The sequence below is a fragment of the Alosa pseudoharengus genome, unplaced genomic scaffold, assembly GCF_046254945.1.
Source record: "Alosa pseudoharengus isolate Yale_2024_CS ecotype anadromous, Long Island Sound unplaced genomic scaffold, YU_APseudo_1.1 YU_APseudo_1.1_scf_15, whole genome shotgun sequence".
Lineage (NCBI taxonomy): Eukaryota > Metazoa > Chordata > Actinopteri > Clupeiformes > Clupeidae > Alosa > Alosa pseudoharengus.
In genome coordinates, this window is record NW_027468620.1 from 8,700,364 (window position 1) to 8,772,452 (window position 72,089).

General features: G+C 43.3%; 1 protein-coding gene across 1 annotated transcript; it reads right to left on the bottom strand.

Moving 5' to 3' along the window:
• Positions 1–6,674: 6,674 nt before the first annotated feature.
• slc30a6 (solute carrier family 30 member 6) lies at positions 6,675–50,129 on the bottom strand. Its single transcript, XM_076285437.1, has 15 exons — positions 49,914–50,129; positions 40,929–40,975; positions 40,048–40,134; positions 37,080–37,164; positions 28,985–29,027; positions 28,774–28,839; positions 26,291–26,371; positions 25,769–25,804; positions 24,800–24,894; positions 21,162–21,210; positions 18,298–18,417; positions 17,857–17,959; positions 8,926–8,973; positions 8,717–8,785; positions 6,675–7,519 (listed from the first exon to the last, which is right to left on the bottom strand). The coding sequence occupies exons 1-15, from the start codon at positions 50,095–50,097 to the stop codon at positions 6,896–6,898; spliced, it is 1,737 nt and encodes a 578-aa protein (XP_076141552.1). The 5' UTR covers positions 50,098–50,129; the 3' UTR covers positions 6,675–6,895.
• Between the last annotated feature and the right edge of the window lie 21,960 nt (positions 50,130–72,089).

Here is a 72,089-nt window from a genome sequence, read left to right on the forward strand (position 1 = left end):
TTCAGGCGGAGCACGGTCAATGTACCAGAAACACACCCACATTTCCATGACATCCTGCTGACAGGCTCAGGAGGCTTGGAAAAATGTCCCGTCGCCTAAAAACATGCAGCTAGACACACTTTTAAAAGAACAATATCACAGAGAGAGAGAATGAGAGAAGCATTAACGTTGAGGCCCGCTTGGCAAATTAGTCGCCCGTAGAATGTTCTCATGTTAAACATCTTCAGGGCACAAAGAGAGAATAACAGTGATCAAACATGTGTGTGTGACACACGGTAGATTTAGACGTGAGGTGAAGCTAAGGTGAACTGGTAAACGCTCAACACTGCTGTGAAGTGCTGATGTTAAACTCTCATGCATGGAATCCTGCCAAAGAGCTTGACTATGTAAACATTTAATTTGATTAACCACTACAGACCTCATGGGGATTTATTGGTGAAAGCTAACACAGGGCTGCTGATATTTAAAAGCTACTATGAGAAACATGTTAGTCTAGTCAGCACTTGAACAGACTAAGAAACAAACCTAGTCTACGTTTAGTCTCTCTCTCTTTGGCAGGCCCATCACCAGTCATTTCATTTTTAAAAGATATCTAACTGACCAATTCCCAGATTTTGAGTTGTCTAGTTGGCTAAAAGCAGATATTTTCTATTGCAACTCACCTCTGCTTTTTCATCTAAACTGGAGAAGTAAGTCTGGGTTTAATATCAAGGGAACACACACTGTTTAAGGTAGTTTATGTAGCTGATGAATGAATGCATTGTGAATAGAAACAACCTTTTAAAAATGAATAACTCTACAATGCTACATTGACTTTATTAGTAGGCCCACCCAGGCATAAATAAGGCAAAAGAAACACTGTTACTTTAATGCAAAGTCTACTTTGAAAACAGTGCTCAACACCGTAATAATTATTTTGAGAAACTTCCCTCTAGTAATAACATCCTATAAATCAGAGGCTAATGAGAAAAAGACCATCAAATCACCTGTATTCAGAACACTAGCAGCAAGCTTCAAGTACACGCTTGTTCTCCAACAGTAAATGCAAGCATTATGCATAAGAAGGGCAGCGTAACCTGTTCTGTGGAGAATGTTCCTAGGTGCGCTTTCAAGCTTACTTTCATTTCATGAAATGTGACAGCTTGGCTTTCCTTTGCATCTCAGAGGCTTCTGTCGGCTCTTGCACCAGCTGTGCCCCTTTTAACACCCCACCATGAGCTCCCATCAGCATTAGTTAAATCAGAGGGCATCGGACTGCAGGCATTTCAGGCAGGCACATACCACAGTACCCACGCAATGATGCTCGGCTTGTTTTTATAACAAATCAACAAGTGTAAAAACAATAACAGTGGCATTCATCTGCAGGCTCTAACATAAGCTGGCAGATAGATCCTGTCAAAACACATAAGGAGGATGAAAGGGGCAGGAGCATCTTCAGTCACCACGGTGACAGAGTACAGACAAGGAAATTCTAGGTAGGTTATTTTTTTTTATACTATGGCCAATTTTAGGATTATGACATTACACATCCAATATGATGGGGTCAGAGTAGAGAATCAAAATGAGTGATTATATCCATGGATCATCACAATCCAAGCTTTTAGAAAATAGTGGCAAGGAGCCTATATAGTGCTTGATGAGTGGCGCATTAATTCATCTGAATAATACAAACATAAAACATTCCTCCAATGCAGACAACAACAGACATGCCAAGATTCTGTCACACAGAGTTAGGCCAACTTTCGCTACTGAAACAGAAACGTGGACAGCCCGAGGCCTGGGAAGAGTGCAATAATTCTTACTCTCGAGCACTGACAGTTTTCAAAGCACATACTTGTATCTCCTCTCCTCTGTTGTCAAAGCATGAAGATCTAAGTGTCAAGGCACATTTAAAGCCTTATAAACAAACAAGGGCAAGGCTATTTGTCGTGCCTTGGTTTGTGCCACAATGATGCCTCTATTTGCTTAGAGGCTTCTGCTGACAGTTGTTCTGCAACCAGTGGCCCCCACCACTACCCACCCACCCATCTTAAGCTAGGCCTACTAATGAGGCCTTAACAGAGGATGGGAACTAGGCATATCTCCAGATAAGAGATAAAATGGATTCAAATAATCTTTTGAAGTAGGTATAAGTATAAGAAACAAAATCCCAGTTGATCTTTCACAGCGCATCTTACCAAAGTCTGGTGGCGCTGTTAAGAATAGCGTTTATTTGGCTCAAAAGTAAAGCCAAGAAATGTTGGTAACTTTAAAGATTTTATATGAAGGTTGTAAAGTTCAATGCAGCACTGACTGCAGGGGTGGAGTATAAAAAAGCTACCATGAAGTCGGACACTGTCTACTTCCCATAGGCTAGCGCAGGGGCGCCTGCAGGAATTAATACTATGGTACGCACACCCATCCCCCCCCCCGTGAACAATATTTGTCCGTTTTAGGTCCGTGCATTGGTCAGTCAGCAAAAAAGTAGCCTACATAGCATAACAACATCCACATGCTTTAGTTTTGTTCTAGCGTAACGTGACGCCTGACAAGCACACCAATTGCCTACCTTGTTCTTGTCCATCTGGAATAACTCCTAGCGTTCCTGCCTCCATCCATTCTATTTTCGTTGTTTAAAACTTGTGATATCCATGATGAGTATTGAGTTCATGAATTAGCTCAACATTGTGTGCTGATAACCATATATAGATAGCCGAGTAAAAGAAAACAACAAGTAGCCTATTGCGTGCCTGCATGCGTATTCTCGCTCCTGCTCAAACAAAATGTGTGCATGTTAATTTTGATAACGTGTTCACTAACTTTACGTAATAGAAAATGATAAATAGCCTGATGGCATGCAGCTAATGGGATACTGTGCATAGTTGGGAAGGTATGGTAGGCCAATTTGGTGTGAATACACACACACACAAGGGAAATTTTCTCTCGCTGTTGAGTAGCCTGATGGTACGCACAGTGCGTACGGACGTACACCTGCAGGCGCGCCTGGGCTAGCGTCTGTGAAAACAATGGCCGATTTCACACTGTTTGCTTACTTTGCTGTTGACAAAACCGAAGCGATGGAAATACCCATTATTTTTCAAGGGTGCTGATATGAAATGCTTGAGCACCCCTAAAATAGCCTAAAACTGCAACCTTATATGAGATAATGGATCTGAAATTCTTAGAATAAAACCATAGCACACATGCATCAGTGAAGCCTGAGGCCCAGTTAGGGCAAAATTCTGTAGGTACAGAGGTGGTTCCATATTGGTACATCCAGAGGAAAGCAGAGGAAACCTCTCCAGAGGAAAGCCAACTGCAGGTCAGAGCTTACAAGCTGGTCTTAAGGTCATGTGACATGGTGACAATGATGTCCTGCTGCTCTGGGGAAAATCAAACAACATTTCTAAAGGCCACCTTACACCAAACAACTTTGAAAAGATTTGGGAAAGATTCTTGAAAGATTGTAGTCTTTTAACTAATGTCCCCTATTCAAGCTTTACTCAAAAGACCAAAGTCCAATCTTACCAAAGTTGTTTGGTGTAAGGAGGCCATAACCAGCATGCATGTTCAACCCATCATGCATTACTTTCTGACCGATCTGCGTAGCCCTGCATGAAGTCGATAGAGCTATTATCAGTCCTGACTGAATTACATTCGAGAGCAAGTTTGTTCAGCTTTTCCATATTTTTGTATTTTTTTTTTATTTATTTGCCTTAAGTCAAACGCCTTTCTGACCTGTTTAAAACACGCTCATAATAGCCATTTGTGGGGGCTCTATATCTTGATATTTTTTTTTTCGAGAAATAGTCTAGGCTAGCCTACTGCCAAAAAAAATATTTCTGGCTTACAATAATTAGTTTAGGCTATAATAATTAAGACAAGCCGTTCGTTTTGATCTGCATGTCCTATGTTCATTGACAGAGTTTCCGTCGAAGGCAAACTATAAAAATCTAGAATACCTATAATTGGCACTAATCTATAATTAATTTGAGAACATTTTTAATTTTTATTTTAACCCTATTCAAAGCCTTCACGCGTGAAAGGGTGCATTTCCGGTCATTGCCTTTAAGCTAATGAGGCTTTGCTTGAAATGTCAACATTTTAACTGTGGAGTGTTCTAGAGCAGTGTTTCTCAAAGTGTGGTCCGGGGACCACTGGTGGTCCGCGAGCAGACGTGGTAAAAAACAATATAGATGAGTTGTTTGCAATGTTGAACCAACTTCCAAACAGTTCTGCAACACTGCCTATGTAAGCTATGCCAATTTAAATCATATGAATCCTCTAAAACAACAAGCAAGGTGCAAAGACAATTAGCAAGGTGGTTCAGTGAGTAGGCCTATTGTGTCTATTAGCTAGGTGGTCCATGAGGTTTTTTTTACTGGTTAAGTGGTCCTTGGTCTAAAAAAGTTTGAGAAACACTGTTCTAGAGTCCTCGTGTTTAGGGAACAGGAGTAGTTTGCATTGTAAATTTCTGCAAGCTATTTTAAATGTTTCTCACCAACTTATCCACTTACTTGGCTTTGGTCAGAATGACGGGCGTCACACATCTCGAGAACATTGTGCCAGTTTTCTGAGTGTAGGCCGCACGCCCCTGCGCGAAATGCAACGCATCCTACTGGGCAAGTCAGAATGATTTTCGTTCATAAGGCAAAGCTTCATCAAAAACAAAGGAACGTATCGAAACACACATTCCATTTTAATCGAAAATACTGAATATATTTGCAATATGTTATTTTTCAAAATGAATTAGCACGTTCCCCTAATTTTCACGAGTAGGTAGGCTACTCTAGGCTACAAAAATAAAGTGCGTATCTTCGCTTTTGATAGTTCGAGTTCTACGTTGTTTTCCTTTTAATGCCATATAGAAATTGTACAAATTAAGCAACAAACACTCAAGGTTAGGTGTTACTTTCACATCACCTACTACAGCACTTGTTGCCTGACTCTATGACCAGACCAGCTCTTCAGGATGTTCTTCGAGATAAAGCACTCCCTCTCGTGTTCTACAGCATTAGTGCTGAGCGGGTGACTTTTGAAAAGGCATTTCATTCATAACCACAGGCAGAGGCGGACATCCCGGCTTCAGAAAGTAAAAGTCCTGACAAGTATTTTATCCAACCATTTAGTAAACCAGCTCATCCTAATTAGCAGCCAGGTAGATCAGATAATTAGTCATAGCCTAGCCTATCACCTGTGTTAAATGCGCAGGTAGAAAGAATATGGCATGACTTTCTGGAACCGGGATGTCAGCCTCTTGCCTTCATTGGCTAACATAAAAACGTATTTTTCGATGGAAAATCATAATCTGAACTACCAAAATGCCTTATAATTATACCCAAATAAATAAATAAAGCTCTGGGAAAAAAATAAGAGACCACTGCACATTTTGTTTTTTCTGATGTCATTGGATGACAGCCCAGTGGTCTCATATTTTTTCCAGAGCTGTACATTTAAAAAGTCATGTCTTACCCCATCCCTTAAGTGTTAAACATCAGATAGAGGCTCAGGATTACATCAATTACTTATAGTACACCACATTAATAGCCTGGAAAATCCAGACCTGGTAATCTAGAAAGATTAAGGGTCTGGCCACGAACAATGTAATGGCCCAACTCGAGGGGCGGGAACAAGCATGCATTTAAAAATCTCACTGCACGCAATTGGATAACACTAGACCATATTTACACTGCGACCAATGTGTACTGTCCTCCAACGTTGCAGCGCTGTGTTCATCAGTTTAGCTGGTTCCCGGGATATCGGGATAAAAGTAACGTGCATCATTGCTCATTGCCAGAGTGTCTCGCAGAGACAATTCCATTGTGCTCTCGCGAGAACTCTGGATTTCCAGGGTACCACATTAGTAGATTTAAATGAGTATGCGACAGTGTAAATGAACAGTGCAATTCATTTTTTATTATTATTATCTAAATGACTCTCTGATACACAACATCCTTTCCTTTGCATCAGCACTTCCATACACAGGTGAAATCTCAAGTGAACAGAAATTCACTCAACATAATCGTTTGACACCGATCCAAACAAGGCAGCTTGGGAGAGCACATTAGTGGTCCATAACAAATCCTTTCGAGAAACACCACACCACTACTTGTGGGTAGGCCTCGATCCCACAATGAACAGTGGGAATTACCATCTCATTTCAAAGCTGTGTTGACCACAACCCCCTGAATGCTCACTGGCCCATGATGGACTATTGCACACTTGACTAAGGATGGAAAGGTTGCAGGGCGCTTGGATGAGTATTTGTTTTAATTGCAATGTCTGCATGGTTTACAGTAGTCTGTATCAGTCATATGATGAGGACATACAAATCCTCTTAAGATATGCTTTGGTACAATGCCCTGCACCATTAGATTGGGTGGTCGGACCTCTTCAGAAACACAACCATTTATTTGGTACGGTATTATGGGGTCACATATTAGACTTTTTTTTTTGTCAGGAGGTCATCTTTGCCTCTTATAATAGCAGCACTCAGACCACGATCTGTTGAGCTCACATAGTCTAGTAGTCTAGTGCATAGCCACTGACCCAAGAACAATTGTGGTGATACAAACGTTTGAGTCCCATGAGCACAAAAGTAGATTACCTCTTTAAAATACAAGTTTGATACAAAAAAAGCACACCCACAAAACAATCCTTTTATCCCAAACAAATGTGAAATATCACATTCCATATTCATCTCTCCAATCGTTCTGTGATTTATTTTATTACAGTACAAAAAAAAACAATAGTTAGAAAATCCATTAAGTGTGGAAGTCTTGGTCCCATCATAATAAATACCATAATATATCCTCTCTGAGCGTGAACCTGATGAATCTCAGGTGATTTCCGAAACCTTGGCGTCCCCCGCCTATCGCTGATGCAACCCCACCAGTCCCCTCCCACTGCAGCTTGGTCAAGGCTTGTACTGGTTCATCTGTGAGGGGAGCAGGTTGCTACCGTATCTGTTTGGTGGCGCGCCACCGTAAGAAGTCCTGAAGCCTTGCGCCGAAGGCCCGCCCCTGGCACCTGCACCAAGTCCCATCCCCATCCCCCCACCACCACCACCGGGCGGCATGAAGCCCTGGCTTAGCATGCCGGCGTAGGGGGAGGCCCCGTAGGTCAGGCCCATGCCGTAGGGCCTCTGGGGCTGTGCGTTGGGCAGCACCACCGGCTGAATGTTCTTCCCCGGCGTGTTGAAGGAGAACTCTGGGGGCGGCAGGGCGGGCTTGGACGGGGTAGAGGTGAGAGGGTCCATGTCCAGGGGCTTGCTGGAGTGGGAGTGACCGTGACCGTGACCGTGGGAGTGACCGTGTCCGTGGGACGGGAAGCCCTGCAGGCCCCCGTAGTCGGAGGGGCTGCCGAGAGTGGCGGCGGTGGCGGCGGGGAGGGGCCCCGTCACCAGGGACGGCCGGATCCAGTCATCCTTAAAAATCTGAACTGTCAGCGTGGAGACCAGCGTGTGCAGGCGGTTGGTCACGTGCGCCAGCACCATCTGCTCGTTGGCATCGCGGCGGATGCGAACATGGACCGAACCGGCCTAGAAAGAGAGAGAGAGAGGCAGAAAAAAAGAGAGAGAAAGGTAGGCAGATAGACATGGTGAGGGGAGGAAAGTAGAAGCATGTGACAAGTTTGATCAACACCTCGGTCTACTTCGTTAACAACATCCTGCCTCTCTACACAATTACTATGGACAGTGGAGCAAAACAAACCAAACAAAAAAAAGGAAAACAAAAACAATGAAAGTGGGCCAAGTTCATTTCAGGGCATTTAATTATGAGCATGCAAAAAAACAAAAAGTTGAAACTAGGACATTGAATTGCTGAAGTTGACTGGAAAGCTCAGCAGCAGCTGATTCCAGCCGGGAAAAGCTCAGCTAACTGGAAGTGAGAGGAGAAACCATATGTTACAGGCCACAGAGGCTTTCGTGGAATGCCTCACTAGTTCCGCTACTAACGCTATTGAAGAGGTGAATCGTATCAGACTTAGCCGACTTCATTTACTAATACACTACTGTTTGTTTTAAAGGCTTTTTTTTTTGGCTACTAAACTTTCAAATGCCTGAACGTCCTTGGAGGAACAGTAGTTCTACGAGTAGGTGATGAGTGTACATTTCCATGCATTTATTCATTTAGCAGAAGCTTATAAAAATGTATCTTACAAAGATGAGGAATAACATTCAAGCTACAGAGCAGAGTAGATCTTAGGTAGGAATTAATACTACATTTATCATTACCAAAGGATGAGATTGCAGATGCTATAAGTACTAGTCAATTACCAAAGGATGTGATTGCAGATGCTATAAGTACTAGTCAATTACCAAAGGGTGAGATTGCAGATGCTATAAGTACTAGTCAATTACCAAAGGGTGAGATTGCAGATGCTATAAGTACTAGTCAATTACCAAAGGGTGAGATTGCAGATGCTATAAGTACTAGTCAATTACCAAAGGATGAGATTGCAGATGCTATAAGTACTAGTCAATTACCAAAGGATGTGATTGCAGATGCTATAAGTACTAGTCAATTACCAAAGGGTGAGATTGCAGATGCTATAAGTACTAGTCAATTACCAAAGGGTGAGATTGCAGATGCTATAAGTACTAGTCAATTACCAAAGGGTGAGATTGCAGATGCTATAAGTACTAGTCAAAGTGTAGTAGAAGGAGAAAATAGTAGAAGGAGAAAATGGTAGAAGTGGGTAGAGGAGGACAGAGAGGGAAGTGCTGTTAACATACCAGAGAGCCAAAGCCAATGCTCCAGAAGTGTTCATTCCGCACCTCCAGGACTCCATCTAAAGTGGACACCTGCGAAGATAGATCCAACATCTAAGATCCTCACAGCTGATCGCACAAAGATAGCCTAACTATGCAACATTTCAAACCAATTTCTTTCAGTAACTTGCCATGCATGGAGAGGGATACTGACAGTAAAGACAGCAACTCACCTCACGGAGCAGTTTGTCCAGCTGCCCTATGACATGAGAGGGAGTAGTCTGCAGGGACGAGAAAGTAAATGATCACCGATCTGCAAGCACTCCACACCAGTAACACCGGTACCAACAAGTACCAACAATACATACACAAAGTATGCTTCAACATCGAGTCCACAGCATTAGCTGATGGTCTATGTTTATGGTTCTTTGCAGACGCTTTTATCCAAAGCGACTTACAATGACATAAATAACCATTACAATAACATTAAAATAAACAGTTTAAAGCAGTGGTCCCCAAACTACGGCCCGCCACCTCATTTTCTGTGGCCCCCCAAAACATGTCCGTAGTATATAGCATCCGGCCTGCACGGGAGTACAACATCGTCAAACTAAAACCTCCGCAATTTCCCCCATTCATTTTCTATGGCGAGTCTTAACAGTACACATGTACAGTACTCTTTTTGTCCACCGGTGGTTGTTTTGGCGCTGTTTTGCATTTGCCATCGAAAACGGAATGAAATGTAGGCCTACCTGCAAACAATGTAAGAGGCCTATGCTGACTGCATCAGTGCTCAAAGTATTTTAAAAGTTTATCAATTAATTGTTAATAACTAACTAACTTCTATTCAAGTCATATTTCTGGGACAATCTGGGATAATTACTTCTATTTTTTTATTCACTCTTTCAAATGTTCATACAAAGAGTTCACAAAGTTCTCATCAGGTGACTGAAAGTTATAATGGTGGTCATTTCAGACCACTTCAGCACTTCATAAAATGTTCATAGTTTGAGAACTTTAAATTACTTGTAGGATATTCACAACTTGAGCTGTGTATGCAGACACAGAATTCAGAGTTCACACATTTTTAATAAAATATACTTTTGGGACTCCCTGCTCATACTTTTGGGAATGCAAACGTGTTTTTATTAGTATTATTTAATTTTACACTGATATGGCATGATGACAATATAAACACAGCTAACAATGGTATTAAATTGCAACAGCCTATGATTAAATGTAATAGAATATTCAACTAAAGTAGACTGCTGTGTTCACAGCACTAAGCTATTTATGGTTACTGATATAGAACTACTCCGAGTCTCTGGCCCTCTCTTGGAGCCAGGCATAGTGAGCTGGCCCTCGGAAGAAAAAGTTTGGGCCACTGGTTTAAAGTAAAGTCATAAAGTCTATCATTATTAACGTGTGGGTATGGCGATACAGAGGGTAGACAACAGGCACGTGCAGAGAAGGGGGGCTACAGGGGCTCTAGCACCTGCCCTTTTGCCCCTTTGATGTCCAAGTGCCCTTTTGACAAGACCCGTTTTTTACTTTTTAAAATTTGTAATACTTCCGCTAGTTCCAACGTGAATATTCGCTAAAATGTCTCATTAATAGTTTGTGAAATTAGAAATTTACAAAAATAACAATTTTCTGTGTTAATTGAAATGCCTTGCGGCCACCAATCCGTGACGTACATTCAGTGAACTCTCAGAAGGTGCACAAAGACACAGTGCTACAGGAGACGTTTGGGAGCACGGTATGGTCACTTGGCAGTTAGCCTATCTGAACATGCAATAGTATTCAGCTTAGAGATAGAGAATAAAATGTTTTTTCATGTTTAATGAAGTAGCAGGGCTGCACAATTAATCGAATTTTAATCACGATCACGATTTTGGCTTCCCACGATCAAATTTGCGTGATCGAGCGATATTTCAAATGCGTGCTCTACCCATAGAACCAACCTGGCAACCCATAGAACGCTCCGCTACAAAAAAAATCAAGCGCTCCTTAAACCTGTCTGACCATGTGCCTGCATGCAGACTACCAATGACAGCTGTTCCCTGCACTGCTCAGCCTGATGCACTGTGGACTAGTGACATTATGTTAACTATTAGTAGGCTAGTTAGACTATACAATAAACGACGATCAAAAATCAAATGTGTGGCACAGCAGAAGGCCAAGAGCTTGTCCCTCGAAGCGGATCATCCATTGTTCGAAAATATTTCGGATTTCAGGCAAGTTAAGTTAACCAAAAATATAAGCAAAGCAGGGCTCTCAACTCGTACCGAGAAACACATCACATGACGTAAACCACACATGCCTTTTTTATCAGGTTAACTTTTAGTCCTTGTTTGCTTCCTCCGATAGCCTATACTGTAATAAGAGTTGAGCTAACGACGGGATCCGTGAATTTTATTCATGTATTTTATAAGCTACATGTGCAACCTACAATGCATATGCGTTTCAAGACACAGCCTACTCAAAACGAGTGAACAATAATGAAAATGTAGCCTACACGTCAGTGTTTTACATATCAACGAATGACTAAACCAGGGGTGTTCAAACTGCGGCCAGCCATGCACTTTAATCCAGCCCGCCGAGCATTTATTAGTTTATCATAGGCCGCCCACTATTTTTTTCCAGCGATAGACGACGTTGTGGTTAACTTTAGGCTACTGCAAACTGCTTTACACTCTTCTTAGAGAACGTTTACAATGTCAATGTCAAAACAGCTTGTGACATCGAGATACATAGTATCTCCATTGCAGCAGATCTAACTATGTTATGCTAGTCCATTTAATTGGGGACGCATTTGAGCGTGGGAGAGAGGGCGATGGCAACAGTAGTTCCCACTACTGACCATTTATAAACTGTGAGAGGGCACAGCCATAGGCACAGCACTAGCCATAGGCTATATTTGAGTGGAGCTGGCAAAGAGTCATAAAGTGACAGTGCACCATTTATAAATTAATTAAACACCATCAAATTAACAGTATTTCTTAAGAAATTAATTTAAATAATACAAAACATTATTATTATTATTTGTGTGTGGCCCGCTGGCCAATTTTCAAAACCCAATGTGGCCCTTCAGTCAAAAAGTTTGGACACCCCTGGACTAACGATTACAGTAAACTCATGAACACGAAGCAGAGCTTAAGTGGCTAATGGGGAGCGTTGGGAGAATTCCCGGCGGGCGTTTTTCCCCAAATATTAACAAAGTAGCACGCACAAAACATTTGTTTGGAAGTTGTTTGGAAGTCGCAGTCAAATCTATATTTGCAGTAATTTAGGGGAGTAAATGTGAGGGGAAGAATTTGGGTGAGCCAGATAGCAAGTCCAATACGTTTAGGGAAAAAATATTTTTGTCACTAAAATTAATTAATAATCGTGATAAATAATCGTGATCTCAATATTGATCAAAATAAACGTGATTATCATTTTGGTCATAATCGTGCAGCCCTATGAAGTAGGCTATCAAACCCGTTTTAACCATGTCACGGTCCATCCATTTCAATAACCTGGCAGCTTCGAAAATCTAAGGCTGAACGTTCATAACATATTCTGTTTAGGTTACTATGTTATAGTAGCTTAGGTTAGTAGACCTAGTTCATAAAACAGAGTAGGCAAACCTTTTCTAAATAGTCATAAGCCGACGACATAGGCTACTGTAGTTGTTTAACTAACCCAACTCCACACGTCGTTCTCTGTTTACAGTAGGCTACATTACGCGTCACGTGAATCTGCAAGACACCAGCTTGCTAATGGTGGTAGTTCACTGTGATAAACATTAAAATTATAGCCTGACAAGCCAGACTAGACAATAACATATTAGTACAGCGGCTAAGCACCGGAATCGTTCAGTTTTCGCAGAAAGCATGAAACTTGGCACAGTTATACTACTACCCCTAGTGATCAAAAATTGAAATGGACCCCAACACATAGCGCCCCCTTGTGGCTGCCACCTTGAATTCAAATATGGCTATCATTCTTAATAGAATAGTTGCTACAACTTCAAAATTAAACAAGATAAAAAAGTCTTTTAAGTTCTAACACTCAATTTTTAGGGTCAAGGAAGCTATTGACATGATTTCCAAACAAACTTGATGTTGGCCATTTTGAAATCCAATATGGCGGATAACAAATGTGAAAATATAGACCATCTCTATTGTTATTCATGATAGAAATATCATTCAAAAACAATTTCAAAATTTCAAAGTTCAAACAGTCATTTTATCACATGACAACCTCAATCATATACGAGGCATCAAGTATAATCTGGTAAGATTCCAATATGGCCACTATGTGTAAGAAAATAAGCCAATTATTCTATATCTTGGTTAATTGAAGTAACTACCTACATCATCAATACATTCTTATTCTACCTTCTTCTCAAAAAAATTATACACTTTAAAAAATAAAACACATCAGATCTCAATGGGGAAAAAACATCATGCTGGATCATTACTGTACATTTGGCTGACGCATTTTTAGCCAAAGCGACTTACAACCTGGTAAACAGTTTAACGCTTTTAAAACAATTCTCTCAACAATTCTAGAATCATTTAAAACAATTCAAAAAGGTAGAGTACAATAGGGAAATGTGCATCAGTGAGTGCTGTTTTTATACAGTCAAGTCAGGTGGTAAGTGCTAGAATTAGCTAGTTATAAGTAGTGCTACGAGAGGAGATATTCTCTGAAAAGCTGGGTCTTCAGGAGTTTTTTGACTTCAGCTCTAGTAGGAACTGGTAGCGCGTTCTACCAACGAGGAATAACAGATGAACAAAGTTTGGATTGACCTGAGGTGGCAGAGCTAGACGATGTTTGTCTGAAGAGAGCAATGTTCGGGGGGTAGCATATATGCCTGTATGCAGGGTGCGATTTGTGTAAAAACCAGAGGGGGGGATGATTTTTAATAAGTTTGTAAACCCCCCCCCACAATTTTTTTTTTTTTAAATGAACGAACGATTCATAGACTAGTAATGTCATGGCTAATTATACCCTATATTATTTTTGCCACCTTTGTAACATTTTAGTTTTAGTTTACCGTGGTGTATGACTTTAAACAGCGAGTGTGCTTGGTATGATGATCAGCTCCTCTAATGCAGGGTAGGACTACGTTTTGACAACCATACAAATTCACCTTGTTCTTGCCCCATCTGAAATGACTTCTCTACTTTTGCTGCCTCCATCCTTTCTGTATTTGTTGTGTAAAAAAACATTGTAGGCTATATGATGGCACTGAACTCTTAAGTTAGTGAATTGGCTAACAGTGTTAGTTGGTAACCAAATAGCCTACACATTGCGCTACACGCTGCGTAGGCTACGTGCATTCTCTCTCCTGCTGATTTGCGTTCAGTAGCCAAGTGCGTAATATTGCAAAAGTTGAAAAAATAAATGTGTTTATTGTAGCCTACAGAAAATAAATAGCCTATCATACTGTCAGTTAATTGCCTACAGTGCAGTGAAGAGTTTGGAGAGTAAAGTTATAGGGCAACTTGACGTTTTATGAAAATAATTTACGAACCAGAACATAAAGACCATGAAGCTTCTATTTCTTGCAGCTGTTAAAACACCCGCTAGATAGTTTAAATACCCACCAACATTCGTTTTTGCAGTACAGATTATTTCTAAAAGTTATTTGTCTACTACTGGCTGATTTATCAAACGAGTGCTTTCTCGTTCGTCCTCCGCAAACTACAGGTGTTTCGGTAGAGAGCCATTGAATAAGCGATGCCAAGCAATTTCTGTAACACTTTTTGTGACATTCAGCAAATATCTCCTCATTTAATGTAGGTTCCTTCGGACAATAGGCCTACGTTCTACTCTACGTGCAGTTGTCCTCCATCTCAGTTGCATCAGTTTTCTAATTTTGAAGGTTCTAAAACATTATTATGCTTCACTGAATCCTTCCCGTTTTCTTTCATTTGTCCAGCTAACTTTTCCATTGAACCTAGCCATTTATGATGGATTACACACTCGACATTCTGAAATGTCCTGCACGATCAAGGCCAAATTAAGTTATCACGCAGCCACTGTGTCAGCAGCATCAGTGCTGACGGTGACTGTGCGTTTCTGATGTCAGATTATTAAGTAGGCTAGCCTACTAGACTGTTCTCACGTTGCAGCGCTTTATATAAGGTAGCATTAATCATAATGAGGGGCAGAGGGGGATAAATGTTGTCCCCCCCGACGATAAAAATAATTTAGCAGAGGTAGGGATAGGAAAACCAGAGGGGGGGAAATCCTCACCATCCCCCCCTACAAATCGCACCCTGCCTGTATGAGGGCATTCGAGTAGGTGGGAGCAGTAGGTTTAGCTGGGAAGACCAGCAGTTTGGTTTATGAGTGGTTTAGCAGGAGGTGGTGTGCCTTCATCCATGTAGATATGTCTGAGAGGCTATCCGAGGTCCGTGCCGAGACCAAGGGGTCATCAGGTGGAAAGAACAGATAAAGCTGTGTGAATGAATAATCTGTCCCAAAGAAGTGGTGTGGATAGCAAAGAGAAGGGGGCCCAGTACTGAGCCCTGGGAGACCCCTGGTGAGGTGCGGACAGCTCTCCAAGCCATGATACGTTAAACGAGCATCCTGTGAGGTAGGATTCAAACTGATATGGTCTGGGTAATATGTTAGGAACAAAAGGATGTCACTTCGTTATTTGGGAATGAAAATGATCAATCCACAGGACTGAATTAAAAGACCCCCGAAAATCTAAGTGGAAAAAATTATGTGGCAAGCTACTCATGATGGTACTCAGTAGTTTGTATGGCCCGACATGCTTGATGGCATTGGGGCATGCTCTTAATGAAACAGCAGATGGTGTCCTGGGGTATCTGATCCCAGATGTGGACATGGCCATCACTGAGCTCCTTGACAGTCGGTGTTGCAACCTGGCGGTGTTGGATGGACCAAAATATAATGTCCCAGAGGTGTTCAATCGGATTTAAGTCAGGGGAGTGTGGGGGGACAGTCAATGGTATCAATGCCATCATCCTCCAGGAACTGCCTGCACATTCTCGCTACATGTGTCCAGCCATTGTTATGCACCAGGAGGAACCCAGGGTCCACTGCACCAATACAGGCTCAGACAATGGGTCTGAAGTTTTCATCCTGATGCCTAAGAGCAGTGAGGGTGCAGTTGTCTTGCCCGTAGAGGTGTGTTCGTCCTTCCAAGGATATCCCTCCTCAGACCATCACTGGCCCACCACCAAACCAGTCATGCTGAATGATGTTGCAGGCAGCATTACATTCTCAAAGACATCTTTGGACCTCACATGTGCTCAGGGTGAACCTGGTCTCATTTGTGAAAAGCACAGGGCAAAACTGCCAATTTTGTATTCTATGGCAAATGCCAATTGAGCTGCACGGTGCTGGGCAGTGAGCATAGGTCCTTCCAGAGGCCATCGGGCCCTCAGGCCACCTTCATGAAGTCTGACAGTGTGGTCAGAGACATTCACACCAGCGGCCCAGAGGAGGTCATTTTGTAGGGCTCTGGCAGGGCTCCTATGCTGTTTGTTGTTGCACAAAGGAGCAGATACTGGTCCTGCTGCTGGGTTAAGGACCCTCTACCATCCTGCCCAGCTCTTCTAGAGCAACTGTCTCATGGAATCTCCAACATGCTCTTGAGACTGCGCTGGGAGACACAGCAATCCTTCTAGCAATGTAACGTTTGGTGTGCCATTCTGGAGGAGTTGGACTACCTGTGCAACGTTTGTAGGCTCCAGGTATTGGCTTATGCTACCAGTAGTGACACTGACCCTAGCCAAATGTGAAACTAGTGAAAAATCTGTCAAGGAGGATAATGATGGAAAATTTATAATTTGCCACCAACCTTTCTTGTCAAAGTTTTTGGAGAAAGTGGTCTTGAAGCAAGTCTTGGACTTACTATATCAGAACAACCTCAACTTTACCTCTATTGAGCTTTTGGTGTTTCCACCACAAAGCACACCCAAGGACTGGGCGCTGAATGCACTAGCAAGTGTCCTAAAAGTGCTGGTTCACTGACTAGCATGAGCCCTAATGTGTCAGGAGGGAGCTAAACTCATAAGGTATTACGTATTTAAATTAGCTTCATTGACAGGCATAATCATTTTATGGGATGCAAAATGTTAAACTACAATAAAACAAAATGGACCTTTTCAAACAATCACTAAGCTTTAAATTAGCTAATTGGCCCCACCCACCTCAATTGAATTAGGCTAACAGTAGGATGTGTTGGACTGGGTTATATACTAATTTATTTAACTATGACTGGGTGTATGTACTAATTTATCTAACTCTAGGATAGAAGACAAGCTAATACTTTCCCAAAAGGAAGCATGTTTCTTAAAGAGACGCTAGCATCCATGGGTTTTAGCCTCCTTGCTAGCATGCCAGCTTCTAGGGGGCAAATTAGAAGAATTGAGTCCTGGCATGTGCAGGGTTTAGTCACACAGTCAAAACTTCACACAAAGCCTAAACGAACCCCAGTTTTTGACTCAGTGTCAGAATGTATGGCTACTTCTTTAAAATCCAACATGTCTGCCATTTTAATTATGCATGATTGTCTCATTATATATTTCATAATGCTGAAAGATGGCTATAGATGTCATATTATGTGTTAAAAGCAGCATAGCATTATAAATGTAGAAAAAAAGGGCATATTTTGGTGGCCATATTTGAAGTCAAGATAGGGGCCACTAGGGGGCGCTATGTGTTGGGGTCCATTTCAATTTTTGATCACTAGGGGTAGTACTATAACTGTACCAAGTTTCGTGCTTTCTGCAAAAACTGAACGATTCAGGTAAAAATCTGGCCTTAGCCGCTGTACTATATTTGCTGCCGCTAGGGTGCGTCTAGATTTCTAGGCTATTAAAATTAGCTTTGAATTTAATCAATAAGATGTAGCCTTATAGCCTATGATCTCTGTGTAGACAATAGCCTAATGAAAACTGAAAAGACCTATCTGTCTAGATGTTTTATTCTGATATAATTTGCATGTAGCCTATGTTTTCTCTATTGGGTTGTAATCAGAATTAAGTTTTAAATAAAGTTAACACGTTTTCTGAAAATTTTGTTCCATGTGCCCTTTTTTTTTTTAATTTGAGCCCCTGCCCCTTCAAAAGGTCTCTGCACGCCCCTGGTAGACAATCTGGACAGAGATCATGTTAAGTATGAACACACACCTGAAGAAGCACCTTCCCGCTGTACACACTCATGGGGTACATGGTACCAAAGGTCATGAGCGCGATGGCCACAGCCGAGGCCGTGTCCACTGCATTATAATTACTGCAGACAGAGAGAGAGAGAGAAGCGCGGTTAAGCAGGACGCAAATCCACACAAATGTAAAAGGTTTAAAAAAAAAAAAGAAAAAAAAAAAAGAAATGTATGAGAGAAAATATTTATTACATTCATACTAATACTAAAACAGAATAGAATAGAACAGAATAGGATGCCTTTGTCATTGCACAGGTGTGCAACAAAAGTTTTTCAGTTGTGGAACCAACTTAAACAAAAAAAAGGCTGTTAAGTCACTGCAGAGTGTCTCATGACATCTGTGAGGAGGAACGTGTGTGTGTGTGTGTTCTAGAGTGTGAGAATGACGTAAGTGGCGGCTGGCACTCACTTGATCTCGATGAGCATGTAGGTGATGCCCAGGGCCAGGGCTCCGGCCAGGTTGATGAGGACGAAGGGATTCATGCGGGGCAGGAGGACGCTGCTCAAACCGGGGATGATCCCGCACACGCTGTTTAAACACACACACACACACACACACACACACACACACACACACACACACACACACACACAAACATAAGTATAAGTACCCACTGAGACACAGACACAAACACATACACGCGCACATAGGCATAAACATACACAAACACACGCTTAATAATCCTCAACAAGCAGCTTCTTTTCCAAACACATTCAATATTTACTCGACTCAACCAAGTGTATGCCGTCAACGGGCAATGCACCAGCAGCAGAGCATCTGGCAAGAGAAGCTGCAGGAGAACTCTCTTTCCCTTTTCTGTCCTGTCCTGGCTCGTCCAAATAGAAACGCTTAACCCCTCTTTAGGTCATTTTTGGTCTACACTAACAAGACCAGCCCCTTGTCCATACCATTGAGTTGACCCACTGGACCGACACTAACTGCCTTTGTTCCCCTATTAAACTCAGTCGCCAGCCGGGATTGTGTGATTCAAGGGGCTGAAGAAACGGTTGTTCTAACTTTGGGTCTGGATGTTGTTTCTTTCTTGTTTTTCATTGTTCAGCTGGGAGGGGGGGGCTACATTTGGAGACAGACCTAAACTCTTATAAAATAATAATGGGGGAGTGGGGGAGGAGGAGGTGGTACAGCATGCTGGCTGGCTGGCTACCTTTGGCTGTGGTCCAGTCACAATGACCATGAAACATTCATACGGAGGGAATGGGGGAGTTTGTGAAAGTAATGTATTGTTCTGATTTGTAACCGGCCGGGACCCCTAGCCCGACTAACAGCTGCCTCGCAAGAGGTGTGTGTGTGTGTGTGTGTGTGTCTGTGTCTGTGTGTGTGTGTGTGTGTGTGTGTATGATGCAACGTGATGACCCGCTAAAACAGATGGGTGCTGTCAAAAAGCCGGGCCATGCTTCAGTACACAGAGGAGAGGCAGGGAGCAACAGAAGAGAGGGATGAGGGGAAAACCGATAGACCTGACCGGCCAGTGGCCATCAGTGGGGGTAGTTCAGCACTCATCTACAGGGCTAGTCCTAAACCTCTGTGGAAAACACTTCCCAGTGGTTCCTGAAGACATGTAGATGGAGGTCAACTAGTGCTCAAAAAATCCTACAAATTCCTTCTCTCAGTCACAAATTCCCGCAGGCCAGGCAGGGGGCTTTCTTTGTAGGGAATATAAAAAAAAAAAAAAAGATTCATTTCTGCATTCACTTCATGGAGTCCAGATCAGCAGTCAAAACACAGAAAGTAGTCTTGTTTTTAGCTTCAAAAAAATATGATGCCTTAAACATGAACTACGCACAATCATGTAAAAAGCTTTCAAAAAGGTCAACGCTGAAGTAGGACACGCACAGCTCTTATGGAGACACTATGCTTCTCGCCTCCAAATATCTCCTTTCAAAGCCAGACATTTTTTTGGACAGGAGGGGAATGGATAGGGCGCTGTTGGTCCAGTGGTGGTGGTGGTGGTGGGGGTAGTGTGTGTGGGGGGGTGAGGGGGTGAGCAGGCAAGATTTATAATCTCTATAATCTGATAATCTCCCTGGTGCATTGATATAATTTGAGTCGGAACAGAGCTGTGTGATTCTCCCCCTGTGCTTGTCGTTGCGGTGGAGAGAGAGAGAGAGAGAGAGCGGTCCAGTCTGCGGGGGCCAAAGCCCTCGGCAGTGGTGTTGTCGAAGCAGCTCCTGGACTGTGTTTTAATCCCGCCGCTCGGAGATGGAAAATGTAGGATTAAGGGAGGACAAACAAACACCTGATATTCTGTCTGGTGCTTTCAAACATGGGCCCCGCGTCTGCTGCACTGGATAAGAGGGGTTATATAATGTTTGCTCTCAAATATGCTAAATGCTGAGGGTAGGGGGCACACACATAGACAACATGATTACTTATGATTTGTTTTATTTTGTTTTTTTAAATGGTTGCCTAATGTAACCTCCTCACTGAAGTGCTGTCTAGCATATAATGCTCTCACGTATAGCTGAGAGAGAGAGGGAGAGAGAGAGAATGTCCTTTCTGGAAACAGTACATGTGCATAGTCTGATAATTCTTGAGATATATATCTACAAATAGGCAATATTGCTTTTGGGGGTAGTTTCAGCTAGAAGTGATGTACTGTTAAAAGGTCCCTGCTGACAGGGCTACAAGAAGATCCCTGCTAGGACCTCTTTATCATTGTCATGTTGATAAGTAGCCCATCAAAATGGCACATCCAGGAGCTGACCAAGGGGTCACTCTGTGAGTTACAGGAGTTAGAGGGCGCAAAATGATCTCCCGCATGTTTGCAGCTGAAATGCTATGCCTGCCCATCCATTATTCAGACAATCCAATGAAGTGATTCATCATCCAACAGAGAGAGAGAGAGAAAGAAAGAAAGAAAGAAAGAGAGAGACAACTCGACAGGAGAAGAGTCACCTCAGGGCGAAGGGCAATAAGGAGTGTGTATGTGTGTGTGTGTGTGTGTGTGTGTGTGTGTGTGTTTGTGTGGGGTTGGGCGGGGGGGGGGAATTTGACACTCATCAAGTAGTGCATCTTCTTCACACAAACATTACAACAAAACACTTCGCCTGGTTATTGGTATATAAAACCAATGCTGAATTGCAGTTTGTTTGATATGATCTCATTCCTTTGGAAAGCTGACTAATTTGTTTTTCTCTTGTAAATAAGTCATAATTTGAAACACGAATGTGTGTGGAAAAAGTCCACTCATCCGTTTTAAAATGACGGAGGATCAATACTGGTGGGGATGAGTCATTGAAAGGGGATCTTACCTTCGACTCAGGTCAGCAACATGCTCTTGTAGCCAACTGGTGCTGGCAGCTGTTGGAGAGAGAGAGAGAGAGAGATGGAGGCAAAGATAGAGAGAGACGTCAGATATCTAGCGTCAACTTCACCCCACTCCGACCTATGCCTTGCATCAGCACACACACACACACACACACACACACACACACACACACAGCCATGGTGACACCAGTAACAGGAGCCCTTGTGCCATTTGATCAGCCCGGGGTCGTGGCCCACCCTGTTGCAGCAGCACCAGCACCAGTGGGTGTGAATAACCGGCCCTTGGGCCGACTTGGATGGGACTGACCCACAGCCATCTGCATCCTCACCTGCCAGCACAAACAGGCAAACCTCCCCACCCCCCCTCTTCCTTTTTTTATATATGTATGTACAGTATCCCTCTACAAACATGTAGATCGAAAGAGAGATTGTGTGCATTCTATGCGTGTTAAAATGTGCTTCAAAGGGATTTCCTTCAGACACAGGGAATAATATTTACTCTGCTCACAAACACATATGCAAAGACTTTCAGATAAAAAAAAAAAAACATTGTATTGCTTGCTTCACTCTACTCAGATATCCAACAGCCAAAAAGCATGTGGTCAATCTTTTAACTCTCGTTGAGAAACAAATAGAAATAAAATAACAAAACAATGCCAGCGCACTGCCTATTGCATCATGGGTAGAAACTTAAAGGAAGTGTATACAGCAGTGAACTGTATTCTGCAGACTGTTGTATTTATGATGTAGCAGTCAGAGGCCCCAAGGGCATCACTGTCTGGAAGTCATTTTATGTAAAGACCCTGTAATGTGGGTGAACGTACTGTATTGTGTGTCTGTGCTGCACACATGCAAGCACACGTCTGCATATCAGAGGAGTAGTTAGTTACAGTAATTTCCTGTGTATTAGCCACATTGTCTATAAGCCGCAGGACAGTGTTTTATGCAAGTTAAAAGAAACAAAATCATATTAATACCATATTAACTGCCCCCATGTATTAACCTCATAGCTGAAGAAATTTTGCAAAATCAATGTGTAAGGCGCGGCTAATAGTTGGGAAATTACAGTATAGATTTAAGAAGGGTCCTGCTAAACAAGAAGGTTTTCAGTGAACTATTTAGGAGGGCAAAAGCGTAGGCCATTGTGTGTCCACTTATATGTGGATATTATACGTACATATTTGATGTGATATCCCTGCAACTGACATATGGAGATATTTGCCATCAAAACAGTTTCACTGTACTCTAACAAATATTGTACTGAACTCTATGAATTCAAAAAAATGTATGAGTTCTGAGTTGTTAGGCAAAGAGACATTATATAAGAGCTCTTCTGTCAACACATCTATATTTGACGGCATCGGCCATATTACCAGCCCAGTGGTAATCAGAAACAAGACTGTAACCCTAGAAAACACACATCTATAGAAATGACTCTGCTTATGCTTTGTCATTGTCATTCTGTTGCTCAGGAATGAATCACAATAGCAGGGGTGGGGGAATAGATGAGATCTGTGACATATGGCGTCCTCGAGGCAACTTGCTGATGTAGCCATTCATCTTCCTCAGGGCTTATTTCTCTTATTGGTTCCCCCCTTTCGGCCTTCAGGGGTGAAGAGCCCATGGCGTAGGGGACTATCATAACTTGGGGACATTTTGGTGACAGGTACCGTCACCAAACTGATACTGATGGTCTTACCTCCACACTTGAGGGGACAGGTGCCAGGGCCAGTACATGAACATGAATCTCAACTAAGGCTGTGCAATGTTGTACCACCTGTACAGTATACCATGATAATTACTCTATGTCCTCTGTGTGCTAATTTGACATGACACCATATGAACGATACTGTTGCATGACATTCTTTTTGCAGAGCTGTACACACATTTTGTTTTTTAGCACCTTTGAATAAAAATAAATGCTGATACTAATATACAATATTAACATGTTTATTGTATCCCATCATATCATAATACTGTCATTTCTTCTCAGAATATTAACTTTTTAATCATACCGCCCAACCCCTAATCTACACTCCAATCCTGCGGCCATGTCTAATCGGGCAATATGGTCATCAGTGTTGCAACTACACAGCATGGCTTTGCGAGAGTATTTCATCTTAATGTCCAAGACAAGTCAGCCACAACACCTCCCTAATCTGAGCTCGCTGCTAGAAAAGAGATTAATTATATAGGAGAACAGAGCCAATTAAAGGACCTTAAGACATGTCATGGACCAAATGGTCCCATCTGGAGATGTCAAAGCACCACTGACATCGCTCAGAGCCCTCCAGTCATAAAGACTCAGAGGAGCTGTAAACATTTACAAGTGTTTGGATTGGACAGGCCAGGCCACTGCAAACAAACACACTTGTGATAAGCCATCTATTCCTCCTCCTGTTGTGAGCCAGCCAGTCAGTTAGTTAGTCAATCCAGTCATATAACCTAGATGATGATGGGGGGTTGAATGAATGTAAGAATGCCTTCATTCTTCACCGAGGGCACAGCATAAATAGTAATAAAAAGTTATGTTAACTGTAAAAGCCTTTTTATTTATCCTAGCCAACCAGAGCTCAGAGTTAACATCAGGCTGCATGCACAGGTGCGGCTCACCTTGTTTCGCTTTCAAACAAGCCACCAGATGCCACTATACAAAAGCCACCACTGTCACTCTCTAGGAAAGAGAAGATGAGCAGTAGCTGGCGTTCAGGGACACACACCACACACACAAAAAAAGAAAATCCTGACGGGTCTTTGTAGACAGAAATTGTTCAGAAGAGGGGATTTCTCCCCCCCCCCCCCTTCTTTCGGAGGCAGCAGCAGCATCAGCAGCCTGGGATTTACATGTCTGCTGCAGACAATCAGGCCTGAGCCTCTCGGACCACTACAAGGGTGAGCATGAGGGGATTTAGTCTGGTGGATGACAACGTGCACCTGGCCTCTCCCCCTGCAGGGCTGGCCTGGCCCGGACGCCTACTGCCATCTGGGGCAATAAAGCCCTCTGCTGGCCAAATGGAGGAAGCGCGACCGAGGTGATTCCCAAGGCCCTAGGAAGACCTGAGCTCTTTTGATCCTGTGAGGGAAATTTGGTCTCTGCATTTATCCCAATCCGTGAATTAGTGAAACACACTCAGTGAACACAGTGAGGTGAAGCACACACTAATCCCGGCGCAGTGAGCGGCCTGCAACAACAGCGGCGCTCGGGGAGCAGTGAGGGGTTAGGTGCCTTGCTCAAGGGCACTTCAGCCGTGCCTACTGGTCGGGGTTCGAACAGGCAACCCTCCGGTTACAAGTCCGAAGCGCTAACCAGTAGGCCACGGCTGCCCAGTAAATGGTGAATATCAGAGAATATCAAGAGTGAGTATGAAATTTCACTATGGATAGAGAAAATGGATGTTGGAGAGACACTTCTGTTGGTGTAATACTATTCACTGCCAATGCAAGCAAAACATTATACACCATAAAAAAATATCACCATAAAGACAACCACTTGTAATATTCTAAATTCACACTCGAACTGGCTTAATATGATGCATGTCATCTAAGAATAGAACAGTTTAAAATGGTGTTGGTGGGGAACAATTTCAGACTGGTGTACACGGGTATGCAGGAGCAAGCCTACCTTCTGAGACGAACACAAAGGGCTTGTTCTTCACGGACAGCAGGGTGAGCAGGTTAAAGAAGAGAGCCACAAAGGTCCCCACCAGGAGCCGGCCCCTGCAAAGAGACAGGAGAGTCAACACCTGCGACACACTTTACTGTGTGTGTGTGTGCGTGTGTGTGTAAAACCACGACAAACACAGCTTCCTAAGTTCTGATAATGCCCGCTCTGGTTTGTGTGCTGCAAAGAGGAGGCCAAGTGGTCATGGCAGCTGCCACCGTGGCCTCATCTGTCTCCCAGACCCATCTTCCCACATCTCTCTCTCTGTCTCTCTCTCTCTTTTCTCTTTCTCTCTTTTCTCTTTCTCTCTCTGAGCAGCTGATTATCTGAAGTCACTCCAGCGTGACGGCTATAATGGCATTTCAGACACCCCTGACTCACTGGTTGCAAACACCACCTGGGGGGGGGGGGGTTGCTGAGGGAAAGTAATCGGTTTGAGGAGGGCAGCTTTAAATCCACCCTGTTTGGGGTCCATAACAAATGAAAATACATCATAAACAAGTATTAATCTGTGGTGCGGTGCTGGAAGGTGGGGAATGGTACAATGAGGGATTGCGCGGGATGATTAGCTGGAAATCCCATTTCAGGAGTTTAGCGGCTAAGTCCTAAGGATGACGACTGGACCCAGCTGCAACACTAAAGCTGTTGTTGTCGTGTGTGTCTGTGTGTGTGTTACAGCTTCATGAAACACACTATGGTGTTTGAGGCGAGTGACACTGCATATTGGATAAGTGTGTGCACAAGTTTGTGTGTGTGTATGTATATGTGTATATATATATATATATATATATATATATATATGTGTGTGTGTGTGTGTGTGTGTGTGTGTGTGTGTAAGAGAGAATGTTTTAGGTCACTGTAGAGATGCTGGCAGAGTGTGTGTGTGTGTTGAGGGGGGGGGTTATTGTGTGTTTGGTATTCTGTACTTACGTATGCACCTCTGGCTGCTCCACAAAGCGTTCCACACTGAGAGAGGAAGGGGAAAGGAGAGAACAGAGAGAAACAACAGAGAGAGTAAGAATCCGTCTTAAATTGTATTACAGCAACACATTTAAGTCCTGGGGCAGACTTCAAACTTCACCCCCAGTGCACCTGTAATACTCTTTCTACTGCATCCCAGTCTCCAACACCTTCTGTCTGTCTGTGTGTCTGTCTGTGTGTGTGTGTGTGTGTGTGTGTGTGTGTGTGTGCGTGTGTGTGTTGACCGGCAGGTAAACCCCGCTCTGGGCGTGGCAGCTAGAGGCTCTCATAAACATTCCCACAACTGTGAAATATTCATAGCCTCTGTGTACACCCAGACTCCCCTTCTCCCTCCATGCGTTCTCTCTCTCACACACACACACACACACAACTCTTTAGTTATCCCCCTGACACACACACACACACAGTCTTTCATTCCCCTGCTCTCTCTGACACACCGTTTCTTGTTCTCTCCGTCACACACACACACACCTCTCCTTCAGGATGAACAGGGCACCCAATTGTATCAGCACAGTTGAGGCGAAGACAGCCACCACCTCAAGGCGCTCAAACCTGCAAGAGACACACACACAAAAAATAAATTAACCTCACACACATTTCCAACATTTCCAAAATTCTCACAAACACCATGAAAACACTCCATAATCTTTCTCGAGCATCTTAACCTCAATAAAAACAAATCACCATGCTGATAAAATACAAATACAGAATTTACAGATAAACAGCCCATAATGCCAGGTTTCCAGTCTGGTACAAATCCTGTGTTTGGAGCCTTGTTCTGAGGTCTAATGGGATTGACCAGGTTAATGGCGGTTCAGGTTTAATCCTCAGAGCTCTGACATCCATTTGGTGCATTAACCAACCAAGCCCTTGACCGCCAGCCTGACCGCAAACAGGCCTGCCACTCTATCCTCAGTTTTCCTTCGATGGAGAGAGGACATACACACACACGTACACAATCCGCCAACACACACACGTACACAACCTGCCAACACACACACACAAAAAGTCCCCTCCCCTGTCGTCTCTGGGAACGATCAATAAAAAGTCCAGCACAGATGTCTGTGTGTGTGTGTGTGTGTGTGTGTGTGTGTGTGTGTGCACGTATGTGTGTGTGCGTATGTGTAAGGGGTGGGGGTATATTTACATGTGTGTGTGTGGGTGTACGTCTAAGCTTCTTCCTACACTGAAGCACCCCAGGTGTATTTGCGGCTCAATAACCACTTCGAATGGAGCCAAATTATTTGTTTGGCAAACAGAGCACGCCAATTCACTTTTCTACCCCGAGAAGGGCGGTGTGTGTGCATGTGTGTGTGTGTGCGTGTGTGTTTGTGGGGTACACGTACACACACACACACACACACACACACACACACACACACACACAGGGCGGGAGCGACACGGTGCAGTCTGCTTCTCTGCTCCTCGCCAAACGCACACCCACGTGTCAAAGAGGTCACCCCATGTTTACCAGCAGTCACAAAAGCCCCTCCGGCAGTACCCAAACAAGACCTAACACAAAGGCTTAAGAACGCAGCACAGAGCAGGACAGGACAGAGCTGAGCGCAGCGCAGCGTCACCCGGGCCAGGCTCAGGGCCACGCTGGGCAGGAACGTGCCTCACAGCGATATAGATCCATAAGGGGGTGTATGGTAAGGTTTTGGGGGAGGGCAAGTGTCAACTGACTGTCTGCAGTCTGCTCCCCGAAAATCATCATCATCATCATCGTCGTCGTCGTCGTCGTCCTAGGCAAGCAGGCCATCGATAGCAGACAACAATAGGGCCTTTTGTGGGATTGTTATGCGGATGCTTATTTTGCAGGGTGTATTATTCTGCGCCTGCCTGCTGCGTAGCGGGAGGGAGACAAGCAGGACGTGGGCGGCGTAGGGATCTCGGCTTCGGCACAGCACGACGCAGCTCAGGGGACGAGATAAAACCCTGCGCTAAAAACGAGCATAGTGGGCGGCCGGGCGGGCGACTGAGAGAACGCAAACGTGCAAGCAGCGGGAGGGGAGAGGAGGCTGAGGCTGCGGCTGAGCTGACCCTTTGTGCTGGCCCACTGAGCACATTAAGGCCAAGTGAAGCTGAAAAGCAGCTTTCCATGCAATAACCACGCCGCAACACCCCGGGGTCACGGGTGCCAGCCAAACACTGAGCACGGCTCGGTCCCTGAGAAAGCTACGCCATCAACACTGGGCTTGGCCCACAACAACAAAGCCCGGCCCGCTGAGCCTGATAGGGACAACACACACGTGTGCCGCGCATGCGCACCAAAACACACGCTTGTACGCTCACTGTACGAGTCCTCGGCTAGTCAGCAGGGGCGCCGGATTAGTCTGCAAATGTGGTCCTGCTGAGTTTAATATAGACTAGCGCCACAGACAGAGCCATAGTCAGGCGGCCATTGGACAATCTATGCGTTGACACCGCGCGAACACCTACGCTGACTAACGTTACCACCTACTGTAGGTCAAAATGTACTACAGGCATTAGCTGATTTTTCAATATGACAAATACACACACATACAAATACATACAAATTGTAAATATGCTGCACTTAGGTTGATAGATGCGCTACATTTACTTGCAAATATGCAAAGACAAAATAATATTACATTCATATAATAGCAAATATGCTGAAACTGAGACTTGCATAATATATAAACAGTAGAGGTCATCTTGACCTGATTTTTCTGTTAAACTTGAGGCTTGATTCGTGTTCAGATTACATTTGTGGATATCGTTTGTGCCAGAAATTGTATTAAGAAATTCCAGGTCACACTAAGCAAAGTAGTATTTGTTATGTTACGGACCACACACACACACACACGTTTTTTCTGATTAAGCCAAATTCAGATTTTTATTCAGAAATGATTGGCAAGCAAGTTCATACCTGCCATGCACAAAAAAATATGATTAGTCAGAAAAAAAAAAAGTCAGCTGGTTTTACTCACCCAAAGGAGTAGGACTGACTGGGCTTCTTCATGCTAACCCAGGAGCTTATGAGACAGGTGATCAGACTAGGGAGAACAAACGCCAGGAGGTTAAAAGTGTGCCCATTACAGAATATAGTCTCCCACACACAGTGAACGCTGTAGAAACCAGATGACTGATGTTTCAGGTGGGATTACACCCCACTAAATGTGACTCTCAATCGACACTCACCTGAAGAGATCAAAGATGGTGAGGTATGTGTACGCTGTTAAGGCTAAAATGAGAAAAAAACACAAAGGAACACATCAATCAGAATAAACCTGCACACGTAATGATAATTTAGCACTCATTAAAGTACACGTCCTACCATACTTAACACCTCACCAGTGTAGACATTAAAAAGTAAGCTTGAGGATATCACAGTATAACAACAAACAACAACAATATTGATTAACTGACAAACAAATAGATATCTGATGCTGATGTAAAGTTCATGTTTATATGTCTACCTATTTCTTCCTGGCACTAATGATTTACCAGTGAAAGATCGCACCAGCCAGGCCTTGCACCTATCACCCCTGGTGTTTTCCTGCAGTATTACCACATCCTATACAATGCCATGATGTCCAAAGCAACCATACAACAGAGATAAAGCAGATTTATGTGTATTGGCACTCCACCACAATCTTTCTAACAGAAACCGTAAGGAGAACTCCAAGTCAAAGAATGGCTGGAACATGGACAGAGCACCACACAGCTCCACCCTATCTTTTATGTCTCCACAGGGTCCTAAGGCCCAAATATTATAGCATATTGTGTGTAGATTAAGGTCACTTGTGTATTGAAGGGAATATTTTGTATTCATATTTTATGTGAATGGTTTAATGATTCAAGTCTTTATGACTTGAAGACTGTATAGTTCTTATGGTCATTTGTGATTGTGTACCCATGTGTACCCTGTGTGTGTGTCTTTGGTCTGTATGCAGTGTATCCATTGTTTATGCCTTTTGCCCATCACCAAGGTGTGAATGTTTGTAGAACAGCATGTGTCCAAGCCTCTGAAGGACTTCCCAGGAAAGGGGGTAGTTTTAATTAAAAGATAATAGAAGCTGACCAGACCTGATGAAGGCCTAATCCTCATCCTCCCTTTCTATTGCATATTCAAACTGGGTTGGACCTAGAGGTCACTCCTTCTTTGTGTGTAACTTTAAATATGGTCTCTGTTAGTCAGAGAAGTTAGAAGAGAATATTGATAATCTGGTGAAACCCATGATGGGGTGACACAAACATGTACTTTTCTCCCTTGAGGGGCACTAGGCCCCTCATTGAAAAGAATAAAGCCTGGATTCTGACCTGCATCGTCCTGATTAAGTCTCAAGAGAAATATGGTAGTAAAAAATATACTATCAGTATGTAAACAGGCCTGATCAATGGGAGATAAAAGAGGAGCAGTGCGGTGGTTGTAATCGGAGACATTCGGGCTGGGCTGGGCTGGGCTAACCTGTGGACCCTAAAAGAAACGTGCTGCTTGCCCCGCAGGGTTGAGCAAAATTCAGAATTGAATTGCGAATGACTCCTAAATTCTAATTCAATTCTTGAAATTGAACTGAATTTGAATTGAGTTAAAAAAAACACTATCTAGAATTACAATTTAAATTTAAATTAAAGGAAGTATTATTGAGGACATAAGGAAAGAAAGAATAAAGAAAGTAGAATTGAAATTCAATGAAATTCGAAAAAATCCTTGTAGTGTTTTACAATGAAGCTTCACAGTATGTCAGATACGATAAAGTAATCCAAACCACATTAATAATGGGTAACTTATAACAGTAACCAATTACATTTAAAAAGTAACCTTCCCAACACTGAATGTATGTGAGATTCAACACATTCTTTCTGTTGTGTGACTGTGTGGAATTTCTTTGAATTGAGATTAATTTAATTCCACTTCCTGTCATTCCAATTGAATTGAACGGAGGCCAATTCTAAAATTCTGAGCCTGTTGCCCCGGCTGAATATTTCACAAAGTCTGCTGGGCCACATCGGTGAAATAAACATACCCATCTGACTGATTAGTTTCGCTCTCCATGCTCAGTGAGGCCCCCGCCCCCTCCATTCCACCTCTACCCTCGATGCCCTCTCTGGCTCTCATTTACCCCCCCCAGGGACTCAAACACAGTCCCATTAAAAGGCATTAAGTGCTGGCTGGTTATTGGGAGCATAAGCAGAAAGTTACGGATGGGCTGGAAGCGGTGGAGATCTCCTCTCTTCCTGAAGGGCCGCAGAGGAGTATCACCTTTCCTGAGGTGTGTGCGTGTGTGTGTGTGTGTGTACGTGTGTGTGTGTGTGTGTGTGAGTGTGTGGGGGGACAGTCTCAGAACCGCAGGACTGTATTTTCAGGGACGAAGAGTCGTTGGGGTGGGGGGTGGGGTTTGTCTAGATTTGCAAACTGCAGCACTCCGCTGTCATTGAGTTCTGCAACACGCATCGACCGGGCTGGCTTCTCGTGTGTCTGTCGACGTGGCATATTAAATACAATAGATCGCTCCATATGTAAACTAAAAGCTTTTATTGACTGACTACACAGCAACACCTGGCGGGGGAAACGGGAGACTCAGAAAGGATGCGGCCGGGTTGAGTGGGGTGGGGGGCCAGGCTGACATGCCCCTCCTCTCTGTTGCTGACATGCGCTGTGGAGGGGGCGGGGGGTAAGATGAGACCATGCCGATGAGGCCGCCGCCCAGACTAACCCATCAACAGCATGCACACAAAGAGAGGAAAGTGTGTGTGTGCGTGTGTTAGGGGGGCTAATTGTAGCTTCATCACCAATGGATCAAGGACCAGTGCTAAGTAGGGGTCTAAATCACAGATCTATCAGGCTGTGTGCGATGGTATACATGAGAAATGCAAATGGCAATCCAGTTTTAACAGCAATCTAAAGCTAAAATAAACTAATTTAATGACATGCACTGTATGAACTTAACTCAGATAGGAAATAAAGGTTTAGTCTTATGTCGGTATTATCCAAAAGTACTTTTTAAGATGGCACTAGAAATGTTAGACACATATAAGGCTCTTCTCCTCACAAAACAAATTGTTAAACCCAAAATTAGAAACCCTGGACTCACTGATGATCCTCAGCTCCTCAGCAGAATGATAAAGGAGGAGACCCTCGCTGGTCAGTGTCAGCTCCTCAGCAGAATGATAAAGGAGGAGGGAGACCCTCGCTGGTCTGTGTAACATGAGGCCGAAGGGGAGAGCTGTGGGAACTCTACACTCTACTGCCGAGACTGCGAGATGACGAGAGGCAGAAGAACGGAACAGGTCTCCTTGTGAGAAGGACCTTCAACATCATCTGCTGCTGATGAGGAGGCGGTGGCCGGGGGAACACTGAACCCACCTCTCCCATACGCATGTCCACATTGACTGCCCATACGTTATTATCTGATTCTGATCCAACGCACAACGAACTGTAATAGTCAGATTTATGGTTTAGATGGACAATCAGCCAAACAGCTCCCATGCAGGCTGGATCTCCAGCATCAGATGGTTTTGATCAAATCGGATCCTACTGGCAAATTCGTCCAATTTAATGCTTTCACACAAGTGCAGGTTACAATTTTCTTTCATTACTGCAATATTGGCTATACTAGCAGCCATTGACCAATATGAATCACCTGATTTGCTATTGTCATTTAAAAGCTTACAGTACAAGGATCGTAGCACAATCAGCTTACCACACTATGAGGGAATGTTACTACCATGGGAAAAACAGGTGAGTGGAGAACATCTGGAAAGCAGCTAAATAAGCTAATTTCCCAAAAAGTTGGCATGTTCCTTTACGTGGTAAGAGGGTGGGGGTACAGCAAACATGAATTTACCAGGGAACAGGGGAGTTCTCTTTGAGCAATGAACTCTGCAAACATTTGTAACATTCTGATGACTATGTGGTGCAACACATATGCTGCAAAAAAAAAAAAAAATTTGAAACATCTCTATTTTGGGACAGACGCGTTTCCTTCCTGACAGTTGGTTTAGTTTGCCTTCCGCTCACATCAAACCAAAAGTGGCCCAGTGGAGCCAGGAGGAGATGAGATGTAGAGAGCAGAGTAAAGAAGAGGGGGGAGGACACAAGTGGAGTGTTTAACCCTTAAAGGTGTAGGTTTTTGAACATTCTAAGTTCCGCAACAATTGAAGGTTCTAAAATTCTATGTTGAATTCAATGAACCCAGATATTCTTTAGAACGTTCATTTCTCAACATTCCCGTCACACCGGTGTGACGCTACACCTTTAAGGGTTAAGGCCTGAAAACCCAGTCACTTGACCTCATTATGCTTGGCTTGTCTTAGCTCTACAGACTGCAATGGCTGCCTCGGCGCTGACAGCAATGTGGATGAAGATGGGCCTCAAGAGCCAAGCCCAGTTTTTAGATTCCTAGGCTGAGGCTGTGGATGTTTGCTGACTATGCCTGGTTGTGAATGACTATGCACACACTTATCAATAGAATTTGAGGCAGAGTGAGTTTGGAGAAGCAAACAATTGAATTGTTGGTGTCTCAAAAAATGGGTGGGAATCTAGATCACCCAGCAATCTAGATCGTTCTCCAATATTTCTCCTCAGTAAAAGTTATGACAAACACTTGTGATTGAAGCTACTGTATGTTTACATTTGTAAAGTAACTGATACTTATTTACATCTGGGTGTAACAAACATCAGATGAAACAAAAACAGCCAAAGTAAACAACATATACTTAAGTAATACCTAATACTTTTTGCAGATTAGATTTGAATGATCAAATATAATGTGATTAATCCAAGTCCAAAACAAGTCAGCAAACAGGTTTAAGACAAAAAAAAGCCTTCACCGACAAAAAACAAACTTATTTTTCTATATGTATTAGTGTTCCGGTACACTTTGACGGACACTGAAATTGTCTGAAATGATGTGAAATTACATTCAACTTTCAGGAAACACCAGTTGTTCTGTTCAAAATTCGTACTTGCATATTATGGCATTGTAGACTAAATGGGCTTGTTTGGTATTTGCATACAGCAAAAAGCAATGAGATATTAGGATAAGCAATGGGTTATCCTTAGTTTGAGGATATTACAAAAAATATCCAGGATACCAGAGGATTTTCATGGGAAAAGTGACCAGACACGAAGCCAGATACTGATGAGCATAAAGTTCAGAGCAGTGTTTTGAGCAGAGCACTGTGCTGTGACTGGTGGTGGGGGTAGGATTTTGTATCGATCGGTCTGAAAGAATTGTTGACAAAAGAGGAATGTGCAGATCGGATAAAGGCGCGGACATTCTCAACACCGCGCAACCCAATCCCATCTTCCGCTGCAGAATTTGATCCGCACAGGCACAGGCTGACGGGAGGCAAACAGTGTCCTGTGGACTCATCTGTTTCACATCTTACACAGGCTGCGGAGAGGTGCATTAGGCTCTGTTACACAAACACACAGCACACCGCACACCTTCAAAATAGAAGGAAACAAAAATACACAACCTCGCGGCGGCCACAGACGGGCTGAGGGATGGAAACTAAGCAAGAGAAAGCATAGACGATTTCTTTAAGTAAACAAACAGAGATGTGTATATATATTCTATGTATTTAGTGTGCATAAAGTATATATATTTAAATATATGATACTGTATGTATGATGTATAGTAAACATAAATTATAAACATTAGCCAGGTTAAAACATGTATGTGCAGTGATAACCGTCTTCCAAAGCCCTGGAGAGCGAGGCAGAGAAGAGAGAGTGAGAGAGCGCACAGAAGAGAAGAGGAGGTGGGCTTTGTGCAGATTCGCTGAGTTGGAAACCTCCCCTGACAGCGAGCTTAGAGTGTGCCTGTGTGTGTGTGTGCGTGCATGTGTCTGTGTGTGTGTTGGGATGCTTCCCCCTCCCCTCCTCCTCTGTTGCTGCTAATGATCATCGCTAACATCGAAGAGCCCTTCCAGTGAACTTTACGGTTCAGCCCAAGGTCAACTGCCTTTGTTTCCAGCGCCACACATAAATAAATAAATCTAAAAAAGCATGGCATGCATTAAAAGTAGTGGTTGTAACCTATGCAGTCATCTTGCTCATCGTGCTCAGGCTTTTCTTACTCTACAGCCCCTGAAGGTTCTCTTCTGTGGAACACCTCAGGGTAAGCCACCGTAATTTTTAGCATTTACAGGGAAAGACATAGACACAGCTCAATAACTGAGTGGGGGTTTGATGAAAGTGTTATTATTGTTGTTGTTGTTGTTGTCGTCATTTCCCTTCCTGCTTTAGACATGGGCTTCCAGATATGTCCTTATCTAGCAAATCAAACCAGACATGTGATGTTAGCCACCCACCCACCACCTCAGCGCCCCCAATTCTCCACCACCCCAAAAATGTGAGTCCTTAGGGAATTTGTTTGCTTGTCAGTTTGTTGATGTGCCTGCGCCCTGCAGTGGACGGCACGTTGTATTCAGCACTGTTTGCTGTTGTCTGGGGGAGGATAAAAGTGTGACTGAGTGTATGTGTGTGTGTATGTGTGTGTGTGTGTGTGTCGAGAGGGGCGGTTGATCACTGCAGGCATTTGCAGTTGAACCAAATGAGCCAGAAGCCCGATGTGCAGCCCAGCACATCAGGCCCTTTTGCGCACTGACTGGAAAACTTCCAGAGATGTGGAAGAGATCTAATTTACCCCCGTCGCCACACAGACGCACTAATAACACTGTGCTATTGAAAACAACGCATTCACCAGCTACAGGACGTCAGTAAAAAGCCAAATGACGGTAGAAAGCATGGAATGCGTGGCATGAGGCACTTGCATTGTGAAGAAATTACACCAAAACAGGTCTGCCATATTAGCAAAATTTGAGCCAGAATCTGTGAAGTAAGCACTTCTTGGACCCCGAGTAACAGTATAAGACAGAACAGATATTAAAACAGAAAATCAGCCCGGTCCAGGACTGAATCCATCCATTCAATCTGTCCAGTAAATCCATTTTTAGCTCCTTCTGGTGGCCTCATTTTGTTTTTGTCACTGATACAGCTCTGCTGCACCACCTCTAAATATGTCCCCTTCTGAAACAGTCCCATTCTGCTCAAAATTCACCAACAGTATTGCAGAAGCAAAAAATTATGACTTAACAAAGGCATACGCATTGTGTTCAACACTCAACCACATCTAAACTGGCAACATGTTCACAGGCAACTCAACAACAGTAGAACTGGGCCTACTATTAAGTATTATTACTAATGATGTCCATATACTGTACTTCTGAGACGTCTGAGAAGATTTTAAAAAATACTTTTAAAAGACTTAAGTCTAACACCTTCTCACATCTAAAGACGAGTCATAGATTTTAGTCACAGACTATGATTTTGCAAAGACTGAGAATCCCGTTGGGTCAGTATTTACCAGACATTTGAATAATTTCCCATCATGCACCAGATCAACAGGAACTCAATGAGGCTTTGAGATTTTCATAAAGCGTTTAGAGTTATCCGTTCACCTTGTATATAACTACTTACTTCTCCTTACTGAGTCATGATTTTCAAATGTTTACGGCTATTGTTTATAACGATTTGCTATTGTTATTCTGTAAAAATCCCCACACCCCACATAATATGGCTGAGCCTTGAGGGCTCTGCTGATTATGGCAGCAGGAGGCTGTGGCTAGCAGCAGATACAACCTCCTCCTGACTGGAAAGCAGGAAAGACAATCTCTCCCCCGCCGGCTTAAATATTAGTACTGATTCATTTCTGTGTGGATAAACACCACATGGGAAGTGTACCAACAGTTTCCTGTGCCGGCCGGGGATCTTTTTGTCCTGCACCTGCGTCGCTGGGCTCAGTGGCGCTGTTTATCTGCACTAGGTATCGACGTCGGGATCGCGTGTCGCCTCTCTGCAGCTCAATACGCCACCGATGTCTCCTTCCTGGCCGCAATGCCACACAGCAGGGGGGCTGGTTTTGCAGTGTTGCTGCGCTGCCCTTTCGCCGCAGTTTCTGAAGTGCTGACTACATTTCCAAGGATGAGCACTGAGGCTTTGGTCACCTTATTTTTCTCTGAGCATGGTTGTTACTAAGTTCTTTGAATGCCTGTACTAGAAATTGTGCACTTTTCGTGTTTATGTATAAGGGTGCCCTGTGGCAGACCACTCTGGCCAAAAAGTTGGCATTTTCTTAGCCATGAAAATCTGTTGGTCTATTTCAGTTATGCGTCATGTACCTACATTGAATGAGTGCTCTCAACTTCCAACATCCGTCTATCTATGGAGAATCCTACACACAACCTGCTTATCTTAGGATCCTCTGGCGTCTTGTCTACTTACCCATACTGTTGGTCGAGCTGCACCACATGAGCAGCCAGGCAGTGCAGAGCACGTTAAGCACGCCAAAGAGCAGGATCCGCCAGGACTGAAAGAGACACAACAACACAAATATACTCCTGTTACTAAAGCCCAGCTAAGAAAACATCGACATTTAACATCTGACAGTGATGTTTACATAGTAAGAACTAATTGTATACATGTGGACTACGCTTCACCATCAGAGCTACTGTCTGTAAAAAACATCTCAATCAGTCAGAATCCAAGATGTGTTTGAGAGAATCACCTCTGAAGTCCCAAAATACAGAAAAGGGACAGCCATGCTTGCTACTTTGTTTGACGTTTTTTTTTTTTGCCGTTCCTTTCTTTTGAGCATGTAACAGTACCCTAACCATTTTTTTTTGCCCAAAATGAAAAAAAAAAGATGTGCTTCTCTATTTTTTTTATTGGGTAATCTGTGTCCCAACGACGGTCAAAACATACATGGGTAATTCTACAATGGCTTCGAACGCAGCTCAGCCAATCACAATCAAAGAACGGAACTATCCGTTTTAGAGTGTAGAATTGGCAACAAATGTAGCTCTGCGCCTTTCTAAAACGGAACCATACACCAAACCCCCCCCCCCCCGGCTTTGTCGCAACGTGTCAGCAGGACATTTTCTGCTGCTTGTCTGAGGGCGATTATTTGATCTGGGCGTAACACTAAACGACCTCTTCCTCCATCCTGACTGCACTGCACCTGAAAGCGGACAATAAAAGAAGGTGAAGACGAAGACGCCACCAACAGCGGCAACGGGCAGGCGGAGGGCGTGCTCGCGTCGCGGGGGAACTTCAGCTGTCGCCTCGCATCGATGTCTGCAGCACGCCGGGCACTGCTGTGAAATCTACAATTACTGCGGTGCACTGTGTTATGACAAGGCCTGGGCGTCCACTGACAAAGCCCAGCCAGATATAAAAGATGGAGGACAGTGGAGGCTTGTGTGGAGCCTGTGGCGGAGTCTGTCTGCACTGTGTGTGTGTGTGTGTGTGTGTGTGTGTGTGTGTGTGTGTGCAAACAACAAGACAGCATCACAACCAACATCCACCCCCCTCTCTCTAATACGGAGACAGGAGTCAACACACTGCCCCCTAGCGTACAGACAAAGTAACTGTAACCACCATGTGGCATCATAGAGGGCTATGCTGTTATAAAGTTGTACATACACAGCCAGTGAGCTGCAGACCACCCCCTTCCTTTCTAGGATACCTCCCTCTTAACTACTTATGTCTGTGAGCCCTCCTTGATCTAAAAGCAGCTGAACTTCTCCCAATATCTCCTGGTATCTAGAATACCAACACACAAAAGACCACCCGGTCAAAGTGGAATGAACTTGGCCTGCCTTGACCTCAGCACTGCTCTGAACAAACATACCTGCAGACAGAGGGATTAGAGTGGCCTTAAGTGACCACTATACACTGCATGTTACACTGTTATCATAATATGACTATTTTGGATGCTGATTTGAGTGACATTCTTATTTTTTCCCCAATTCTCAGATAGATAGATAGATAGATAGATAGATACTTTATTGATCCCCAAGGGGAAATTCAAGGTGTCAGTAGCATACAGACATCACACACAACATGCACTTACCGGAGAGGTCATTGCAAGAGAAAAGTTAGATCTAACATTTTTAAGCTGTCTATAGGGTGGCACAAAGAGTAAAATTGGGCTTGCACCTCATGCTTCTAAGAGGGTCACAAATATTGGTGTTTTTCCAGGTAAACCCGTATTTAGGCTTATCGTTGTGTGCGTATGACACATGAATGACACTAGAGTATATAGACTGCTTCCACAAAAATCATGCTCGTGTCTGAAAACAACCTAGTCAGAGAAGTTGCTAAAATGGTTTGCTGCAACTTAAATTAAATTGGGATAGGAGTACTCTGAAGCAAAATTCTCATAGATGTACACTAAATTTGGAGGTATAACCTTGCAGACCTTCCTTTGTAGACGTACACAACTTCAGAGAATAAAGAAAATGTACATCTGATCACAATATTATACATCTGATATCTCTCACTATAATCACTATCTGTCAGACACAGTGGCTGTGGCAGTAATGGCACAGTTTAAATCTGCCGGAGCAGATATACCTTGTAAATCAGATCTGTACATCTATGAGAGAATTACAAAAACAACAATGTCCTGAGCAAATCTTCAAATTATAAGTGTGTGCCCCGATCTGTGAATCAATGGCAGTAAACACCTCTTCCTCCTGATGGATTTGCAGTTTTGCCAATAAGCATTAAAGTATGGATATTTGAGAGAGGTTTACCCCACAAATACATACATACAAATCAAAAGAATTCAGTCGGCTGCTCTCCTGGAACTTGTGTTTGCTTGCTAATCCAATTTTTCTTTGTTTGATAAAGCAGGGATCCTAGTGCAGGGTAAAAGTGGATTACAATCATCTTTAAAAAAAAAAAAACACTCTCTGCCCATCTGAAATACCTAATCGCTCATCTTCGCTGCCATCGCAGCCATCGTCCAGGACAACCCCATTATGAAAAGGTCAGATTAAGGGTAACCACTGCCTATTGGGTGGACGGGATTGAGGTAGCCCGGATAAAGAGTGATTTAACCACAGATTCACAGAAGACCTCTAGGGAACACTTCTTCTGTGATGGATTAATGTTAGCAAGTTTGTTTTGGTGAAGGCTTCTGTGTGCAGGATGAAGAGCTTAATGTGTCATACAACAACAACCAAGCTATGATTTTGTCAAACGAGCAACTGAAGACCAAAACAACACTTTCTGGTTAAAGGGTGCTTATATGTGTGGCCTATGGAATGTGTGAGTGTATGCGTGTATGCGTGTGTGTGTGTGTGTGTGTGTGTGTGTGTGTGTGTGTGTGTGTGTGTGTGTGTGTGTGTGTGTGTGTGTGTGGGGGGGATCTGGAGGGATAATCCCACACCATAACAATACTCACTCGTCTGTCAGAGGCAACCAAACGGAACTCCTGCTTCAACTTTCCAAAAATCGACCTATGCGTCTTCCGGAAGGGATGGATAGTTCCCTGCAGGAAGGCACAGGGCACAGAGATGACATCCCATAGAGCCAAAGATATAACTTCATATTTCAACTTGACAAGGCACCTTCAAATTAAATGTATGTTGTATATTTAGAGCAAATATTTATATACTTTTGTAAACAGCTAACAAAGAATCAACAATATAGTCATAGTGAATACAAATAATAGCTGGTAACACAGGACAGTGCTTCCATCTACTGGCTATTTGTCATTAACATTAGGCTGACACTGTCTGCATGCAACAGTTTCCAGGATTCAGTTACACAACAGTTTTGCGATGAAAAACAGCATTTAAAGTTATATATATTTATACAGCCATATATATTTATACAGCTTTTCTCTAAAATGCATATGCAACTTCACAACCTTCTTATATGTATTTGTTGTGTGTGTGTGCACACACAAATAAAAATATTTAGTGCAGACACACTGGGAGAAGTAGGCCTACATTTATGACAACAGACAGCATCAAAGACCAAATTAAATACATATAGATGCCTACTTCACCTTGTGTGAATATCTAAGGTATGATGTATATGCTTGTGTGCTAGCTTGAAACATACATTTGTAATCATTAAACATTTTTCATTGTTACTTGCCCTTTACAGTCCTTACTGTAACATCCCTGAACAACTGACAGAATGTCTACAAAAAGGCTTGGAACATTAAATGTAGATATTAAGCCTTATCAAGGTAAAACTTAAATGAATTAAGGCTAAATGAATCCATGGAATGCATTCGTAGAGGTTCCCAAAAAAATCTTTCACTTTGAAACTTACCAGAATGTATGTGTCATTCTCTTGCTTTTTCCTGTGCATTGGAATATCTGCAAACATAAATGAAAGAGGTCAAATTCAACACGTTGCCCTAGGCTCCAAACTCAGCACAGTGATGCCTTCTTTGCGATCTCTGGTGATTTCAACCACATTACACTGGATTCCACCCTCACAAACTTTTACCAGTTTGTTGACTGCCCAACTAGGAAAAACAGGACAATAGACCTCATGTATGCAAACGTGAGGGATGCTTACAGTGGCACCCCCCTTCCCGCACTGGGGAAGTCGGACCATAACCTCATTCATCTTCAGCCAATGTACAAGCCAAAAGTTCAGAGGCTACTAGTTGCCACGCGCACCTTCAGGAAGTGGACACCAGAAGCGGATGAGGCTTTGAGAGACTGCTTTGAGTCCACTGACTGGAGTGTGCTACTGAATGGAGAGGACTTAAAGGAGGTCACACATTGCACTACTGACTATATGAAGTTCTGTATGGACATTGTTGTTCCCACAAGGACTGTACGCTGCTATTCAAATAACAAGCCTTGGATAACCAGTAATGTCAAGACCCTTCTCAATAGGAAAAAGATGGCGTTTAAAGAGGGGGACATGGCAGAGCTGAGGCGAGTACAGGGGAAACTCAAGAATAAGCTGAAAGAGGCTAAGGAGGACTACAGAAGGAAGATGGAACAGAAGTTGCAAGAAAACAACATGAAGGAGGTGTGGGACTGTATGAAATCCATCACTGGCCTTAAGAAGAGCGGTGCCTGTGGAGGGAGGCCTGGACAGGGCGAACCAGCTGAATCACTTTTACAACAGGTTTGATTGCCCTGCACCAGCTCCAAGTACTGCTCTTGTTTGCGTGCCCGCCCTACCCCCACCTCCCAGTCTCTCCAGCTCTGTATCCCGGGGACATCCAACGACCTAAGCCCCCATCACCCCACGCCCTGCCCCCGCCTGATGCCTCCTTGCCTGTGCCTGTTGAGCTGTCCAAGACTCTGGCAACCTTGACAGGGACATCAAGGAGGTGGTCATCCCCCAGCCCCCACCCCACCTCATTACCAGTGCAACACTCACCCCCACCATCACTGGATATTGCACCCCTCCCCCACATGGCGACCACGAACAATGAGGTGACAACGACTTCACACGACACACAGACCCCAGATGCACTCCCCCTCCCCTCCCCTCCCCCATCACTCATACCTGCCAACTCAGAAGGGCGGAAAAAGGTGACATATTTCCGAAAGACGCCATTACCTTGGCTTCACCTTGCAACACTGTGCTGTGCTGTGCGTACAACAGGGTTACCAGAACTCTGTTGTTACATCCAGAATAAAGAACTATTCTTTCGCAAGCCAGCCTCAAGTTTTACCTGCTCTTAACTACACTGGAATCTACTCGGTCAACGGTGTCTCCATTTGGAATTAAGGAGACAATTTCAATAGCATTCTTCAGTTGGTGTTGTCCACCCACTTGTACGTGAAATAAGGAAAAAACAAGATTCATCCTGAAGAGGACAACAGCCTGTTTCAACGGTGAGTCGTTTTTAATTATTCACGCTACAAAAAAGAACAGAAATTTGCTGTTTTTGGGTTACAGTTTGACTAGAGTACCAGTGTGTTGAGCAAGAAAAATTTTGCCTGCAGCTGTCTAGAAGCCAACAGTCCTGCATGTTTTGTGTGTATACAACTATTTTGACGTCGTAGGCCTATTTACGCATTTTGAGCTTTGCATTCTGTATTTTTCATTTTGTGGATGTTTTGAGATAGATTTTTATCTCTTGGATAATTTAGTAGTGGTGACTGACTAAATTAGAGGCTAACTGTAGCTTAAGGCTAAGTTAGAGTTTGTAGCTACTGTTTTATGTTCTTGTTAGTATTTCCCGCTGCGCTGTAAGACAGCGTTTCAAGACTTATTCTGTAGTTCTATGGTGCAGGGTGTGAGGCTGCAACAAAGAATGACTGGGTTTGGTGTGGTGCATAGTTGAGGCTAGGCAGGCATATTGTTTCGCTGCGAGGCAGGAGAAATTTGATAGTGCACGGATTTTATGTGCTTGTTAATATTTTGCGCTGGGCTATAAGACTGCGTACAAGTCTTATCCTGAATGGATTTGGTGTGGCGTCAGCCGAGACTGGACGGGCATATTGTACGCAGCAAGGCAGGAGAAATGTAATAGTGCACAGGCTAACTATAGCGGTCGCTAAGTTAGAGGCTATCATTAGGAATGTTCATTCTATGATAGAGTTTTGTAGTTACTGTTTTATCCACATAGTGTTTTCGGCGGAGTCTTTGATGCGCCTGATAATATTTCTCGCTGGGCTGTAACCTGCGTGCGCTTTACAGCACTAATCAGACAGGAGATTATTGATCAGGGCACAGCGTTTTGAATTGCCTGAGGGAATCAAGCGCAGTTTTCAGACTGGCCGAGAATGCAGCTCAGTTTGAAGTGTGAAATGTCATTTCTGTTATACGCGTCACAAGTTGAAAACAATTTGTTTTAGTGTTGACATCTTAAGGGTAAGCAGTGATGCTTGAAGTAGGCTACGTAGCCTACCAGTAACATCTTGTTGGATATCTAGCTTTTCATTTTAACATCTAACATAACTAACACAATGTTCAGTAAAAGGAACAGGGCCCGTGCCGGCCAGATCCCTACAACTGAGAAAGGTGGGATGGCACCGCCCCAAGTTAGTGAAGATGAAATAGTTACAACGGTGAGAGATTTTTTGAACGGTCATCTCAGGATGGAGGAGACCGAGAAAAGGATTGAAATGAAATATGGCATTGTGAATGATGATAATAATGTGTGGCCTATGGCCGATTTGCAGCGAGCATGGGGGAAAATGCAACGTCTATCCGATAGAAATAAGCTGCCATTGTCTTTAGTCATCTTGAATCAAGCCATGCTTAGGCGTGAGGCTGCCGAGAAGAAGGTGGCGGCAGAAAGGGTTGATGCGCTCAAGAGAGAATTGTCTGAGCTTAAGGCTGAAAGGCTGAGCTTCAAGGAGAAGTCGCTAAAGGTGGAGAAGGCTCAGGATGAAATAAGGAGTGCCCAATGTGCGAGATCTGAGCCGATGCCAACTTGTTTAAATGAACAAATTCTGCCGGTTACAAACCACATCCAATCTGTTTGTGATGTTGAAGGCGAGGAAATGATCTTTAACAAGATATAACATGTGACCACTTCTGTTGAGCCTGCTAAAATGTGGATTGGGCAAGCATGTCAGACGCTGCCTAAAATGGATAGCCTGGGTTTTACTGCAGCTGTTTGTGCAGAGGTTGGCAGGGTGCTGGGCACCCAATGGCTGTTCCACGGTTTTCATTACCCACAATCCTTTAAAGGAGTGGAGAGGATGAATCCTTTTTTGAAGGAAAGTTATGATAAAGGCCGCCAGGAAGGTTTTCCTTGGTTTGTGCCACTGCCACCTGCCGTGTGCGGTGTGAGTCCTACCAACAACAAAGAGACAGGGCTTGGCCCGCTTGTTGTGACTGGAAAACCTATGTCTGCACTTGTTTTGTGTACTGCGATTGTACATTTGGGATCAGATGCTTTGAGTGCATATTGTTCTGAATTGGCTGAAACATTCAAAAAAGCAGGCCATCAGTTGACAATGAAGTGTCACAAGCATCTTGACGGGGGACACTCCCCACCTGGCAATTGGGCGATGATTAATGACCACTCAGTGTAGTCTTTGAAGCTAATTGGGAAGGGCCAACTGATGCAGTCTCAGACGACCATGGCTAAACCTTGAGTCCTGTCCTAGAAATTACATGATACTGAACCTTAGGCTATTTGATGAAATTATATGACCCTTTTATAATTTGATAGATTCTTGTTTTCAACTTAATTTGCATGCTTTTTTCCAATTTTCTGTGAGCATTAGTATACTGCCGCTCTTTTTTGTTTGTCATTTCAGAAACTACTGTCCGTGACCACAACGCCCAAACAGCCGTTTGACGACGACACCACCAGTGATCATAGCGACATGGGAGTGACCCCAGGATGCACAGAGTGGATGACAACCGTGATCCTGACAATGATGGTTTTCATATCAGACGTCCTCCCACTGCCGGACCACAACCAGATGTTGGATGTCAAGATGACCATGAATGGGACTATATTTTTTTTTGCGGGAAACATGCATACCCATGTTTGCCCTCAAACAGGGAAGGGAGTTGTTATGTGCTCCGACCCAACATTTCTTAACGGATACAGAGTTAACTTCTGTTATGGACAAGATTGCCAATAATACTATAGAAGCCCTATCCACAATTAATGAAGAATTATATGCCATTCACAAAGTAGCCTTACAGAAGAAAAGGGCTCTGGACATTATACTGGCAGATAAGGGTAGCACATGTGAAATTCTGACACAAGAGTGTTGTTTATTGGGAATCATTCAGATTTTAATGGCAACCTTTGTTCCTACTCTGTCCATTTATGCAATTTTCAGGATTTGAATATCAGTTACCTGATTGACATTAAGGTGATAACTGAAAACTCAGTAAAATATGAGTAGAAAGGATGCAAGTTGCCCCTCTGGCTTGTGGAATGCAAGTGCCGCTGCAATTTGCAGGGTAGTAGGTGAATTTTTACCTCATTTGTTTTTTCCCCCTCTGCAATTGGTAAAATCAGAGGATGTTTTACAAATAGGTTTTTCGCGTCTACCAATGAGTTCAGGAACTTGGCATCCTAATTGTAAAAGACACTACACTATAGAACATTTTTTGGTATTTTTGTAGCTTCTTACATTTGAGATTCTGATTTACTTGACCACTACACTAAAGGAAAGGTTTGATTGAAAAAATCTAAGTTCTGTTTGAATTGTTTTATTGTTTGGCGATTATAAACATTTTTAGAGTTTTAGACTCTTACTTTTGAGAGATTTTCTTGACCACTACACTATAGGAATGATTTGATTGTTTACGATTTAAGAAACATTTTTAGTTTTTTCTTGACCACTACACTTCAGGAAATGTTTGGTTGTTAACAATCTTAAGTTTTATTCGAAATTGTTTGATCATTTTGATTTGTTTGTATTTGCCTTTATTGTGATCATATATGTAGTTGATTTATGATCAGACGGGGGGATTGTTAGATTTTAGTGGTTTTCTGTATGTCATTCTTTTGGTTCTTTGTTTAATACTGCAGAAACTGCGAGGACAGGATGTTTATTGACAGAATGTTGTCACCTTACAATAGCAAATGGTGTACCTCCCCCACAAGACGTCTTAATTGAATAAGACTATATCACTGTCTGTTTCCCCCCCTCCAATCTGACCCCAGACATGAATGTATATTCTGGTATTATAATTAGCCAGAAGTTTCCCAGATCTTGGCTTCAGTTCATTACCTTGGCTTCACCTTGCAACACTGTGCTGTGCTGTGCGTACAACAGGGTTACCAGAACTCTGTTGTTACATCCAGAATAAAGAACTATTCTTTCGCAAGCCAGCCTCAAGTTTTACCTGCTCTTAACTACACTGGAATCTACGGTCAACGGTGTCTCCATTTGGAATTAAGGAGACAATTTCAATAGCATTCTTCACCACCTTGGCCTTCATGTATGCAGCCAAAAACAGACCAAACAACATAAATGTTGACAATCTGTTTTAAAGCCTAATCCTTATCTATGAAAATCACTATGTGTTGATAGAAAGGGACTGTGGATGTCCATTTTCTGGTATCTGTTCTAGCATGTCTGGTTTATTAGTACCTCTTTTCAATCCATTATTATTTGATTTTTTTTTTGTGAAGAAATACATCTATCCCTCATGTTATGTTGGTGTCTTTCTGCTCCTCTCGTGTCTACTGAGGTTGCAATGATCACATTCCGACTAAAGGGGCGGGTCTCAGCAATAGGTGCGTTATGTCAGTCTACTCTAGAAGCTTAGGTCTCGCTTGTTTACGTGCTAATTATCAAGAATTATGATCTATATGCTACACAGAAAACAAACAAATTAAACACCTATCACTGAGAAAGTCAAAATATTTTGCTAGGTCCACTTTCAGATATGTTGCATATAACTAGGCCTACATTTGGCCTTGGAAAGGTCTGCGCTCCCTGAGAACGTCATGTCTAACCATCATCGACACATGGAAAATATAATGCTAAATGAAATAACTTGTGAACAAGCAATAACTTTCCAAGACAATATTAAACTATCAAGCCAAGCTAAATTCACAATCGCACTCAGAGTCGTTTTGTTTCGCAAAGCAATTCAAAACGGCCAGCTGCGAGAATGTGAATTTGCGAGTAAACACTTGTTAACCTCACCTCAGCAAGTCTTTCATTTAACCCACCGAGGGCAAGAGAAAAGTATCCTAACAATATGATGTTTTACCTTGAGTTTAAAGTCAGAGAGAGTGTAGCATGTGGCCCGTGTTTGTTAGCGAACATTTTCTTTTTTTCCTTGGTCATATCGCTGCTGCCATAGCAGGCAGGCTAGAGGCCATAGCAGGCAGGCTATGCGTAACAGAAAGTGAGAGAGATAAAGCCCGCCCTCAGAAACAACTGATAGGTAGGTCTTCAAAAATAGCACAAATAGAGGCCAATCACTTCCCTATCAATCTCGCATGAAATCGACGATAGTCTCACTCCAGACTATGGGAAGTTGTGACGATAGTCTCACTCCAGACTGTGCTCTCTCCAGTCCTGTTCACCCTGTACACATCTGACTTCTGCTACAACACCGAGTCATGCCACATGCAGAAGTTTTCTGACGATACTGCAATTGTGGGGTGTATCAGGGACAAGCAAGAGGAGGAGTACAGGAGCCTGGTGGAGGACTTTGTGCAATGGTGCAAACTCAATCACCTTCAACTCAACACTTCAAAGACCAAGGAGATGGTGGTGGATTTCCGCAGGTCTAAGCCCGCTCTGCTACCAGTCTCCATTGATGGGGTCAATGTGGAGGTGGTAAGCACCTACAAGTATCTGGGTCTCCACCTGGACAATAAACTGGACTGGTCAGCCAACACTGACGCACTCTACAAGAAAGGGCAGAGCAGGCAGTACTTCCTGAGGAGGCTGCGGTCCTTCAATGTGTGCAGCAAGCTCCTCAGGATGTTCTACCAGTCTGTTGTGGCCAGCGTCCTCTTCTATGCAGTGGTATGCTGGGGAGGAAGCACAAAGAAGAAGGATGCTGGGCGACTGGTAAGGAATGCTGGCTCTGTAGTGGGAGCTGAACTGGAGTGCATCACTTCAATATCTGACAAAAGGACCCTGAACAAACTGATCAACATCTTGGACAATGAATGCCATCCACTCTACAGCACTATTAAAAAGCAAAAGAGCTTGATCAGCTGGAGACTTCGCTCACTGCCATGCACAACTGAAAGGCTGAGGAAGTCATTTGTCCCCAGGGCCATTGAACTGTTTAATGCTTCACTAAAGGGAAGAGGAGAGATAGATTTCTCTGCTTAGTCTGTCTGCCTCTCCACCCTCTCCATGTTTGAGCACTGACTGCCCACTATTGCTTTACTACTGTTTTACTACTGTTTTACCAATGTCCACAGCCTAATGTCTTTACTACTGTTTTCCTGCTACACTGTTTTTTCATGCTATATTAGCACACATGATCAATGGCTTCTGCTACAATACTGAATGGCTGTAACCCTATTACCTCATCCTGTTCTTGCACTGACATATTTTTTTATAGTTTTTTATATTACCTTGTCTACATTATACTTTACTCTCCTATTTGTCCATATTATTTATGCTGGTCTCTAGACCTTATTATTGCACTGTTGCACTGTTGGACTAATGTTGGACTACTTTTTGCACCTTCACCATGACACTCACTCTCTTGAGCACCTTACCATGCACACATAACTAAAGGACTACTGTTGGACTACTTTTTGCACCTTCACCATGACACTCACTCTCTTGAGCACCTTACCATACACACAGAACTACTGTTGGACTACTTTTGCACCTTCACCATGACACTCACTCTCTTGAGCACCTCACCATGCACACAGAACTACAGGCCCTGTCACTACAAGCGTCTCATGCTTGATCACCCTCAAGCACACTGGATTTTTTACATTTAATTTATATAGTATAGTTAGTATTTAGTTTTGTTAGTTTTTCTTATCTCCTACTGTCTCTATTGTACAGTGGAGTTTGGTTATATGTTTATACTTATACTTATATTTACCATTTCTGCTGTAAGTGCATGTTGTGTGTGATGTCTGTATGCTACTGAGACCCCCTGAATTTCCCCTTGGGGATCAATAAAGTATCTATCTATCTATCTAACACCGTTTCTGAAAATGAGAATATAAGCCCCATATTTTAAGTGCCTTTTCATACCAGTCCTCAAAAGGTAACGTGAGGACATCTTGAGCAAACCACCGAGGCTAAAGGTCCCGAATTTACAGAATACTTTATTTAAGCTATGGTTCAAATACAATGCAAATGTACGCCACTGCTGAATTTAAAGAAAGCTACTGCTGATGCGTTTGTCTGTCGGTTTGTGACATTTAAAACTGACAGCTTAAGATGGCTAGCTAGCCAACATAAACAGACTGCCAGCACTTGTGGCCAACTTTGTATGGTCAAAAGTATATTAATGTCTGTATAGTGCTGCGATACGTGTCGTAACCGAGTACAAACGTTTCCTGTTAACTTCCAGGCTCGATAATCTACCTTCAACATTCCCGAGTTATTTGAGGCCTATCAGTTAGCTAACCCAACACAGTCAGTAACAGTTTGTTAGCTTGTGGCTGAACAGAGTTCTTTGTTCAACTTTGTATTCTAGGTGGCTATTATCTTTCTTTTCTTCATATATATTTCAGTGACGCCATTATCTTTTTTCACCAGTAAACATTACTTTTTAGTGTTAACAAGCCTTCTAGTTAACGTTTGCTAAAACGTTAGCATAGTTAGCTTACGCGCACTACTACTGTTGTCAGCTAGCTAGCTAGGTTTGCCTGCATCACATCCCTAACATTAGCTAACGTCATCGCTACCTATGTACCTGAATCCTTGATGTTAATGACATCCACTGCCACCATGTCAGGTTTATCCAACGGTCCGATTTTCCTCTCTGTCACTCCGGACGGTACAACGTCCGGCTTTGGGCCAAGTTTTCGAGGATAAAAGTCAGAAACATTGTGATATGACAGTCCTCCTGCAGACGTGGACATACTGTCCATCGCCATTTTGGACCTCTGGGAAACGCAGAACGTTCCCGTTGGGTTGCGCATGTGCAACAGTGCTAATCTGTAAAGTATAAGGCTTGGAAATTTAGCAAAACAGCAGTCGAAGATATCTAGCTCAGTGGGGGGATTCTATGCATATAGCATATTCATCTACAAATCTACCCAGAGTAATACGGAAGACGAGGAGGGACAATTTTCAGCATATTTGATCTGTCCTGCCATTCCGCAGGTTGTGAAATATTTGGGCAATTCCATGTAAAGGTCATCCTTACCATGGAAAAAAAAGAGTTGTGCACACACAAATAGAACTATTGTTAAAATGTTAATTTAGGTCTATATTTTATTGTTTGTAACTGATCTGATTGAATTTTAATGGAGAGTTACACTCTTTTTATATCATAAATATGGTGTGCCACCATACAGAAAAAAACAGTTTTCACATGGCAATATTATACATATTTAAAAAGGGGATAAATAGACTCAAGGATCCAACAAATTGTTATCATTTGACAAATTCCAGATCGACAAGGGAATGGTAGAGCAATGTGTATGCTCAGTTTGCCTTAAGGGCACAGCTCCTTACATTTGTAAGGCTTCATGTCACATCCATAACGTTTTATACACTGTAAAAAATAACATTACATCTTACTGCAGTAACACAAGTATACGTTACTTACTATAGGCTGACCTAGTGTTCTTACTAGAGTAACATTAGTAATGTGCCGAACTTGCATCAATGGGGTCTAAAACTTGAGATACACGAGTAAGCTTCACAACTCAGACCTGAGTAAACTGGACTCACACAGTGCACACGCGCACAGTCAGCAGAGGGAGCATTCTGGATTCCACAGCCAACGGTCGGCAGTTACGGTGTGGCTGACTTTTGGGATGGGAGTGTAACGCAGCTTCACCAGTGACTTGCTCTGTCCGGTAAGTTTACAGTATGTATTAATGTGTCAAATGTTTACAGTATAGGTTGAACTAACAGCATTTGTGCAAAACTGTACATTCGGTTTCATTAACAGCTGGGGTAATGTTAAGTTCAACTTGCTAAGTGGCCGATATATGCGCTAGCTGCTAACAGTTTGCAGCTAGCAGCTAACTGATAGCAGCTCTGCGAGTTAACATTGCCTCAGACCATGCAGAGCAGAAAACAAATATTCTAGGTATTCAAGCCCTTTGGTATTTTTTGTTATCGAAGTTATGAGGAAGTGGTGGCGCCTGGGGTCTAGAACTAGGCTGTATACATTTGCCAATAGCAGTTGTCTTCATGAGCTCTTAATGAAGTTTAGCAGCTAGCTAGTTCTAACGTTTCTCATGAGAAACGCTTGCTAGCATGCTAAGTTGATTCAAAATGTGTAAAGATTAAACTGTGTATGGTTTACGTCGATATTCCTACTGTATTGATAAAACAATTAGGATAATTGGACTCATAACCTTACTGACTGAGCAAGCCATGGTCTTTTATCTAAAATCTTTCGTTGTGATTTAGCAAGAGGACTTAGGTTGCAGTGTGTGGAATTTAAACGAATGTGCCGTTATTGAGGTGCAAAATGGCGTCATATAATTCCAACGTATGATTGACATTTTAAATTCTATTGTGATAAATGTACTAGGCCTGAAATTCAGTTGCCAAATCATAATATGTTTAGCTTAACAGTATTAATTAGGTCTCTGGAGAAATAATTTAAATTAACATTTAATGTGATAAACTTAATCAGCTGTTTTAGTTAAACATGGCCAATAGATGCATATTGATAATAATTTTGCCCTCTTTTTCTTTTTGCAGTTGGAAAACTGAAAATGCAGAGCAATGAACTGGACATGTACGTTGTGCTTGTTTGGATGTGAAGTCAGAGGTCAGTTGCTCAAACACTACAGATTGAAACATGGAGGTTACACCAGAATATGACCGAAAAAAACTGCAGAGGGTGGTGAAAACTGGCCAACGCATCACCGGTTCCTCACTCCCCTCCATCAAGGCCATCCAGGGCAAGTGATGCTTGCGTAAGGCGCGCAGCATCATCAAAGACTGTTCTCACCTCAACCACAGACTGTTCACCCCACTCCCCTCTGGGAGACGTTACAGGTCTCTCTGCACCAGAACCAGCAGGTTCAGAGGAAGCTTCTTCCCTGCGGCTGTCACCCTACTGAACTCTAGCTCTGCATCCCGGTGACAACCAACCAACTAAGCCCCCGCCCGATGCCTCCTTGCCTGTGCCTGTTGAGGTGTCCACCATGACCGTGGAAACCTTGACGGGGGACACCCACCCCCGCGGACAATTGCACTACTCTATCCCACCCATAGTGTTCTATTTATTTACAAATGTACATACTGTAATTACACATATACATGGCATTTTCTACTGATCTTCATACTATTCATCCTGCACATACACATATTTTTACTACTGTTATAATGCTACTGTTTCTGCACTACAGTACTGTTACCACACTGCACATAGCTGTATACTGTACATATATGTCTATATGGTTCATACTGAATATCCATATTTATTCTGCTAATACACTGCACATATTTATACCTAATTTATATTACTCTAAACCACCTTCTGTAAACCAACTGTATACTACTGTTTACACCGCATATTTCTTATCCTGTCTATGCACCACCTGTCTTTGTATATCACATTGCATTTTTCTGCTTTTTTTGCACTTCTAGTTAGACGCAAACTGCATTTTGTTGTCTTTGTACTTGTACTCTGCAAAATGACAATAAAGTTATCTAATCTAATAGTGCCAACTATTTGTGTACATTCTGCAAGTAAACTTTACTATCCAACATAAAGTACCCTTTACAACTCAAAGTAAGGGTAACTCATTTAACAGTAGTAAATACAACTTTGTTTTTAAGTAAGCTTTACTCGAGGGCATGAAGTAAACTTTACTAGTTGGAAGTAAGTAACCAGAACTTTAAAGTCTTAAGTAAGGATAACTTCTTCTAAGTAAGCATTACTTGTAGACATCAAGTAAACATAACTTGGAAGAGAAAAGTTTTGTTTACTTAACTTATTTAAGGCAACGAGTTTCCACCCTTTTTTCAAGTAACCATTACTTATTATTTTTTACAGTGTAGGAAATGTTTATGCTACACATAGTGTTGATGCGACAATGTCCAAAGTGTCTATGCAAAGCTGATTTATATCAATGTAAAATATGATTGACAAATTGTGCCCCTTTCTTACTTTTATAACCTTTAATGGTGCGTTATGGATGTGACATTATGGATGTTACATAATGTGAATTTGCGAGATTTTATTTTACCTCAAAGCTGATAAACGTCTATTCTGGTGGCATAATAATGTTTCTCTGTCTGTCTGGTGGCAACACATTTCACCTTAGTTTTTACAATTGATGTTTCAGAGATTATTAGGCTGATCAAAACCACAGGAAGGCCTCAACATTAGCAAAACAAAAGATAATATTAAAATACCTCCAGTAATTGACATAGCCTATTTTAGAGTGGTCTAATAAAGAAAATCTGAGCGATTATCTTCCCGTAATTGTCATACTGTTGTTACTGGCTATTGTGTTAGCTGGTGAGGATGGCTGACTTTGCAGCTGGAGTTAATAGTACGGTGTCTTGTGTAATCCCGCTGGATTTTCTTGTAAAAATTGATATTTTTTTGCATATTTTGCTAGTATAGAGTCTAAGGAACAATATTTTAATATTAAGACTGGGACTACTACCACTTGGGGGTCAAATGTGAGAAAACACTGGAAAAGAGGGTATTTTGCCTAATTTTTGGGTGCTGATTCTGAATAGGTTATGTCAGTCGTCCCTTTATTATGACCGCCGCTAGCGAAGCGGTCATATAGGGATTGTCAAAGTTTTTTTTTTTTTTTTTTTTTTTTCCCGTCATCTACTTCCTGAATTTTTGGTCAACGATACCCGGGACACCTGAACCACCGGGGCACATGAAATTTGGTGGGTATGTAGCCCCACTAGACTTTTACGGAAAAATTTCGTTTCGTCCCCGGGGGCCACTCCACCCCCGTGCTGGGCCCCCCGAACCGCAAAAAAAGCAGTTTTTCCTAAATAACTACCTGAACCGTGACACTGAGGATGAAGAATCTTTTATGGTATGTTGGTCTCAAGGGCCCACATCAACCTGGCCCATAATCACTCATTTGTGATTTGCACCCCCCCCCCCGGTAAAAAATGAAAATGCAATATTATTCTGCTTCAATCGCCCCTATCTTCAGTTAAGATGTTCAGAACTGCACCAAATTTTATGTGTATGATTGACCTGGCATTCTCTGGGGGTATGCCAAGTTTCGTAGAATTTCATCCATGGGGGGGTCTAAAAAAAATTAGGTTATGTGTACATTTAGTGACTGTACACTCATTGGCCTGTAGATGGCGGTGCACACATATACACATGCACACACACACAGGCACCCACGTACTATCGGTATTAGAATGGCCGATACATAATTACAAATTCAGTAGGATTAAAAGAAAGCCATAATAAATATTCATCACCATCACCATGGCTGCATTTCCAGTATTGGCGATAAGTAGTCGTTTGTCCACTAGATGGCGCATCGTTGCAGTGAGACGTAATTTTGTTGGAAGTTAAAAGTGGGTTGAAAAAAACAATGGACGCTTCCTACAAGGACTGTAATTTACCGCAGAGAACGTCTAATAAGGATAGATGTTCACATGAAATGTAATTCCCATTTCTTCTTGAAGCCGACATAAATCTGAGGATGTTTATCGGACATGCTTGGTTTTTACTGCAGGTACGTTAATCTTAATCTTATAATATCAATAAGGACCTAGGTAATGTTACCGTTAGCGTTGGTTGAGTGATGGAGGCCAATTTGATTGATTGCATTTGTAGAAAACTAGAAATGCGGATATACCAAGCAAATTGATAGCAGCACTGTAATTGTATCTTTCGACTGTCATTTGTTGCACGTGCTACAAAAATCATTCTGTGCAATGGAAGATTTACCAACGTTACTGATTTTGCCTATACATGCGTGAGACTAAGACGCCTGTTTATTTTCATTTTATTATGGTTGCTTTAGCAACACACCTTAAGCTACTGTGTAGCAAAGATTCTAGAGCGGAGCGCTCTAGAATCTTTGCTGTGTAGTGCAGGGGTGTCAAACATACGGCCCGCTAGATGGTTTAATCCGGCCCAGACTTGTAGAGAATAAATTTCTGACGATGTCAAAAAAAAAAAAATCTCTAGCCCATTCCTGTGAGGAATTATGAATTTTCAAAGAAATAACCGAAATGCTCAATTCAGCCGCTAGGCGCAGCAAAAAAAAAAAAAGTTCGGAGTTGACTGGTCCTGTGCTGTCAGTTTGGCTACATTGTCGGGAGAAAAGCAGGCGTTGCGACAAAATTCAGAGACAAAGTGCAGCCTGCAAACGGAGGACAAGATTTTTGGGCATTTTATTGTATTTTGCACCAGGAACACAATTGGATCATGTTAAAGTGTGGTTGTGCAAACTGTAAATTTAATCAGGTCGCGAGGTCTGACTCACCGTCAGTTTGACTGTTTTCTTAGCTGTAGTACGGTGGTTAAGCCGAGGTGCCGTACTCAAGCGTTTCTTTGAACTACGAGAGGAAATTGGACAGTTCTTGGAGAAAAAAGGCAGACCAGTAGCAATTTAAATGCCCGGAATGGGTGCAGGATCTGGCCTTTATGGTGGATAGCCTATTACACAGCACCGCCACCTAGCCTACAAAATTATTTGATCTGATGTAACCTAATCGTATCAGTTGATCGTATTGCTCATGCACTGCTAACTTATGTTTGTTAAATTCATTTTATTTTTCATACATTTGCACATTTACATTTTTAAGGCAGGATGTTAACTTTCTTCATAGCTCCCACTTGAGTTTAGTGTGGCGAGTTGGTTCAGGTGGTCAGATGTAAAAATGTAGGCCTATCCACTCAACTATAAAAATAAACCAGTTGTTTATGAGAGTGAAATGCATTTTATTTCAATTTCATTGGCCTCTCTGAATAAATGTGTAATAATCTAATATATCTCTTGTCATTATGTAGGCTACAAATGTAGGCTGAAGGGTAAAGCATAGCCTACTGAAAAAAACTAAGCTGGAGATTTGGAGTTGTCAAAGGATGTTTTGCAATTATTTCACTGGTCCGGCCCACTTGAGATCAGATGGGCTGTATGTGGCCCCTGAACCAAAATGAGTTTGACACCCCTGGTGTAGTGGGTCCCATTTAGAAGTGGCTACTTCATTCGCGCTTTCCTTAACTCATGGAGCTGCATGAATTTTATTACAACTTTTCGCCACAATATGGCAGTTTAAGTCCGCTTGATACTGTAAGGCGTAAGCCATTGGTTTCCAAAGGAGATTTTATTTGTGTCGCCAGCATAGCCTATTGACATGTTGTAAATAGGCCTACCTTATAAGCCTACCTGTAGCTTAGGGAAGCTAACAGCTTTCTATTAGGATCTAGTTTGTTAGTCACAGTTTTGTCATAACTCCCTGGTGCATTTTTGCATTTAGAATAGCCAGAGCGTGGATAGCTCAATCGGAAAATTAAACAATATCGGGTGCCATGGACTAGGCTGGGTGAACCCAGCCTGATCTGCCCACTATTTATTTTTTGATTTCTTAAAAGATTGAGCTTGGTCTGGTGAAAGCCAGACTAGCCATGGACCTCAGTTACACAATGCAAGGGAACATGAATCAGCCTATATATTTGCACGAACAATAACGGACAACAGTTCTTCAACTTTGGCCCGTTAAAATGTGTATGAACAGTCTAGCGACGCATTTCATCAAGGCCCATTTGGACATGTCAGTTATTTGCACCACTGGTTACATGTAAAACAGCATTTCGTTTCAGACTACTGTTACTTAATTTGTGCATTAACAATAACGTTTCAGACTACTGTTACTTAATTTGTGCATTGACAATGAAGTATTACATGAACTAAAGATGACTAAAATCTTATGTAGAAGAAGAAACATTCACAAAAAATCCATCCATCCAAAAATGACCTTGTTTTTGATAGCTGTTGAAAACGGCATGGAACTGACAGATGTTTTTGTTCATAAACAAACAAACAAACAAACAAACAAACAAATAAATACATAAATAACATTATGCTGATACCTTTTGCTTTTCCCAAATACAATGTAGCCTACAGGTGTAAATGACCTTTCATCAATCAGTTGCAATGGATGAACTGTGATGAACTGCCCTACTTGTGATTGTTTAGAGATTTTAAAGGTTTTATAACAATGCTACATCTTCTTTGGCTATTCTACAATCTATTCAACTTTTCAGCACCAGTAGGCTACTTTCTGTGCAGCCGCACACACACACTCAGGCATGCCAAACAAGCATACACAAAAGTTTCAAGAGTGGGGGATGGAGTAAAATATGGAGACAAATTGAAGTGTGATTTATTTTCGCGGAACGGCTGTACAGGACTGAGCGGCGGTCATATTTTGTACCGCTATGCGGTACATCTAGTTTTAGAGACGGATGCAAGCCATGCAGGATTGGGGGCAGTTCTGTGACAGGAGAAGGATGGGTTACGGCGACCAATAGCCTCTGCTAGCCGGGGCTTGCGGCCAAGTGAGAGGAACATGTCAAATTATAGTGCCATGAAACTCAAAATCCTTGCAGTCAAGTGGGCAATCACAGAAAAAAAATGCAAGTATCTCCTGGGCAACAAGTTTACAGTGTAGCCTACACTGACAACAATCCCCTCCAATACCTGCACGTGACCGCGTGGCGGCGACTTCAAAGAGTGTCGCAACTCTCTTTTTCTATGGCTCTGGTCCAGGCCATGTGACACAGATAGCAAAGTGTTAGTGGGGCTTGTGGGAAGCCTAGAAAGGGCATCGGCATTGCAATTAGCTGTCCCAGGACGATATTTGATGTTGTAATCAAAGAGGGCAAGCTGAGAAACCCAGCACTGTTCCAGAGCGCCCAGTTTCGCTGACTGCAGGCAGGGGCGCCTGCAGGAATTAATGCTATGGTATGCACACCCATCACCACCAAAAAATCACGCGTGGACAATATTTGTCCGTTTCCCGGTTTTAGGTCTGTGCATTGGTCAGCAAAAAGTAGCCTAGATAGCATAACATCCACATGCAATAATACAACAATAACGTCTACAATTACCTATTCATTTGGACAACTTGATACAGCCCTATACAGGATAAAGTTACCTTTAGTTTTGTTCTATCGTTACCGTTACGTCTGGCTTGAAACAGCTATGCAGTCTAACGTTCTGACAAGCACACCAATTGCCTACCTTGTTCTTGCCCATCTGAAATAACTCCTCTTGCTTTGCTGCCTCCATCCTTTCTGTTTTCGTTGTTTAAACTTGTGATATCCATGATGAGTATTGAGTTAGTGAATTAGCTTAACATTGTGTGCTGATAATCTCCTGCTCAAACAAATTGTGTGCGCGTTAATTTTGATAACCTGTTCACTAACTTTACGTAATGAAAAAATTGGAAATATCCTGATGGCATGCAGCTAATGGTATTGTAAAGCTAATGGTAGGACTGTATAGTTTCAATGGTGGGAATGATGTTCGCCACGGTATGCCGGTCAGAGCATATATAACAGGAGTCAGTCTGAGGTTACTTCACTTTACTTTACTTTACTCAGCTATACACAGGGGAGTCAGTTCACTCAAATAGGATTAATCAAATATGTATTATGCATACATATGTGTAGGGCGTTGATGTGGATGTATGTGTGTGTGTGTGGTTTCTGTAAAGACATGAGCAGATATGGAAACACAATGAGTAACATTCACTACAATACAATTCCCCAATACAAATAGCAAATGCTTGGTGGAATATTGGCAATTGCAAAGCATAAACATACTGTATACATTCAGCTACATAGCTAACCAGTACACGAATCACATGTAGCCCTTGTGGCTATGAGAGGAATAACACCGTAAGCTAGCTTATTAGCCTCACAGATATGCTGACTCATTTCTCATTAATGCCTAATAGCTCAACATGCTACATAGTTCTTCACATCTTTACATGAAGTTATAACACTATGAAATATTAACAGTAAACAATTTACTATATGAAACGAATGACATTAGTGTACAGGAATAAACAGTGCTAAGCATGAGCATGGCATGGCTAGCTTGCTACATTTAAAGTATATTGCATTCGTAACTTGCTATATTTAGCCTAAATGATCAAATTATCCATCATTAGAATTCGCTAGAAACCAACATTGTTCACATCTTAAATGACTACAGTAACTGGAAATGAAATTGACAACACTCACCCTTATCATTTACGCACACAAGCCACGAACATAAAGAGCTTACTCAGTGGACACGTTGTCCTGTCTGACCTTCAAACTAACGTGACTCTCCTCACTAACTACTGAACTTACTGCACATATACCCCGAAGCTGCAGAGGGCGCTGTTTCTACATAGTCAATGGCCTTTACAACACAGCCGCCCCCAAATATGCCCTGCATATTTGCTCACTGGAAAGGCCCACAGTTCTAGCATGGGTTATCACGCTCCGTCTCTCCTTCTGCGACCTCTGGAAGGACGACTAGCCGGGCTACTGGACGAGTGTAGCTTCTGTCCTGTATCTTGACCTCGGCGGTTCTGATGAGGCCGTCCTTTCCCGCGAAGACTTTGGCCACTCTTCCGATTGGCCAGGCAGCTCTAGGTAGCTGTGGATCCATCACCAAGACAACTTGGCCTTCGGCAAGTTGTGCTGGGGAGTTGTGCCACTTCTGGCGGATTTGCAGGCTGGGCAGGTAATGGCGTATGAATCTGTTCCAAAAGTGGTCAGTGATGATTTGGCTCTGTTTCCACCGGCGTCTGCTCAGGGCCTCCGACTCTGGATATACTACTTGTGGGAGACGACTATCGGGCCGCCCCATGAGAAGCAGATTTGGCGTGACAGGGTCCAGATCTGCCACATTGGACGAAACATACCCCAAGGGTTTGGAGTTGAGGATACATTCGACTTCCACCAACACAGTCCGCAGCACCTCCTCGGTCACTGGCTGAGAGCCAACGGTTGTGTAGAGGGCCGTCTTCACAGATCGGATCTTTCTTTCCCATGCTCCACCAAAGTGGGGCGCAGCTGGTGGATTGAAATGGAAAGAGATCTGGTTGTTTGCCAGTGTCTGTTGCAGATCAGGACTCATGTCAGCAAAGGCTTTTGCAATCTCCTTCTCTCCACCCTTAAAGTTTGTACCCTGATCGGAGTACAACTCTGCAGGTGTTCCACGGCGGGCTATAAATCTTCTCAATGACATGAGGAATCCATAAATGTCTATGCTGGTTAAGACATCGAGATGGACACATCTTGTTGTGAGACATTTGAAGATGATGCCCCACCTCTTCTCATTCCTTCTTCCTACTTTAACCTGGAATGGCCCGAAGCAATCCATTCCTGTCGAGTGGAACGGGGGTTTGTGGAGACGGAGTCTAGCAGGTGGCAGGTCTGCCATCTTCGGGACTGCTGGCTTGGCTTTCCATCTGCGACACTCACTGCAACGGAATTGTTGCCTACGTATTGCTTCTCTTGCTCGCAAAACCCAAACAGTACGGCGCATTTCAGCAAACACCCGTTCTGGTCCAGGGTGGCACAGTCTGCTGTCAAAGTCTTGGATCGATCAACAGCTGAGTTATCGGGTGCTTCGGGTCAAGAACGATGGGATGCATGGTGGAATATTCCAGCCCTTCAGCCCTGCGTAATCGCCCTCCAACTCGGATAAGTTCTGCTGTTGTGTCAAACTCTGGCGCTAAACTAATCAGCAGGCTGTGTGATGGAACAGGTTTCTCAGATTGCAACAGTCTGTAGTCATCTGGGAAACTGTCCATTTGCGCTGCACGGAAAAGGAGCCTTTCAGCATCGCTGTAGCGCTCGGCTGAGAGGTGGCTGTCTGTGCTGGCCGCCCCGTGCAGGGACTGTGCTGTTGCCTCTACAAGCTTCTGCCAACTGCTATACTGACAAGCATTGGGGATATTGGCATTACTGCTCACTGTTGCGACACCACAGAAAGCAGACTTTCTTAGTTCCCCAGTATCTTCATCTGGAACAGCAGGTGGTCTGGTTGGCCACTCATCAGGTGGTTGAAATAGGAACGGGGGTCCTTGGCTCCATCTATTAGGCTTTGCCAACTCAGCCAGTGATTTCCCTCTTGTCAGGTCATCGGCTGGGTTCCGAGCTGAGTCCACGTAGCGCCAAGACTGATGGCTGGTAAGTTCCTGAATCTCGGAGATTCGCGTCCCCACGAAGACTTTGAATCGGCACGACTCAGACTGTAGCCAGTTCAACACAGTTGTCGAATCAGACCACAGTGTAGTCTGGTGGATGGGAAACATGAGTTCATCTTTCAGCAACTGGGCCAACTGGGCCCCAGTGACAGCGGCACACAATTGACCGATCCCAAGCCCCTCCTCCCATTGTCAGTCCCATAGTTACTGTTGCTAAGTCGGACAAGTTTGCAGGAAAGTGTGCGAGAACGCGTGTTCAACATGGGGACGCAGCACCCCCATTTAGCCTAGTGCAACAGTGTATGCTGGATTTCTGGGCGTCAAGTAATATTGATATATTCAAAAATCAGAGGTCAGAAAGGCCTTCAGTATGCAGAAGGACACATTCACAATGTCCGCTGTCATCAACGAGGTGGAACACCACAAATTGAGGACAAAAAAATCCGGTGTCGTGGATCTTAATGGGATGCATGTTAACTGGATTAGCACGTTATCCCGAGCAGGTAGTTTACCTTATTTGCTGCAGATGTGACTCTGATTCAATAAACAGGTCTGTGCGAACATATGGTGTTGACGTGTCCATAACAAAATCTAACCATATTTCGAGGATTAGTAAAACGGGACCAAGTGCTGCAGATCCAAGTTCACGCAACTTGGGAGAGTGACTAGCCTGTTAAGCAGCTCATGTTGGGGAGGTGGAGAGATAGCTTCTCTTCGGTAGGCCGAGAGTCTACTTATTATTTTGAAGGGCTGCTTTAGAAGGAAGAGTTCAAATAAGCATGATACAAGTGTATTGAAAAGAACCCACTCCAAGTGCAAACCCATACCACGCATAACATCTATGTCCTACCTATAGGCTATCTGCAGTTTGCAGACGTGGTTTGTCTTGCACTAGACTTCATCATTATGCTATAATTAATTTAAACGTGGGCAATGTAGTAGGCTAGGTCTAATATTGGCGATTTCGAGACTGCATAGCCTATATCAAGGCATAGTTTTGAATCAGCACATGATTCGATCTTTAGAAGACATTGTCTATCTCTCGTTCAGCAATCAATAATGCATCGCAGTAGGCGTTTGTTGAAAAAATGATCATTAGCCTATTTCTGTCAACAGTCTTCTATCCCAAGTTAAACATGGCAATGTAGCAAAGCTGAAAGTATGTTCTTGATGTGTGTAAGGCGATACGTGATTGAAGGTGTAGCCTTTTGCGAGTTCAGTTCCTGCAAGGTAGGTATATTTTTTTGCGTAGGCTTATGTTGTCGTTTCATCAGTGGAAACCAGATTTAGTTATGTTTTTGTGTGTAGTTATGAACACAAATAAAGGGAACATTTTCGTACACACTCAGATTTCTTTACTGAAAAGTAGCAGCCTATCCAAAGTTATGCAAAGTTAGGCCTATGTGTGTTAACGTTTCACACGGTCAGGATATCGGATGTCACTTCTACAAGTATCCCAGGCTTATCTTTGAACCTTTTTGAGCTCTTTAGTTATTTAGTTACTTAGGCTAAAGAAGCATTATAGCATTCGCATAACTGGCGTATTGTCATACAGAACGGACACTAGAAAATTCAAAATTGACCGAGGTTGACCGAGGTCCTCCGAAGTCCTCATTGTGACATAGTAAAAGGGGGCGGGGCTTGGGATCGGTCAATTCCAGTCGCGGCATAGAGTGCTGCTTTTTTGGCGCAACCCTGGATCTTGCCATAAGAAAGGAGAGGACTACTCTGCCCTGTTGATCTTCGGACCTCAAGTATGCCACAGAACCATATGCTCGCTCTGAAGCATCACAAAACACGTGGAGGTCCCTTGACACATCTGCATTATATCTGCTGGCACATAGCACCTCTGCAATGTTATCCGTGAGAGGGATGGGAGCTCGCTTAGCCAACTATTCCATGCTTGGAGCAGCTCATCAGGGAGTAGCGGGTCATCCCACTGACGCCGATTGTCCCATAATCTCTGGACGAGGACTTTGGCTCTCGTCGTAAATGGCAAGATGTAACCAAGTGGGTCATATTGGCTGGCCAGGACCCGATACACTTGGCGCAGAGTTGGGACTTCCTGCTTAACTGGTCGGTGCTTGTAGCCGAGTACGTCTGTGTTGCAATCCCATCGCAAGCCTAGGGTTGACTCATTCACTTCTGTGCGTTCTTTTGCCAGCCAAAGTTCAATGTTGTCTGAGCGAGCCTCTCTAGGTAGGTGTTCTATGGTACTGGATGCATTGCTGGCCCACTGACGTATCTCGAACCCGCCAAGTGCCAGCACAGCTCGCAGTTTTTCAATGAGGTGTTTTGCTTTGCCTTCGGTGGGTGTGCTTTGGAGACAGTTGTCCACGTAAAAACACCTTTCGACAGACATCCTCACATCTTCCTCTGTTTCACCTTGGTTAGCCATGTGCCTCTGTAGTGCAAACATGGCACAGCAGGGACTGCAGGTAGTTCCAAAAGGCAAGACTTGCCACTCGTAGATGGTAGGTGTGCAGTCAGTCTTCCCTTCTCGCCACACAAAGCGAAGTAGAGGCCTGTCCTTTGGAAGAAGACGCACCTGGTGGAACATACCTTTTATGTCCCCGCTGATAGCGATGGCGTGCTCACGGAAACGTAGTAGCACTCCCAACAATGAGGGGCCCAGCGTCGGTCCAGGAAGCAGCATCTCGTTGAGTGACACACCTTTGTGCTGGAATGAGCAATTGAACACAATTCGATGCTTGCCATTGTGCTCAACCATGTGGTGGGGTATGAACCATGACTCCCTGTCTTGCTCAAGGTCCTCATCATGGAGCTTCACCACATAGCCTGCATCAACCAGCTTCTGGACTTCAGCGTTGTATATTTGAGCCCTCTCAGGAGTCTTAGCCATCTGCCTTTCTGTACTTCGGAGCTGAGGCATCACCACATCAACCTTGGCTTGAAGACTAGGCATGTTCTTTCTTCTCAACAGCGGTGTGGCATAGCGGAGAACTCCTGCAATGTCCACCCGCACGGTCTTGCTCTCCAGGAGCTTAATTGCATCCTGGTCCTCTCTTGATCGTGTGACCAGCTTGGCATTGCGTGGTGGCAGCACATCTAGCTGCCATAGCTTCTCCACGTTCCTCTGTAATTCAGCTATGAGTGGATCCACTGACATCCACAGGCACTGCTGTGGTTGTAGCCTTTGTTCCAGGACTCTTGCAGGACCTTGCAGTACCCAACCCAGCCTGGTTTTGACAGCTGCTGGCCCTCCTGGAGGTCCAAGCCTCACAGGCTCTATCGGCATGATGAGGTGTGGATGATCGGCACCGATTAGCAGTAGAGGGCTAGCATGGTCAAATGAGGGAATTGGAACAAGCTGCAAATGTTTGTATTTCTTCCTCAAAGTCTCTGTTGGGTAAGAGTGTTCTGCCAGTCCAAAGGCCTTGGCTGTGAAGGCTTGCTTTATCCAAAAGCGTCTCTTGGGCCATGCTGCTGACGAAATGGTGAAGGAGACGCACGATCCATGGATGGTCTGAATATCCTGCCTTATTGTCCTTAAAGATAGATCTTCTGGACTACCCTGCAGCCCAAGCTTCCCTGCAGCTGCTGAGAGAAGGATGGTTCGCTCAGAACCATCGTCGAGGACTGCATATGTGTCTACCGTGCGGTCACCATGATGCAGCAGTACCCGGATGACTTTCAGCAGAACTCTTTGGCTGTCTCTGGGTTGATCCAGATACAGTGTCTCAGTTGTGGAGCTGACTTCAGCAACAACTTTCTTTGGTGGCCTTTGGTTCACCTCATGCAATACCTGGAGGTGAATATTCTGACAAATGCCACATGGTTTCTTCAAGGTGCATTGTGCAGCTTGATGGGCCCGCCCGCAACGCCAACATCTTTTTTTCTCTCGGATCCACTGGATTCTCTGTTCAGTGGACAGACTCTGGAATCTTGAACACTTACTCAGAAAATGCTCATCGCTAGGACAGTATGCCTTGAATTTGCCCTTCCTCTTAGGCTCTGCTAGTGACTTGGGGCTTGACTCTGCTGCTGTATCAGTGGAAGATTCCTTCCCACTATGTAGAATGGTAGCTGACTTACTTGATCTGGATTGCTTCCTTCGATCTGTCTTCTGAGATGGTTGCTCCTTTTCACCCTTGCTGCCGAACACCCCTTCTGGGTCCTGACACCAGACTTCGTGCTGAAGCCACTCTGAAAGGTCGGCAAGGGTGTTGATGTTGCCAGGTCCATAGCCGACCTGACGCCTGAAGGTTGCCCTGAGTTCTGCAGGTAGTTTGCTGAGTAGGCGGGACACGTGCGATCCACATTGGAGTTCGGCTTCACCATCGGGACCCAGAGTCTTTAGCATGCCCACCAGCGCACTGATTTGGAGTGCAAACCTTTCAAAGGAGGCAAAATCTCCACGGCGCACATCGGGAGCATCCATGACTGCAGCTATCTTACTCAGGGCAAGCTGATGGGGTTTCCCATACTTCTCATTCAAGGCGGCCATAGTATGGCTGTAGGGAGTGGGTGAGTGGAGATAAGAATCTGCCACTAAGCGGGCTTCTTCAAGCAGCAAGTGATCTACCAAGATCTGGTACTTGAAAAGCTCAGTACTGGAAGCAGGTAGAAGGTTCTCTAGTGCTAGTTTAAGCCGTGCAAATTCACTTGGGTCTTTATAGATGAAATCCGGGATTGTTGGCTTTGGTCCCCTATAGGTACTTTCTCTGGCCTGTACCCCCGGTGGAAGCTGCTGACGACGAAGCTCTGGTGGATTGGGCTGCCACACACCTTCGTTGCCAAAGTGTGGGGCCTGTTGTAGTCCACTGGGATGTGGAGGATACCAAGGCCACTGTTGGTGAGTATCTGACTTAACACCTACTCCAGATGCATTCCTCATCTGTGTGTGGCTGAGCCCATAGCTTGGCTCTGGGTTCCTATGAGGTGGTGGTAGCAAGGGTGCTACATGCTGAGCTGCCATAGGCTGCGGCACCATGAACTGAGTAGGGTAGGTAGCAGAGAGACCTTGTGCCCGTGTGGAAGGGACTGGCACTGGAGGTGGAAACATGTGTGACTGCTGCCCAGGTCCAGAGGCTTCTGCTGGTGACAGTGAGTGAATCTTGTCCTTCATCACCTGTAACTCACCCATCACTCTCTCCAAGAAATCCATCATATTGCTAGATGGAGAAGTTGCTTGTGCATCGTGAGGTTCAGGTGAGTGAGGCTGTTGTCCACTTTGAGAGGGATGCTGTGATCTACCAGCCATGTTCCTGGATGTAGACTGAGGCTCAGCTACTGATAATGACCTAACAGCAGGTGGAGGTGGCGGAGAGGCATGTTTTGGCATTTCAGGTTGCATGTAGCTAGGCTGGCTTAGATGAGGGTGAATAGATGGCTGAAGCATGGAGGTTGAACGATCAACAATGACTGTAGGTGATAGCGGTTTGACTGGCAGGGGGGAGTCAGTTCCTAGCAACAAACTGTCCGACTCAACACCAGTGGTGTGATGACGGGGGGAACACATCAGCTGCGATTCAATGGCCCGTCGTTGCGTCACCCTTACTGGGCTAACCAGTGTTGATTCTCCCTCCTCGATCACCCGGTCACTTTGTAGTTGGTCGTCATTGGTTCCTTCAGCATACTGTTTCAGGTTTCTTCTGAGCTGACGGACAAGACTAATGTCCGGTCCACGCTGCCGTTGCGCCTCCGTTACCTCCTGAAGCAGCAGACTCCACTCATCTTGCAGCATAGGTGCTGTATTGGAGACAGAGGAGTCTGGGTGTGGAGGGGGAACGAAGGCTGTTGACTGGGTGTCAGCATCAAGAGACTGTAGGAGGCACCCTTCATCCTCTTCAACCTGCCCCTGTGTATGCTGTGCTATCCTAATATTACCTGTGTATGCTGTTCTTTGCCGGCTGGCACCATAATTTACGTCAAAGTCGTCCAGGTATCTGGGCCTGCGTAACTGGCGCGGGGGTGACTTAGTAGTGACTGATCCATCCCGTTTCCGTGGTAAATACCAAATCCGGCTCGAAGGACCTCAATGTAGGCGTGGTTTGGGTAGGACTGTATAGTTTCAATGGTGGGAATGATGTTCGCCACGGTATGCCGGTCAGAGCATATATAACAGGAGTCAGTCTGAGGTTACTTCACTTTACTTTACTTTACTCAGCGATACACAGGGGAGTCAGTTCACTCAAATAGGATTAATCAAATATGTATTGTGCATACATATGTGTAGGGCATTGATGTGGATGTATGTGTGTGTGTGTGGTTTCTGTAAAGACATGAGCAGATATGGAAACACAATGAGTAACATTCACTACAATACAATTCCCCAATACAAATAACAAATGCTTGGTGGGATATTGGCAATTGCAAAGCATAAACATACTGTATACATTCAGCTACATAGCTAACCAGTACACGAATCACATGTAGCCTTTGTGGCTATGAGAGGAATAACACCGTAAGCTAGCTTATTAGCCTCACAGATATGCTGACTCATTTCTCATTAATGCCTAATAGCTCAACATGCTACATAGTTCTTCACATCTTTACATGAAGTTATAACACTATGAAATATTAACAGTAAACAATTTACTATATGAAACAAATGACATTAGTGTACAGGAATAAACAGTGCTAAGCATGAGCATGGCATGGCTAGCTTGCTACATTTAAAGTATATTGCATTCATAGCTTGCTATATTTAACCTAAATGATCAAATCATCATTAGAATTCGCTAGAAACTAACATTGTTCACATCTTAAATGACTACAGTAACTGGAAATGAAATTGACAACACTCACCCTTATCATTTACGCACACAAGCCACGAACATAAAGAGCTTACTCAGTGGACACGTTGTCCTGTCTGACCTTCAAACTAACGTGACTCTCCTCACTAACTACTGAACTTACTGCACATATACCCCGAAGCTGCAGAGGGCGCTGTTTCTACATAGTCAATGGCCTTTACAACAGGTATACTGTGCATAGTGGGGAAGGTATGGTGGGCCAATTTGGTGTGAATACACATTACACACACACACACAAGGGACATTTTCTCTCCTTGTTGAGTAGCCTGGTGGTACGCACAGTGCGTACGGACGTACACCTGAAGGCGCGCCTGCTAACATTGAACGTTTGTTTCCTTGCTGGACATGAGCTGTTATTGGATTCCTACATTTGCCTGTACCACGCTACATATACTTTACTTACATTGCCAAAAGGCTATGCATTTTGTATCCTTTTTGTGTGTGGACATTAGATTCAGTGTCCTTTTCAGTTCGTTTGGTGAGATGAAGATGAAGGTGCACCCAATCTACCACACAACTTTGATCATTGTAAGACTAGCAATAAACGTCTATCAAATATATAAATATATGAAAAGCATTCAGTAGCCTAACCGCTTAAATTTTAAAACTTTGATCAATGCATTAAATCTGTTCAGTTATTTTAGAGAAATAGCATAAAGGTGGCCGCACAGCCTTGGTAACATTTTAAGACTAAGCCATAAACATGTCAAAAACACATAGGCTAAATAAGAATCAATAACAACTTAAATGTGAAAATTTGGATTAATACGGCAAGATAAGACACCCACTGTTTCAATAACACACTTGTAACTCAATAAGCAATCAACTATTTCAATAAAATACTTATAACTTTCCGCCAGCTGGTGAGACTACAGCATGAAAAGGATGACTGATACATGTACGGTTTTCAATAGAATTGTTATTAAGTTTTCAATGTGTGTTTAAAACAAGAACAGGAACAAATGCAGACTGGGAGGAAGGTATGGTGACAATGCAACATAAAAAGGTCTGACACTCATTTAGGTTTCCAAAAAATAAAAAGATTTCAGTTTCCAAAGTTTGAACAACAATTGTGTGTGAACTACACAAAAGACACAATGTGGAAGGGATGGCTAGCCCTCCGTGTACTCTGTACACCTATAAGAGGGACGTGGTAAGGAGGATGCAACACATTTGGCTGGAGTCAGGAGTGTTATGGAAGGTGTGGAAGATGCTGGATCAACACAACTCCATTTGTGTAAGGGCCCCATCGTGTTAACCTGGCCCTAGCCAGATGAATTTCGCTCCGCCTAGCTCCACTCATCCATCTGGAACCGATCCATTGAAGTGTTGCTTCAGAAGGCTGGACCTAATCAAAAAATGCTTGCATATGATTGAATAAGCCACTTGTCCGTCATCTATTGACGTGCTACTTCAACCACTCACATTGAAGCCAACCCGTGACGCTGATAACAGTCTCACAGTCGCTTCTACACTATGTCACATCTATGAAACTCCCGCCCTGCGTCCTGATTGGCTAAACCATAAAGTTGGTTGGAGAAATCACTCTCAATGGAAGAGGTTCCAGATGGATGTGAGTGAAGCTAGGCGGAGCTAAGCGGAACGACATTCATCTGGCTAGGGCCAGGTTACCATCGTGTGGACCTCAAACATAAAAAATGATCTTATCTGACCATTCCAGTCATATATCGCGCACCCTTCTTGTCCTCTGCATCCTTGGTCCTGGATAAGCAGAACAGGCACAGTGGAGAATGGAGGGAGAGAACAGAGCAGGTAACACAGAAACCTAAGCAAGAGGCCATCTCCAGCAAGTTTTACATACCCATACACAGCTGACCATTTGCAAGGCTGGTTGGGGGTGCCACAAGTCCACACAAAAACTATAACAATAACAACATGAAGAATTTTGTTGGGGATTACTTTCAGAGTGATCTATGCCCTATTAACCTGACTACACTTTTCAGTTATCCAAAAAAAGAAATTTGTCCTACTTACAAAGATCACTGACCTAATGAAAGCCAATGCCCTCGAGGGTATTGATAGCAAAATCAGCAAAATTATTATGGCTCAGATTTGGCCCAAAACTGGCTTGCCATTTTGGTAAAGCTCTGGGTGGATGTATGGGCCCTAAATGGCCCAAATTTGGCATGCCAAAATCAACCAAAAGTAGGCAAAAGCTCACCCAAAACCAATTTTGGATTTCCAAACTAGCCTTAAATGTCCCAAAAAGAATCCTAAATCCCATAATCCAGCCAAAATGTAGCCATAACTGACCCTAAATGATACCATAATTGTGCCACATGTTTTTTTTTTTTTTAATTATTATTATTTATTTGTATTATTTATGTTAATTTATTCAGCTGTCTGTATGACTTTATTGCTGGTAATTGTGACTTAATTGCTGATAATTTAATGGTTAGTCTAGGTTCACTATATACTTAAATTATGTTGTACATTATATATGCGTATGTATCTGTTAAAAAACACAGGAAAATTAAATACATTTCATTATACTTTATTATATGTTTTGGTAGGGTGCTGGATGGCTGGGTAGCTGGGTGCTGGGTGCTGGATGGCTGGGGTGCTGGATGGCTGGGTAGCTGGGTGCTGGATGGCTGGGGTGCTGGATGACTGGGTAGCTGGTGTTCCTGTGTTATTCCACTTTATTGCACATAACTCTACCTATGGACTTTAATGTTTGGATTTTTTTATATGGGTGGATTATCTGAGTTAATACTAATGTCTGGTGAAAATTTCATGCAAATAGCCTCATTGGAAGTATACTTACTGAAAAAAATGTTGACATGTTCAATACTTATTTTCCCCGCTGTAGTTGTAGAAACTACTTTCCCTAGCTAAGAAAGTACTTAGCCCTCTGACCAATGTTGCACGTCTAATTCAACTTGATTTGCATTTCAATGAAAATTCTGAAATGTATCTCATTTTTCCTTTTCACTAGTCTTTTGAATTATGGAGAATGTCTTACAGGCATTGGATCCAAAGCTTTATATCATTTGTGGGAAACATTTTGAAAAGGGCAAGAAAAAAGATCCCTATGTCCAAAACCCTACAGTACAAGGCCTCCAACACATACTTACCCTTGCTTAGCAGAGAGAGAGATGGTGATGTCCATAAAACTCTGGCTCCATATGATATTTACTCCAAAATCATACTTCATATCATGTAGAGTGAACTACTGCAGTAAGACAAACATCAGTGAGCACATGAGTGAGTGAGAGCACATCTGCACCAAGATGGCTGAGTAGGGTTGAAACAACATCATTTCAAATACTGAGAGATTGTTTAATTTGTGGGAAGGCCAGCTCTAGATCAGAACCTCTGACAGCCAATTCGACTGGTACAGGGGCAATGTAAATTACAGGCCAAGTATACTTGCGTATACAAGGAATTTGGTCTCTGCATTTATCCCATCCGTGAATTAGTGAACACACAGCACACAGTGAACACAATGAGTTGAAGCACACACTAACCTGGAGCAGTGAGCTGCCTTATTACAGCGGTGCTTGGGGAGCAGTGATGGGTTAGGTGCCTTGCTCAAGGGCACCGTGGATGTGGGCATGGGAGAGCAGTGCTCAACCACTTCCCCCGCCTTTTTTCCCTTCTGGGTCGGGGATCGAACCGGTAACTCTTCGGTTAGCCCGAACCCCTAACCAGTAGGCCACGGCTGTCCCCAGTACCAGAGACAAGGTCCTTCGGGCAGCTTCTGAATGTACATTCAAATTTTTTCATGCCCATGATCTCTTTGCATATGATGGCAAATACAATAAAATGTGCCTTGCACGCTACATCTCTAAACGAAATATAACAGCAGCCATAGAAAAAAATAAAAAAAGCAGACCAATGTCTATAACAAAGCCTTTATTAAGCTCACTGAAGACATTGATAAAACAGTATTGTCCAAAGATATAAAAGTGAGGACTCAATTCTTTGACTGATAG

Coding starts and splice junctions, on each gene's coding strand:
- slc30a6 (XM_076285437.1), bottom strand. CDS start 50,097: ATGGCGATGGACAGTATGTCCACGTCTGCAGGAGGACTGTCATATCAC. Junction 40,976..49,913: donor CATTAACATCAAGGATTCAG/GTACATAGGTAG, acceptor TTATGTTTGCAG/ATATTCCAATGCACAGGAAA. Junction 29,028..37,079: donor CAGCTCGACCAACAGTATGG/GTAAGTAGACAA, acceptor TTCTCATTTTAG/CCTTAACAGCGTACACATAC.